Source organism: Natator depressus, chromosome 6 (genome assembly GCF_965152275.1).
Source record: "Natator depressus isolate rNatDep1 chromosome 6, rNatDep2.hap1, whole genome shotgun sequence".
NCBI classification, from domain to species: domain Eukaryota; kingdom Metazoa; phylum Chordata; order Testudines; family Cheloniidae; genus Natator; species Natator depressus.
Window position 1 is genome coordinate 65,311,100 of NC_134239.1, and position 65,288 is coordinate 65,376,387.

Genomic DNA, 65,288 nt, shown 5'->3' on the forward strand with positions numbered 1-65,288 from the left:
AACCCATTCAAAGGCCCATATCCGCAACCCTCCTCAGAAGCCCTTTCAAATACTTTTGAAGCATGTTCTGAAATTTAACATCTATGCTATTTCTGACTATATTAATAATCATACAGTCTAGAGAGAGAGAGAGAGATACAATCATAGACAGAAGGATGACTGAAGATACATCACTAATATTTCTTCAATATCTTTCAAATTATTTCAAGAGTTTTACCCAGCAGCATACTTCCCAACTACCAACAGTTCAAAACGTCATGACTCTTTGTTAAAAAGAAGTTAATTTGTTCAGGTAAATTGTGAGAGTAGAACATTAAGATACAATAAAAGGAGATCCCAAAATAACATTACCGTGCATGTGATCCAGAGCTACACATACATAGCTTAGTAAGTGAGCAATGCAAATGTACACTTTTTGTCATGTGCTAAGGAAAATTCAATCTGAAGGAGGAAAGACAGACACACCCAAGGGCAACCAGACAAGCAGGAAGGCACACCTAGGCTGATACAGAGACAGATAGAAAAATTACTCACAAATGAAGAGACAGACTCAACAGCCAACATTAGACTGCACCAGGGCACTGTGGTGGCATTAAAGATAGGAATTAATGTTAATTGATGTGAATGGTACTTTGTCTCTTAGCTCAGAGTATCAGCCCAATATCTTGGTGATGCTTTTGACTTCTGTTAGGTTTTGAAATAAACTGGATAAAATCACAGCTGTGGCTAGTCTTATAAGCTTGTGAGAAATCTAATTTTGATCCCTGGAATTTCTGCTGGACCCTCATACAGCTGAAACACCTACAGATCTGGATACCAAGTCAGCACCCATAAATAAATCTTTTCTGATTTGAGAAGGTGACAGGCTCTCACATTTTTCAATAGAAGCCATATACACTGTCTTTAACATTAATGTTCTGCCATAGTGTTTCTACAGCCAACGTTTCCCAAGACCCTTTGTCTTCAGTTTTTATTTTATTTCCAGTTTCCTGGGAACTTATCAGTGTTTATTGCAAAAATTTGAAAACAGGTGAAAATCTATGCAAAAAATTAACTTTGCAGTTTTCTGGGTAAATATCAGGGTTAATACTGGGGGATGGGAGGACAGAAAAAAGCAACAAATAGAGAAATGTAAGAGTATTGAAAGTAAAAACAATTTACTGCTGTGGTTTATCTAACGAACTGTACCTTAATGGTAAGTACACATATGCAGGTGGATGCATGTGTGTGTATATTCCACTACATTGCTTTACTTTAACAAACTGCCTCTTATTAACATTTAAACTAATTAATATAATGTATTGGATTTTCTTAACATAATCAGTATTTTCAAGTATTTGACTAGTCCAAAATTCAGGTGCAAATCAGTGAAAAACAAAATATAGCTTTTGTAAAACTAAGGAATTTTTCAGTAAAAATCCATAAAAACTGAAAACAAAGAGCCTTATCCATTTCACATGTTTTATCTTCCCTAAATATTTTACTAAAAATCAACAGAATATTTAGCTCATTTCTAGAGGGAGAGAGTCAAGAGCCAAATTGTCCTTTGCTAAATTGTCCTATACATATCTAATAGCAGATTTAGTGTCTCTAGCCCAGAGGCATATTAGGAAGCTTTCACATTGGGGCATACGGTATTGCACTCCATATCCAGCTTAAGGTGCCCATAGAATGGAAAATCATTCAGACACTTCTCTTGCCATAGATAGTGACTTCATATTGTACTGATCAGCAATTTATGATATTAGGAGAATTTGGACCAATCTGGTAGAACTCAAAAATGTAAATCTCTATTGCATGCTGAGGCAATACTCTAAGATAACCCATATTTTCTTGTAGGGGTCATGGCTGTGGAAGAGACATCCTTCAGATCTTTTACAGATCTTAGTATATCAATAATTTGCAGAAGCCCTGGTTTTGGCAATATCTGTGGCCATGCTACTAGCTTCTTTTGGACCAGCCTTGACAGCAGCCCCCTCTCTATTAACATTTCTTAAGGAAACGGGGTCCTTTATGAGACAAACCTCAGACATCTATACCTTTCTTCAGTCCTCCATGAGGCCAAGTTAGAATCATTTAGGGCCATTCATTAGGCACAGGTTTCAAAGTAAAAATATCCTCTAATATCCTCTGGTCAGTGGTATTGAATCTGCCTTAAAAGATCCTCATTAGTACAGCTGGTCAAAAATCCTGAAACCAAATCAATTAAAAAAATGGACACTTGGAAGTGGTTTCCTTTTTATGGGTTTCAGATTTTCCATTTTTCATGAAATTTTCCACGATATTTTCCACTAAAATTTTTATCAAAATGGTTTTCACAATCACCATTGAAATTATTTACTGGTTTTCAATAAATGATTATTTAAATTTAAGATATCAATTTAAATGCTGTGGGTTTTTTTGCAAAGGTTGGAAAAATGTCAAAATAAAAGTTGACAGTTTTTCATGAAAAGTTTGTGCCAGAAATTTCTACCAGTTCTACTCATTAGAAATTTGCCACTGACTCATCTTATTTAGAATTTACATTAACACCCAAAGGCCCCCATAGAAATTGGGACACCATTGTGCTAGATGCTGTACAACCACATAGAAAGACAATGTCTCTGCCTCTGCACAAGGTTGGGATTAAAAATATTGATTCTTGTCAAAGATGTCAGACCCTGTTTTCTTTGGTATGTGATCTGGGGATGCATCTGTTTACTAATGGGTTCTGGGAGGACACACATGCTAATTACTTTTCAAGTGACTATTCCATTTTCAACTATTTCTCTTTTATCAGGAGAAACACCTAAATCATTCAGATTCACAGGATCAGCAAAGAGCTGATGCCTGTAGGCTACTTTAATGTCAAGAAACATGGTATCACAATTCTGGAAAGCATTAATAGCTCTATGGACAGAGCAGTAGTATGTCCAAGCTAGTGCCTCTGGGGAGAGTGGCTTATAAAAGACCCAACAAACTGGGGGGCTTAGAGGATGTATGGTAGTTATTTTGGTTGTGATACAGAATAACTGTTGAGCATAATTGATCTACCCTCCTGGGATACAAACATTGATAATGTTATGAATGCTGACATGCTAGTGTCTTGAATTGATATATTTTAAATGTTTCTAGGGTCTTCCCTTCCACTTTATCCTCCTTTCCTGGCTTTACTGGCAAATTCGTTGAAACTATAGTAGAGAACAAAATTGTCAGACACATAGATGAGCATAATTTGTTGAGGAAGAGTCAACATGTTTCTTGTAAAGGGAAATCATGCCTCACCAATCTACTAGAATCCTTTGAGGGGGTCAACAAGCATTTGGACAAGGGGGATCCAGTGGATATAATGTACTTAGATTTTCAGAAAGCCTTTGACAAGGTCCTTCACCAAAGGCTCTTAAGCAAAGTAAGCTGTCATTGGATAAGAGGGAGGGTCCTGTCATGGATTGGTAACTGATTAAAAGATAGGAAACAAAGGGAAGAAATAAATGGTCAATTTTCAGAATAGAGAGGGGTAAATAATGGTGTCCCCCTGGGTCTGTACTGGGAACAGTCCTATTCAACTTATTCATAAATGATCTGGAAAAAGCAGTAAACAGTGAGGTGGCAAAATTTGCAGATGATTCAGAACTTCTCAAGATAGTTAAGTCCCAGGCAGACTGTGAAGAGCTGCAAAAGGCTCTCTCAAAACTGGGTGACTGGGCAACAAAACGGGAGATGAAATTCAATGTTGATAAATCAAAGTAATGCACACTGGAAAACATAATACCAAATATACACATAAAATGATGGGGTCTAAATTAGCTGTTACCACTCAAGAAAGAGAGCTTGGAGTCATTGTGGATGGTTCTCTGAAAACATCCACTCAGTGTGCAGCAGCAGTCAAAAAAGCAAACAGAATGTTGGGAATCATTAAGAAAGGGATAGATAATAAGACAGAAAATACCATATTGCCCTTATATAAATCCATATCTTGAATACTGTGTGCAGATGTGGTTGCCCCATCTCAAAAAAGATATATTGGAATTGGAAAAGGTTCAGAAAAGGGCAACAAAAATTATTAGGGGTATGGAATGGCTTCCATATTAGGAGAGATTAATAAGACTAGGACTTTTCAGCTTGGAAAAGAGATGACTAAGGAGTGATATGATTGAGGTTTATAAAATCATGACTGGTGTGGAGAAAGTAAAGAAGGAAGTGTTATTTACTCCTTCTCATAACACAAGAACTAGGGGTCACCCAATGAAATTAATAGGCAGCAGGTTTAAAACAAACAAAAGGAAGTATTTTTTCACACAACGCACAGTCAGTCTGTGGAACTCTTTGCCAGAGGATGTTGTGAAGACTATAACAGGGTTCAAAAAAGAACTACCAGTAGATAAGTTCATGGAGGATAGGTCCATCAATGGCTATTAGCCAGGATGGGCAGGGATGGTGTCTCTAGCCTCTGTTTGCCAGAAGCTGGGAATGGGTGAGAGGGGATGGATCTCTTGATAATCGCCTGTTCTGTTCATTCCCTCTGGTGCACCTGGCACTGGCCACTGTTGAAAGACAGGATACTGGTCTAGATGGACCTTTGGTCTGACCCAGTATGGCCACTCTTATGTTCTTTTCCATCTAGCTTTTCCTATACTAGTAAATCCTGCTGTGTTTGACAAAGTGTGTCATACATAGCCTTTCTTCCCTCGAGCATTGTTGGAAATGGCTGTCTTGCTGGTGCGGACTGTGTCCGAGGTGTTCAACACCTATTGCAAAGTGTGATTGACATGCTAGGACTATCTTCTCCTTTCCCCAGGCAAAGTAAATATTCTAAATTCAGTGGCATACACTGGATTGTGTTAAATCAAACTACAATCAAATGTATCTAAAAGGAGATTGCTCGAGTAATTTGAATTGACATTGGACAGTATTGCCACTGGATGGCTAAATGTGACCCAATAGGAATTTTCCATCCTTAATTTGTGTTTTTCACACACACATTTCACCTCTAACTTCTTTGATTAAGACACACACTGTCCATCTCCAGTTTCCAAATTACATAAAAACAGGCCCTCCACCTCTGATTTCTAAATCATAGAGTATTTTTAAAATCAATTATGGAATGCCTAATCTGAGACAACAGAAAGTGCTCAACACCTGCCTCTGCAAGTCAGGCCTCTTGAAGATGTTTCAAGGGGAGTACTGTGATTTTTGGATGCTTAGGGTTAGCAATACATTCACACACACACCCAGTCTCATTTCTACCTGATACATCATGCAAATATCATATCTGACTGAGCAAAAGGAGGTCTAACACTCAGCGCAATGGCATTTCTCTATTTATCTAATGCAATAATTTTGACATGCCACATCCAATCAATTCCAAAATGTCCTGAAATGGTCTAAGCATAATGGGAGACAGTGGACTTGGTGATGGGGCAAAGCAGACTGAGACTTGGAGTGGGGGGAGTGGGTGTGTGCAGGGCAAAGCAAGAAATCACAAGAGAATGGGGGGGCAGAGTAGGAACACAGTGAGGGGGAGTGGAGATGGGGAGGGAAAAACGGGGTCTCTGGGGACGGCGAGGAGAAAGTGTAAATGGGGAGGGGAAATAGGAAGGGCGGGGAGGGGGCACACAGGCAGCTTTGGAGGGGAGAGAAATGGCGGAATACCGGGAGGACCTAGTGGGTGCCCTGCACTTGGCCTGGAGAAGCCACCGAGGTTCCTTCCCTTGTCTCCTCATTGGTCATTTTGGTCAGGGGCTACAGAGGTTATCCTAGCTTCTTAACCCTTTACAGGTGAAAGGGGTTTTCCTCTGGCCAGGAGGGATTTTAAAGGTGTTTACCCTTCCCTTTGTATTTATGACAGACCCTCCAGTAAAAGTAGCGATCCCCCCCCCCGCTCTCCTCTCACTGGCACCCAGGGCCAGGGAATTGGAGCTTGCGGCTGCAGAAAGCAACAAGGTGGCTTTTTGTCTGATTTTTTTTTAAATGGGGAGCAGCGCTGTAGCCTCCCGCCGGCTGCTCCGGACCCCCCCATCCCCATCCTTCTTGGCTGGGCTCCTGCCTGGCTCGGCGGTGCTGGCTCCTTCCGGGTTAGCCGGGGCTCGCTCTCCCCGTGCGCGGGGGAGGCGGCAGCAGCAGCCGGGCCGCAGGGCGCGGGCGGGGGAGCAGCGCCCGGCAGCGGGAGGATGGGAGCGGGAGGCGGCGCGGCGCAGCGCGGCGCTGGGGCGTTCGGCTGCTCGGAGGCTTGAAGCCCATTTCCCGCCCGGCGGCGGCGGAGCGCGGGGGCGGCGGGGATGGAGCGGCGGAGCCCCGCTGCAGAGCGCTGCGCCGCGGGAGCCCAGGCTGGTGCGGAGCCCGGCGAGCTGCTCCAGCGAGCCCTGGAGTTCAAGAGCCAAGGGGCGCAGTGCTACAAGGACAAGAAATTCCGCGAGGCCATCGGCAAGTACCACCGGGCGCTGCTGGAGCTGAAGGGGCTGCCGCCGCCGGAGCCCGGCTCCTCCGCTGGCTGCGCCGCCAGCCCGGGCGCCGGGCTCACCGCGGAGCAGAGCCAGAGCGCGGAGAGCATCGAGATTGATTGTTACACCAGCCTGGCAGGTCAGCGGGGGCGGGGCGCGCTGCAGGGGCTTGGGTTCCCCCTCTGCTCTGTGTCCGGGGGCTTGCCCCGGGGATCCTCGCACCCTGGCCCCCAGCCCAGAAATAACTTTGTGCGGGGGGCGGCTGATCGTGCCCCTGCTGGGGCCTCAGCCTGACTTTCCAGCGCCGCTTGCAAAGCAAGGGCGCAATGACAAGATTTCTATCTTCTCCCCCCCCCCCCCCCCCAGGTCTTTCATGCCCCTCACAGCAGGAGCACTACAGCAGAGCAGCAGTATTGACTCAGGGGGTCAGGGAGCTCTAAGGCCCTCCTTCCTGGGCAGGTTTTGCCCATTTTTGCTGAAAAATTCTCGGGGTTTACAAATGCTGTTGTTCGGGTTTTACCCATTTTACCCGAATTTTGGACCCCTCCAGTAAGTGAAAATACTGATTCTGTTAAGAAAATCCAAGACATTACATCAGGAAGAGTGTTTCTGTTAATAAATGAGTCTAAGTGTATATGGGAGGCTGTTTAAAGTAAGGCAGTGTTGTAGAAGATGCCCACACATGCCTGTGCCTGTATATTGTGTAGGTGCTGTTAATGTACTTTGCATGCACTACTTTCACATTAAATACTCTTACTTTTCTTTAGTTGGTGCTTTTTTTCTGCCCTCCCATCTCCCATATTAACCCCTATATTTACCCAGAAAACAGTACAGTTAATTTTTTTGTAGTGATTTTCACCCATTTTAAAATTTTTGTAACAAACACTGAAGTGTCCAGGAAATACTAAACAGAATAAAAACCAAAAACAAAGGGCCTTGGGTATTTCTTAGGGGGAACTATGGGTCTGCTTTATAGTCTTGTCCCTTCTCCCTCCCTTCCTCACCATTTCTTATTATTAACCAGGAATCACACAGCCCCTATATATTATACCCTCAGTGATTCCTTTTGTGTGTATGAAATATTATTTTCATATGTTTGAGAGAAGTATTTCTGCTGTTCTATTTGGGAGTGGTGCAGCATTCTGCTAGTCCTTCCTTGCCAAATATAGAGAACACATATCAAAATCATTTCTTTTTACGTTTCATCTGCATTCTTACTACTACTAAACACATGTGCACACAAGCACTTTAATGTTTGTACAGCTGTTTAAAAATATAATAGAGAGGTAACAGAATTATGTTTGTATCGAGTGCTCAGATACATAAAAAGTAAAATTCACGAATTCTCTAAGATTATACAGCATTCTCTTCTTCAGCCTGAGATTGCCTTCAATCCTTTTAGATAGCTTGCCTGTAATTTACAATATTAGAGGAGGGGAGGGTTGTCCTACAACCTCTGGTGTAAGAAAGGAAACATCTGGAAATCATTTTGATAACCACGAATTATACTAGATATATACAAAAATATACATTTTCTTTTAACTTTTATAGCTAATAGAGTTCTAGCTAGTTGCTAGATACTAGTTGCCACACTAGCCAGTAGATGCTTGATCATCAATGCATTTGACTTGGCTTCCTCCCATCTGCTTTCAATGAATACTCTTATGGAGGGGTTACACTGCTTTATAGTTTGATCCTGCAGTCCTTACTCAGACAGAACTTGTGTTGACTTCAACAGGAGCTTTGCCTGGGTAAGGACTGCAAGATCGGAAGCTATTTTAATATCAAAAATCGTATTTTTTTATACTTACTAGGAACCTCCAAAACCAAAAAATCTTTTTTGTGTATACATGGGAGAGAATAAAAAAAAACAATTTTAGATTCTCCCCTCTTTCCCCCTAAATTCCACTCTTTTCCAAAATGATGTTTCCTCGTTACTTTGGCAAAAATTTGGCCACAGCCAGGACATTAGCATGTCAGCTATTACCTTCACTTTGCACTTGACTTGTCGAGGCACAGCTGGTTAGCTTTGCTTCTTGTTGTTGTGTTGTGCAGTGCTGAAAAAAATGGGGAATAAAGTAGATCAATTTTCTACTCTCACTTACACCCCTGCACATACACTGAAATCAATGGGGTTGTTTGAATGTAACTGACAGCAGAATTTAGGCCCATTTTAGAACACATTTTCTAATTGGATATATTATGGTTCCTTCAATTATTATTTAAATGGCATATGGGGAGAGAAAAGGTGTCACTATAATACTGTAATTACCTAAGTGTAATTTTGTCTCTAAAAAAGAAAAGAAAAAAATCTGTGTTCATGAATGTTTGTTCAAATCAAACATCCTACTCTATGTTTGTAAGGCTTGTTTAGATTGACAGTGTTATATAAAGAACCCATAATACCATTAATAGCTTAATACAGTTTAATGTGTTCCTAGTCTTAAAACATTTCTAACAAGAAATATCTTCTCTCTCAGTCCTGAGATATAAATTAGGCATGTATCTAAAAGGTAAATAGGTTTGGAGGGGATGGATGTTGTTAGCTTTTTGTTAATATTTCTGCTGAGTATACAAATTGCTCTTGGTGGAAATGTTTACAATCCCTTTTCTGCTGACATAATAATAGTCCCACTTCATTTATTTATTGTTTCTGGTTTGGGTTGGGTTTTTTTTTTGTTTTGTTTTTAAACCATTGCTGATTGTATTAAATCTCATAAACAGTGGCAAATAGACAATGGAAGAACGTGTGCTTACGGTTTAACCTAGATTTAAACAAATTTTACTTAGCTTTAAATTGTTTAAACACATGAGAAGAGCATAATTAACCCTAGAATCATCTGCATTGTTTTCCTTGTGAAGACACCGAAGCAGGACAAATTCTACTCTTACACTTGGGACAATTGTTATACTCGTGTTTTCAGTGGGATTGCACATATGTAACAGAGAGTAGAATTTGGCTCCAAAGTGTATGATTTCATGTTTGCCCAATGTAATGTCTTAAAATGTAAACGTTGGAAAAAATACGCAAAATATTAAAGTGGAGAGTCTCCTCTCAGAAAACTGCAGTGTCGCAGCTACAAGTCGAGTTCTAGAAGTCAAATTCTAGCAGGATTCTCTTTGAACTGGTGTCCGAAAGGAAAAGGAGTGAGGTAAAGGGGAACTGGTCCGGAACTGCCATAATGATTAGGATGTGTTACTAAAAGAATCTCTGTTGAGAACAGCAAGAGGGGTAGCAGTAGGACTTAATCATGTAAACTGAGGTTCAACAGAAGCCACTGAATTATTTACCCAGAGGGCTCTAGCAAGAAGACATCAACATAGCACATACCATTAGGGCAGAAATCAGTATATTTGTGGGGGAAGCAAGGAGGTGGTACAAGATATTCTGCTTCTGAGCACTAGAATTATATTTTTTTTAAAAAAACTTAGAATAAATAAATATCTGCATAGTGTTTGGGCTTTGCTAGCAGTATGCACTTAAGAGGAGTATGCACCAATTCTGAGTGAGACAGTTTTGTTGGTATAATTCAGGATTATCGTCTGAGTGTCCTTATTATCAGGTTTTTTAGTGCTTCCAATCTCTCCACTAAGCTTAGCATTTTGCAAGTCCTTCTTTGCTTTTGCAATGTCATTTTTTGTGTGCCCACTACATTCTCCCATTTCAGGGATGCATTGCATTGTATATCGTACTTTTTGGGAGACTGTACCAGTCAGGGAAGCACATAGGCTAGGGTAAGTATTCACTGTAATACAGTATTGCCAACTCTTTCAGTTTTATTGTGAGTCTTATGGTATTTGGAGGTTTTCTTAAGTCCAAGCACCTGGAGTCATGCAATCCAATTTTTTTTTTAAAGTCTCTTAAGTCTCATTGTTTCGGGGGCTGAGGGGAGAGAAGCTGGAAAACATTAATCTTAAAGGCTCAAAAACCAGATGACAAATATAAAAATAATAAATTTGGAGTTTTAAAAATCAAAGATTTTTAGGGCAATCTCCTGATTTGGGGCGGGGGAAACCTCATGATTTTTGAACGTGTGGAGTTGGCAATACTGCTAATATCTCTTGCACTAAGCTACTAGCAATACTATGGTCTTTAAGATACAACAGTATGATGGCCTTAAAAGGACTCATCACATTTGTGAAGTCTAGTGTTGCAATGTTTTATAGAGGCCTGCCAAAAAACCCTCCTTTTACCCTGAATATTGCTGATCAATTTCACCAAAAACAAGAGTGGCAGCATAGTTTAAGTTCCTTGAAATTGCTAGGGTAAAAAAAAATCTAACAACAACATAAAGCCCTGTAGAATAAACATATGATTACAAGGCAAACATAGCTTTAAGAAAACATTTCAGTATAACTCATTCACTGTCTGCGACCTTGAGCAAGTCACTTGACCTCTTTTTTGCCTCAATCAGCCCAAATGAAAATAAAGTAAAGAACAGAAACCTCAGGGAAATCCTGATGCTGCATTAGAGGTGAGCTTTCCTGAGTAAAAGGTTATTTTATAAAATAAAATAAATGTACGAGGAATGCATGCAGCAAATTTGAACTCGCCAAACGTCATTAATACATTACTAACTGTCCCTTCCATTTATACTACACCTTTCATCTAGAAGGCTCTTAAGTACTTTATGAACCACATACAAACAGGAATCACACACACACCATAAATTGAACCACCTCTGAGATAGAATGCAATAGCCATTCTGTGCCAGCAACACTGTATAACAGTTTTCAATTGTGGAAAGGGCTATTTCTGCTCGGAATGGGTGAACGGGTCTCTGTCCTTGTTATAACCATACAGCTAAGGGTAGCCTAGAATTCCTCCTTATCTGTAAGGGGTTAAGAAGCTCAAATAACCTGGTTGGCACCTGACCAAAAGGACCAATGGGGAAAGAAGATACTTTCAAATCTTGGGGGAGGGAAGGCTTTGTTTTGAGTGGGTTCTCTTGGGAAGCAGAGAAACAGCAGGTCAGAAAACTCCTCCTATAAACCAACCCTGAACCAGTCTCTAATATGACAAAAATAGTAAGTAAAGCCAGGCAAGGCGTGTTAGATTATCTTTTGTTTTAGCTTGTGAATTTTCCCTTTGCAAGAGGGAGGTTTATTCCTGTTTTTTGTAACTTTGAACTAAGCCTAGAGGGAGTTCCTCTGTAAGGTTATTTTCCATCCTGATTTTACAGAAGTGATTCTTTTACCTTTTTTTTTTTTTTTTTAAATAAAATCCTTCTTTTAAGAACCTGATTGATGTCTCTATTGTCATAAGACCCAAGGATTTTGGGTCGGTGATCACTTTGTAACCAATTGGTTAGGATATTATTCTCAAGCCTCCCCAGGACAGGGCATGTAAGGGCTTGGGGGGATATTTTGGGGGAATAGGAACTCCAAGTGGTCCTTTCCCTGATTCTTGATTAAATCACTTGGTGGTGGCAGTGTACCCTCCAAGGGCAAAGAATTTGTGCTTTGGGGAAGTTTTAACCTAAGCTGGTAGAAATAAGCTTAGGGGATCTTTCATGTGGGTCCCCACATCTGTACCCTAGAGTTCAGAGTGGGGAGGGAACCCTGACAGTCCTTCTGAACACAGCAAAATGCTAAGAGTAGCATAATTTTAATGTTTGTCAGGAGTGAGTGTGAAACAGTGATAGGGAAACTGACAAGTGTTTGCTTAAGGTAGCAGACACCCTAGACCAGGAGTTCTCACAAGAAGTTTTTTGGTGGCCTTGCTGGTGGCCGCTCTGACAATTTTTCTGAAAATATTTAACTTTAGGAAAAAAACAAACAAACAAATGTGCACATACACATGTCCAAATCATTGTAATTTATTTATGTAGGTTTTTTTGCAGACTCAATAATAAAAATGTACAGTTTTCTCTATTCTTTACCGGACCTAAACAGAATAGAAACAAAATAAGGTGCTTTGCACATTCTTGTATTTTTTTTGTTTCTTTTGCTTTTTTGGCAGATTTTTTTTTTTTTTTAGACTTGCTAGTTAGTAAGGCAGCTGCTGTGAAAACTATTATTTGTATGTATCACTTTTCACAGCAGACTTACTAGCTAACTGGGAGGCAGTGAAAAGTGATATTAACAAACATACAAATATCACTTTTCACAGCAGACTTACACAGCCCTGGCAAGCCAGAATTAAGCTGTAGATGGAGAGGTGGGTAGGGAGGCAGTGGGGGCCAGGGGTGATGTGGGGGATGAGCCTGGGGCAGAAGCCCAACCTGAAGCCCTGTGGCCAGAGTCTGGCGCCCGTCACCCCAGGGCTGAAGCCAGAAGCCTGAGCCCTGCCACCCCTGGGAAGGTGGGGAACTCACACCAGCTGCCTGCTCCTCTGGCATTTGTGGCTCAAGAGGAGGGCTGGGCCCAACCCCTGCTGGCAGCCCTGGGGAAGGAGCCACTGCTTCCTGCCCCCTACCCCCATCACTGTCCAGGAGGCTGTGGCCGCAAGAAAAGCCTCTGGTGGCCTCATGCGGCTGAGGTGGCCACATTTGAGAAACACTGCGATCCAGCCATGGCAGGGAAAAGAGAACTTCTCCAGTTGAGATGAGTGATAGCCATGTAGATTAGGCATGGTACTGGGAGTTGGGAGATCTGGAGTTTATGTCTGGCTCTGATACTAGCTGGCTGTTTCATCTTTAACAAGTCACTTCACTTCCATGAACCTAGTTTCCCATCTGTAAAATGAAGATAATACTACTTGCCATCTCTCAGAGATATTGGGAGGCTTAATTAATTACATGAATGAAATTTATTATAAGGGTTTATATCTTAATTAAAATGTTGGTAAAGCACTTTAGGATCCTCAACTGGAAGGCACTATATAACTGCAAAGTATTACAGAATGTAATGATCCAAGATACAATTTAGCCAGTAGCATCCCTACTCTTGCAAAAAGTGCCATGTAGTCTTTTATAACTGTGAATGCGTCCGATCCTCCCTTTTCATCCCATCCAAAAGATGCCACCTCTGGCAGTATAGCAACCCCCTAGCACTACGCTGGGGTATTGGCTCGTTGACGACCTAGCACTGGATTCTGCCACCTGTATTCATCATGAGTAGTGCGTTGCTCTGGAAGGAGTCCCACTGAAATAAAAAGAACTAATCACAGAGGAAGTTACTATTCAGCACGAATAGGGGTGGCAGAATTTGGCTGTTGGATTGCAATGAGCTAGTAGCTCAAACACCACTATCACTTCCTGGGCTTTCCTTGGAAGGAGTCCCTTCTGAATGGTGAGCAGACCCAACCCTGTTTTGATTATAACTGTGGTCTGTAGATCACCAATGTCCTAGCTGATGATCAAAGTAGACTTGGCTAGTTGTCTGATGTTAACTCTTTTGGTTCATGTGATAAGAGAATCTGAGAACCTCTGATTTATAGGGCATGATATGATCACAGCCCAAGATAGTACAGGTGCAGACAGGCAGGGATTGGATGTTGCTTGTGTGAGTGTTGGACGTATTTAGATGATGGTCTCAAACACTGTAATATCAATCTCAGGAGAGGCAATATGAACTACTACTGTAAAATACTTCTGCCATTTTGTTTGGGGGGCTGGTGGGGGAGACCCCTGTTCAGGCAGATGGAGTTACATATGCATGAAAAGGATGGGATGAAAGTTCCTCCAAATCTGGGTAGAGGTAAGCTGCTCTCTGGCCCCTTGCTAACTTTCTAATAGAGTACCTGTCGCTGATAGTGTAGGAAGGGAGAAGGCACCTGTGCATAGTAGAGTGTGTGTATTCCTTTTCAAATGGATTCAAAAAATCCATTTGAAAATTGAGATTCTTTTACAAGCAGAAGTGACACCCCCATCCCCAGTTGTCTTTATATTTGAGAGAAGCCTATTAATGCTGATGTGTCACCTATTCACTGTACAGCAGCCCGACTGCCTACAATGTGCTGCATTTTCTCTGCATGCACAGGACATCCTGTCCGATTCCTCTCTGGAGGAGTTAACCCAGCTAGCTGGTGACTGAGGAATGAGCAGGCAGATTAAGTGGTAAGGCAGCAGCATGAAGCTTTCAAAATAAAGTCAAGCAGGGGATGGCAAGAATCAGAAGGTCCAACCAAAACCACGGGGCAGTGATCAACTTTTCTGCTCAAGATGTATTGATTGCTCACCTGCTTTGAGATGTGCATTGATATATTTAATGAAAGGGATTCACAATAGCTTTTCCTGTCAATGTCACCATCTCCTCCTCTGAAATTCTGTTCAGGAATTTCCTCCAGCAATTGTTCCCTAGTGAGTCACAACAAATACTCTTACACTTCCTCGTATCCTAATAAATAGCCTATGTAGGGTGGGTCCAGGGGTTGGAATCACACCAGACTGGACTGTGTTAAGATTCTACACCCAAGTCCAATAAGCCCTGCACTTAAAATGCAGCCCTAATGAGGGAGAACAATAGGAGGAGAGGAAGAGCAAAGGATGCGTGAGATGAGGTATAATTAAAAGGGAGAAGTCAAATTTTGCCACCCTACCAGTTTCTTCTTCTATGTGCAACTGAATAATAATGTGGAAAGGAGGTAGCAGCAGCAATAACCAACGATAAAAAAAGTTACAATGGTTTTAAACCACACACTGTGTTCTTGTTTGTTTTTAAATGTGGACGTTAAGGTTTTGATAGTGCTGAAAGATCCTTCTGTAAAGTAGCTGAGCTGTCCCTGGAATAACATTGAGCACTTCCCGTCTTCAGAGCACTTAACATTCATGAGCTAATTATTCCTCATAAGCTCTATGTGAGGCAGGAAGTATTATCCCCAGATGTAGAGATGAGAAACTGAGGCACAAGGAGTTTCAGTGACTTACCCAAGGATACCCAGCAAGGCAGTACTGAAGTGCAGTTAGAACTCAGGAAATCCTGACTCCTAGCCTTGTGCTTAGATCACATCTCTCTGAGTGCCAAACTTCTCCTGACTGTCCTGACACAAGGTGCACCAAATATAGTAAAGCCTCCCTCTACGAATAGTCTCTTTGTTCACACATGAGTTGATCTACCCTAAAACATGCCAGCTGGTGCTAATAATACATTGAACAGAGCTATCATACTCTAAACCAGTGGTCCCCAAACTTTTTAGGTTATACCCTTCCTCACCTGTAATGTAATCTGTCCGCGTCCCCCTGGGGGTGGGGCTGGGAGCTGGGCCAGGAGCCAAAGCCAGGGCCTCAGCTGGAGGTGGGGGTGGGGCTGGGGCAGGAGCCAGAGTGGAGCTGGGAGCAGAGCGGGGCTGGGTGGCGCTCCCTTCCTGCCCCCTGTGGGGGCTGGTCCGAGTCTCCCTAAACGTTCCTCTGCACTCCCCGTAGTTTGGGAACCACTATTCTAAACAGTGGCATGGAGTTTAGAAAAGAAGAAATCTAATAAAGAGAGGAACTTGATAATGAAGCAAGCCTATAACATGAAGACCATCTATACCAAAAGTTTACTTGGCTAGTCGTTTTCTTTGTTCTCTTTGGTGATATTTCATAACTTCGCAGGTGAAGAACAATCACAGAGATGGAAAACAGCTACCTATGCATTTGTGTTTAGTTTCAACTCACTTAAGTGACTATTCCAGAGTCTCACAGGGGTTTTCAAACCTTTCCATAGTGTGAGAGTTATTCCTAGCTGCTCAACAACTTGTCTACTTCTGTTCATTCTTGCTTCTCAGCCTGTCCCTCAAGCATCTCATCCTGGATGTTTCACAGTAAACTTAAGCTTAGTATGGCTAAAGCAGACCTCCTGATCTTTCCTTCAGAATCCTCTCTATTCTCTCCACTGCATTCTCCATAACTTTTAAAACACCATCACCCTGAGGCTGATTAAAATCTTGGTATAAAATCTTCAGCTTCTCCACCCTCATGCATCTGGGCCACATCCATAGCTTCCCACTTCTTCCATAGCATTTCTAAAGGTCTGGTCTTTACCCCGTTCATGCATCACACCTGGCTTGCCCCCGACTCTGCTAGTCATCTCTTGACTGCAACTTGTTAACTGATCCAAGCAAACAGGCCACCCACAGCCCAGCCCTGACACCTGCTCTTTGAATTCCTCCACTGGCTCTCTTTCACAAGTTCAAGCTTTTTTCTCACCTTGAAGGCCCTTCACAGCTCTCTTCCCTTTTGCTTATCTTTTATCATACTGTTCCCTATTCCTCCACTCTGCCAACAATGGTAGCCACATCCGCCCCTTTGTCAGATTCTCACAGCAATGTCACTGTCTCTTGCTCCTCCACAGTGCCCTTCCTCACACAATGCTCCCTCAAACTGATCCATAATACAAACCACCTTCTCTCTCATCACATTTCTCCTCAAGACCCACCTCTGCTGTGACTGCTGACAGGAAATCAGTCAATTTACATGTATTTCCTCTGTTTATAATTTTTAAAAAGCAAATATCTATACAAATTGTACATCTGACATCGCTCACCTCTTGTATGTCACTTGTCTTCATAGATTGTGAATTCTTGAGGTTAGGGACTCATGTTTTAGTATGTAATTGTACAGCATGCAGCACAATGGGGCCCTGAAGACTATTGTGGCATCTAGGATTAAATAATAATCGTGATTAACTCAGTTTATGCAGACCAACTTCCCATCCCAAAGCGATTCACTACTGCTAGATGGAGATCTGTTATATATCAACATCTGTGGATCACTAGGGATCTAGTTGTTGACCTGGTGTTGGCTCCTCCTCATTGTTTCCACCTGTTTGCATAGGCATCCAGGCTCTTCTTTGCAGTGAAGATCGAGGATGCCCATTAGGAAGTTCTCACCCAGCTTTTCCTTTTTTTCCATGTTAAAGTGCAGTCAAAATCCTGTCTTTGTGACTGCTCAGTCTGTTGCCATGGAGGTCATTGTGACATCACAGATTCAGCATTCTGCAACTTACTTCCCTGCAGGCACAGATGAAGAAGCAGGAACCTTTTGTGTAAAACAAAACAGCTTTGAAAATCAGCAAACGTGCTTATGTTTCCCTTTGCCAGGCATATTAGGGTTGGATGTGTTACAACTCTGTCCTGCTAAGGCTCATGCTTTATTAACCACTGCTCACAAATCCCCTCCCCCTTACCTGTGCCATCCGATTGCATAATACCAGCATGCATTTGCCCACATCTAGTTGGTAGCAGGCTTTCACTTGGAAAGTTCTGCATCACTGACAACAGCAACCCCTCTTGCCTCTGAATTGCAGGCTGCAGAACTGCACTATTCATGTCCATTGATCTAGTTCCCTAAGTGCTATTGAGAGAAGCGGTTGGGTCAGCAATCAAAGAACCATCCTTCACTATTCTATTCTATATAGGTTTTTATAAGCACTTATCTCTTTAGTATCTGAGCACCTTCCAGGAGTGCATTAAGCATCATGACTGTCACATGTTGTTTGTTCTTGCCTCCTCTCCCCAGAGGGAGAAACCTGTGCAGTGATGTCTTGCAGTAGGGTGTGTCTTTATATTTTAAATATACCTGTTGCTGTGTGTTTATATTAAAGAAGGCAGTGCCAAAGTAATGCGCCTTGCACTTACAGCGGAAAGTGATGAGGTTTGTGGTGGTCCTTTGTTCCTGGTGGAATTCATTCCATAGACTCAGATCACCCCTGGAGAAAGCTCTGTCTCCTGCATAGATGAGCTTTACTCTTACTGTTGAGAGTTCCATTGTACGAGACGAACAGAATTGTCGATCGCAGGCTTTATGGAGCGTCACACAATCTTTTGGATAGCCTTGGCCAGTCCATGGAGCACTTTGAAGATAAGGAGCAAGACCTTGAACTTGATTTGAAATTCTATGGGAAGCCAGTGTAGGGAGCAGAGTTCAAGTTTGATATGTTTGCAGTAGCCTGTGTTGCTCAGGTGTGCGGCAGTGTTCTGAACTAGTTGGAGTTTCCTAAGTGCTGAAGGTTTCATGCCTAGGTGTATCTCATTGCCGTAGTCTGGCCGAAAGGTGACGAAGGCATGAATAATTGAAGCCAGGTCCCCATCCACCAGGATGGGATGGAGTCTTCTAATCAAGCAGAGCTGGTAGAAAGCATTACTCGCAGATACTGCTATGCGAGAGCTTAGCATCAGCGAGAAATCAGAGTGCTGCTAGACTATGGACTGAGTTGACCAATTGTGGTTGCGTATCTTCAACCAATGAAAACTGCATGTGGTTTCAAGCTCTTCAAAATACTTTCCTGTATCCACCAGCATCGCTGCTGTGTTGCTAAGATTCAGCTTCAGCTAGCTGTTCATCTATGAGCAGATATCATCCATGCACTGGGCCAACTTGGTGGTAGTGGTGTGGTCCTGTGCGGTGAAGGATAGGTAGAGCTGTGTGTCATCTGCATATTGTTGGCACTTGAGTCTATGTCATCTGACCATTTCACCTAGTGCTTACATGTCGATGTGAAAAGGACTGGAGAGAGAAGTGATCGTTGCAGGACTCCACAAGTGAGTGGTCTAGTGGTGGAGATGCCTTTTCCCATCACTGCTTCTTGGGTGTGTCCCACCAGGAAGGACTCAAAACTGTTTTCACGCATTACCCTGGATCTCTGCCACTTCTCTTGGGTGAGATAGCAGAATCTGATAGTCAACAGCATTGAATGCTGCAGAGAGGTCCTGGAGGATGAGAATGAAGGTGTGTCCTCTCTCTGTCCACTGACAGGAGATCATTCATCCGTGCCACTAAGGTGGTTTCAGTTCCATGTCCCGGCCTGAATCCAGACTGAGCTGGATTTAGACTGTTAGCTTCAGTTAGAGGGGCTTGTGGCCTTTTGCTAGCTTCTCTGTGAGCTTGCTCAGGCATGGGAGGTTTGATACTGGGCACTGTGTGGCTAGGACTGAAGTATCCATGGCGGGTTCGTCAGTGTTGGTCAGACTGTTGCGTGTTTAAAGGAGGAAGGGAAGATTCCTTCACACAGTGAGGCATGGCTCTTTCCGTCAGGAGAGGCACCAGTTGGTCATGACTCATTCACAAGCTAGGAAGTAGTCCACATGTTTCCCTCAGAGTTTAACTCTTGAGGCTTTGGAGTGCATTGCATCTCTGAGGGATTGACTGAAGCATCAGCTCTCAGTCCTGCTTTTCTATTCCACTTTGGCCACCTGTGTGTGATCTAAGCCAACAGATAACTCCCTGCTTGCATGAAATCAAGTTAAGTGTCTGTCTTGCCATGTTCCCCTTGCTCCCTAAAGCAAGGGCTTTGATCCTACACAATGTAACCTAATCAGGTAGTGGAGGGAGTTCTCCACCCATTTGCTGCAGTCCTGAGACTATGTAACCTGTTGGGGCTGTGACTTCATACCTGCCCACTGGTTCACTCAAGGTCTTTGCCAGTCTGAAATACTCAGCTGTTGGGTCCAGGCAGCAGGCTACTCACCGGCCTCCCAGCAAAGATGGGCAGGAGGGGCAGAGAATAGGTGCAGCCTTGCCTTGGATCCATCCCTCATATTCACTGACCAGAGTTGCTGAGCTGGAGTGGTATAGGCCTCCTGCTCTGAGAAGCAAGTGAGAAGCAGGAAACACTTCAGTCACATGGAGGTTTATCCCAGAGTCACAATGCTTCCTGGGGCTACTCCTACACTGGTCCCTCCCCCTTGTTCTGGGCTGTACCCAAAGTCACAATCTAGCCCACAATTTTCAATCCTCTGAGATGAAGTGTGCCCAATGCAGTGATTTCTGCCATAGTCCACAAACAGCCTGAAGCAACAGTCCTGTGAGGTGAACTGCTCCATGCATCTCAATGGGGTGTTAAGACCTATGGCTCTAGGCGCCCTGCAATACCATGTGACTACAGGAGAAGAGTGCACTGGGCCCTGCCTATCCACCCAAGCAATACATCCTGGGGAGGCTTCCCTTGCTGCTACACTGGTCTCTCTAGGGGGATAACCATTCCAGCTACTTATGATGGGGGCACCCCACTTCTTCTCCTGCAGGGAGGAAGGGGGTCCATGCTACTGCCCCTGACTCTGAGGGGAGACAGCTCCCCCTCCACCACTACAGGGCTGGGTCTGCAGGAGTGAAGCCATGGAGAGCCTGTGTCATGGTGTGCCCAGGGTCTTGCATTGCCTTGACCTGGCCCTAGCCCTGAAAAGACACTCTGGCCACACTCTTTTGGAACTTCAAAAAAAAAAAATTTAAATCAAAACCTGCTCCGTGTCCCAGGTTATGCTTCTTGTGTCAAAGGGTGTACCAGAGAGTTACACTTCAACTCCTACTTCAGACACAGATTTTTTTTTTTTAAACACAACTGTAATTCAAATCCCTGGCAACTATCCTCTTAAATTATTTGCAGCGATTAAGGGCTCAAGCCTTGGGAGTTTGTACATGCTCCAAGAAAACAAGAGCAGCATAATATCCAAAGCCATGCAGGAATCACAGAGAAGAAATATCAGAATTCTTTTATGTATACATTACCACATTCCCATACCTAACTGCTCTGGCATAACTGGAAGCAAGGAGAGAGCCATCCCAGTTCCTGTGGTTAATAAATTTTGCGTTATGTTAAAGTGTTTCCTTTTACTACTATACTTACATTTTGTTTTTAGAAAAAAAAAAAAGGATTAATCTGTGAAACTCATTGTCACAAGGTATCTTTAAGGGAAATAACCTAATAGAATTTAGAAAAGGATTAGACACTTACGACTAATAACTTTCACAGCTACATTAGACAGGATCAGAATTGTACAAGGGATATTAAACTTTCATGTTTCAGGGTCAAACTCTAACTTGCTTGGGATTATGTTGGATGCACGAAAACTCAGGCTGAGGGCAGGTGTCCATGGCCAGGTGATTCCATAATGGTTAATTATTGGGTTTCTTGTACCTTCCTTTGAATGCCATAAGTGGTCACTGTCAGAGACAGGATATTATAATGGATGAACTGGTGGTCTGATCCAATACAGCAGTTCCTATGTTCCTAGCTTCTGCAGATAAACTTGCTGCTTGAGATAAAAACTTTACCAATATAACTGCATCAATACTAGGGGCTTCAGCTGGTACAGATATGTTGGTCAAGAATCACACCTCTTCACATCCCTGACTACCATAGCTGTGGTGACAGAAGTCTGCAGTGCATACTTGGCCTTAATGTGGGAAGTCGGCGTACTAAAATGATCATTGGTACAGAATTTGAATGGCTCAGCGTTTGAATAAGAGCACCACTTCTCCCTGTTTGTTTCCTGCTTAACACAGAGTTACATTTTAAACAGGGTGTAGTTCAAGTCCTGGAATATGGGTGAGAGCAAATGAATAAGTCAGCCAGAGTGATAGGCTTTACATTTTCTGTCCTTCATATACACTGTCCCTAAAGTTGAAGGTCCTGGAATCAGGAGAGGATAGGATCTAATGCTCTTTAGGACAGGTCAGCAATCTATTGCTGTGCTGGCATCCATCGAGGTATGTCAATAATGTAGAAGTAACTCTGTATCTGGTAGCAAAGGACAGGAGAGAAATTACAGCTGAACTGGAGGAGGGACTGGATGCAATTACAAAGGTACATTCCAGAAAAGTAACAGATTGTCAGGTGAAAGTGTTACTGCACTCCTGATTAGGACAAGGATGCTGAACACACAGTGCTCAAACCTGAGGCTAGATGGCATTCCAGTTCCAATCAATAGTAAATGCCATGATGAGTCATGGATGAGAGGAGGTCTTGAAGATAACTGGCTCCCAATCTCTACAGAACCTTCTAGATAATCATGAACACCTTCAGCTGTACCAGGAGGTGAACGAAAGCCAGGGCAGGCCATAGAGCCTAGGTGTTGTGTGCCCACGTTAGCTTACTTAGTTTATTAGGCAGGATAATGCACTAGCTTTTAGCATCTGAGTGATCATCAAGGGCAGCTCCAAATTGAACCCATTGGCAGAAATCCATTGTGGAGGCAATAATGGCATGGATTACTATGTCAATGACTTCATCTGAGGAGAAGGGTCATAGTCTTCAAGCCAGCTTTAGATTCTTTTCACTCTACTGCTGTTACTCCCTCCAGGTGCTTCCCTTCCTACCAGCATCCCCTCTATCTGGTCTTGAGTGTGTTTAAGCTGGCCATCTTTCATTCAGGCCCTCACTTTGGCCATATAGCTATTCCAGCAATGCAGCACCTTTCATTAGAAAGGATCCCCAATAACTTCACACACAATATATACTTGTAGAAGCTATTTGCCCAATAGATAGGTGTCCAGGACCTTGCTACCAAGGATCTGTTTTGCTGGCCCAAATAAACTAGAAATTTGGAGAACTTTGGCCTCTGCAGCAAGCCTTTTGTTGCACTCTAAGCACTAGCCCTATGGTCATACTCTCTGCCTAAAACTCCTTCCTGCTCTCCAGAGTCATGGTACATCTGATGAATTTGCTGATCCCTCTTCAGACTTTATGTGCTGTTGCCCTACAGAAATGACACAAGAGACTGGAGCCCCATGGTTGGCTGTGGTAGAACTAGTGGGGAAAAGAAGCATTTGAATGGCACTGACAGGAGGATAAAGCAACAGGGAATGGGGACGTGACATGGAACTGGGCCTCTGGGGAGAGAAAGATTCAGTGTGGGTGGAAAAAGCTCGACAGAGATAAACAATAACAAAGGGACTCTGGAATAGATTCAGAAGGCAAAACACAGGCAGCTGGGCTAGATGAGTATTGACTTTAGAAGATAAAGCTAGGTCAGGGATTACAGGGATAATTGTAAGTGGAGTCAGAAAGAAGGAAACCTCCAGAGCATTTAACCTGTCAGAACAACAATAGCGACCGTGACCAAAAGAGAGAGAGAAAAAAGAGAGACTCCTGACTCTCAGACTGGCTGCAGGGGAGAAAAATGTTTATGGAAGAAACATGACCTACTAGTTATTGCAGGGAACCAGGCTCTGCTCTTGGTTCTGCTATTGACTCACTGTGTTACTGGATGCAAATCACTTAGAACACAGAGCTCCTGAATCCCCTTTCCATTCAAAGTGGCCTGAATTAGAGGCTCTAGTTTGGGGCCTCTCTCTACCATCACCTTTTTATTTTTATTTTGTTGGAACGAGGATTTATTTTTGCACATTTAGAGAGGGATTTTGCCACAAAGTCTGTCTCATCTGCCTGTCATCATTTGACCATTCCTTTGGCTGTGCCCTAGTGGAAATTCTGTTAGGCTACTTTGGTTGGCCTCTGTTGGTTTCATTTGGAGGGCCAGTAACTATAAGAAGCTGTAGCCCAGTATACTCATTGCTGTGCTCCAAAGCCTACGAAGCCAACTGGAAGCCATGAGAACCAGTTGAAAATTTAGATTGTAATTCCACTAGGGTTATCTTTGCAATACAAATTTTAATCTCGTTCTAAAGGAAAACTGCAACTTCATATAACTGTGATGCTAGTCACTGCGGCTAATGAAAAAGCAGCATAAATCACCACAAAAACAAATTACTGTCTAAAAAGATAACTTTTAAAAAAGAATAATTGGCATTCAAACAGGCCGCTGCCCCCTGGAAAGTCTGAGATACAGAAGATCCAGTGCAGCATTTGAATGCGTGGGAAAGGCAAGAAACTTTCATAGCTGTTGTAAGTTAAGTGTTTACACATTCAAATGATGAGCTCCATTTCCTGTATCTCAAACTATATCCTGAAGCAGGACTTCCTGTTACCCACCACTTTACAGCTAATTCCTAGCAGGGAGACATATGCACCATTAATAATTGTGGTGATAGGGAGAGGGTGACGTTTCTGAAAACGTGAACCTTACCAATAAGGATTGCTCACCTGTGCCAGCCAGACTCTTACAGACAGCAGCACAAAGACCCTTTGCATCACATGGCAGGAATATCCAGGACTCAGGAGCAGCAGAGAAACAGCCCATCCTAGAAGGCTAGGCAAGAGAGTCTGTCCGGGAAGGTTGAGCTGAGAGGAACAGTCAGAATCTGTCTGGGAGTAAAAAGAAAAAAGAAAAGGAGTACTTGTGGCACCTTAGAGACTAACCAGTTTATTTGAGCATGAGCTTTCGTGAGCTACAGCTCACTTCATCGGATGCATATGCTATGCATCCGATGAAGTGAGCTGTAGCTCACGAAAGCTCATGCTCAAATAAACTGGTTAGTCTCTAAGGTGCCACAAGTACTCCTTTTCTTTTTTCTTTTTACGAATACAGACTAACACGGCTGTTACTCTGAAACCTGTCTGGGAGTAGAGAACTAGGCTGCAAGAAAATGCATGGAGGCTTGGAAGAAGCAGCTACCTGGGACCCCCAAAGTGTTGGTATATCCACACCTCATTTAGCATTAATCAGCCCCTGCAGAGATGGTACCAGTATGTCATACAATCTGGATTCTAATTTCCTACACAGTCTCCTACATGTAATAACAAGCATGCATATTTACACAGCCTTGGTAGGTGTAGAGGAGGAGTAAATGAGAGCTGCTACTTACTAGAAAGTTGTACTGTCACTTTAATTTTCCCTGCTCATCCCATTAAGGCAGTCAAGGAACTAGTTGTCAGCTAATCAGATTATTGCTAGATGTTATCAAGATGGCTATAATTAGCCAGAAAATCCCCTTTGTTTGCAAGCTTGGGATATGGAGGGGGAAGGGGAATATTTCATGGGAGAGAGTTGGTCTGGAAACTCTTCAGATCCTAATGATTCACTCATATCTAGAGGTTACAGCATGTGGCATTTCTCTAACAAAGAATACCTCTAATCTTCAGTCTTTGAGGGTATGTTGGGAACTCTGGCTAACATCTTTGAAAGGCACAGCCCACTTGATGTGTAGGGGAAGAGAAGAATCTGATACAGCCTCTGTTCTGCCCCCACATTATAAAGGTTTCTCAAGTTCCTTTTCATCCCTTGTGGCTCTTTTTTTCCCTACCAGTTTGGATTTTTGTCAAAGAATTTAGCAGAGGTTAAAAAGTGAGGTTTACACGTAAACGGGACCCTCTGCATACTACAGATGGGCCTGGAACAAAACCCTGATTCCAAATACCCTGAACTTGAGGTTAGTTTGGATTCTCAACTGGCCTGCGTGTGTGTGTGTCTGTCTGTCTTTTTTCCCCTCTCTCTCTATAGATATAAAAACAGACACAAACCGTACATTAAAAGAACACTATTGAGGTTACAAAATTAGACACTCGCAAGTTAGGAGATACCAAAATTAAAGTTTCTGTGCAAGCTTAACTCAACCCCCTTGTGCATATGCATTGTGATATACACTTTCATTACATGGTCACATACTAGTTCTTCCACAGGAACCCCACCTACATCCCCACTAGCTCTAAAGCCTCATCTCCCTTCCTGGGCTCCTCATCCAATCTCAGTGGCCCTCTCCAGGCTCTGTGGCCTAGTTTCTTTGCCCAGCCAGTCCCAGTTCTCTACCTGCAGCCCAGCTCCTCCTCAGATTCGTTTCCCCTCCCCTGTCACATCCTTCACATCATCCCCCTGGTTCTCAGTCCCAGTCCATCCCTGTCTTCCCCAGCACCTCATCCAGTCTTGGTCCATCCCCATGAATACCTACTGGCTCCCAGTCCCCCACAACCTATTTCTCTTCCCAGCTCCTAGTCCTAGACTCCTTGCTCACCCAGCCACAGGCTATTCATCCACCATAACTTCCAGTCCCAGTTTTTCCTCTGCTCCCTGCCAGTCTCTCTTCCAGTTTCTGCTCCCCATCTCCCTCACCCCAAGTTCCTTGTCCCAATTTACTCCCCACCACGTCACCAAGAGCCAGTTCTTGTCCCATCTCCATTTGACTCAGGCAACTTCCTACTCCATAAATCCTGGGTCAGGAGGATGTCACTGAGAGCACAGGAGACAGTCTCCCTGCTCTCAATTCTGGTGTCTGGACCCTGACCCAGACCTGGACCCAGCATGAGCAATAGTTCAGAGGAGCAATTGCAGGGAAAGTCTTGCTTAACCTCAGGCTGGAGCATGTCCAGCATGGACAGAATTTTCAAGGACTGTAGCAACTAAAATATAAGACGTTTGTACTCAGTGTGTATGAAGCATGCATTTTCAAAGGTTTAGAATTGGTCCAAATTTGGGATTTTCACAGGGATGGCAAAGGCACATCCTTGAAACAACCCCTTCCCCCTCAACAAATATCAGATCCCTACCCCAAAGCATGGGGGTACTAGTGCTTTCCCCCCCCCCAAAAAAAAAAAAAGTCATCAAAATGTTTTAATGAGGGCAAAACCGTTATTTTCCCTGGGCTTGTTCTCTGAAATAGATGAACCATTATGGCTGGGGGGGAAAAAATCAGCCTGAGGCAAACACCCAGTATGGAAAAATTCATCTGAAACTGTTAAAGTTTGGCAAAGTTATAAGCAACTGAAAACAAAAATCTTATAATGGGAAGTGCCTGGCAACATTAATAATAGGTGGTGTGTTACCAGCCCTGCCTATAATAATGGACTGTCCTGAAACCACAGACCCAAACACCCCTGAAATGTGTGAAATATAAATGTGTAACTCAAGACATTCTCTCTGGCAAAGCATTTTTTAATCCTATTGGGAGAGCAGTGAGTGGAATCTCTGATCATAACGAACTCAATGCACGACACCTGAGGAACATGCCAGGTGCACTGGTCCAGAGGGATAGGGATATACGAATCTGGTTTCCATAGTAATTTGGATAGATCTTAGGCCTGGTCTGCAGTACGATTTTAGACATTGGTATACATTATGTCTATACTAGAGGTTTTCTCTGGTGTAGCTACACCAGTGGCAAAAATCCCAGCATAGTCAAGACCTTAAACATCTTTACCAAAACCCAAATAGCCTTATTTTAGATTTCATTACAAACCCCTAACTCAGCCCAGATTTACCCCAAATTTCACAAAATTTTGGGTTAAGCAGGGTTGTTTTAGTAAACTGGCTGGTTCCCCAAGGCTGCTGGGGAGATTTCTATTGAAAAACGTGAAACAGGGCAGTTTCAGATGCGCTTTGCTTTGAATTTTTGGGGTTCCTCAAAATGAGACTCCAGGGCCTTAACTACTCTAGCCATGTTTCCTTTAAACTTCCCACCATTGCCAACAGGGGCCAACAATGGTGCAAGCTGTAGATTTGGGGTGTTTAATCCTACGCTGTGCAGAATTAGACAATTGAACCAAAGTGGCCACGTTCCACACATCTCTACTTAGACAGTAACATTCAGTTGCAATGTTAGGTGGGCAGGGACCTCCCTCAGAGCTTTTGCTAGTGAGAATACCTTGCCCTCCTGTAGTACATTTCACTGCATGATCTCAAAGCACTTTATAGACCACAGGTGCCAACTTTTCATTGTGCCGGGGGTGTTCAAGCCCTGGCTCTGCCCCAGTCCCTGCCCCACGCCACCCCTTCCCTCAGTGCCACACCCCTGCCCTGCTTCTTCCTGGCCCTGCTCCACCCCTGCCCTGTTCCATCCCCTCCCCTGAGCGCAGTGCATCCTTGCTCCTTCCCCCAGCCTCCTGCATGCCACGAAACAGCGTTGGGAGGGAGAGGGAGGCGCTGATCGGCGGGTGGGAGGCACTGTGGGGAGGTGGTGGCACTGATGGGGGGGCTGCCAGTGGGTGCTCAGCAGCCCCCATTTTTTCCTGTGGGTGCTTCAGCCCCAGAGCACCCACAGAGTCGGTGCCTATAGACAATAACATAGTGGCTTTCGGCACCCCCACTATAACAATAGATCCAGCATCTCTGCTGTGAGGAGTGTAATTTTATAGATGAGTAAAACAGAAGCAAAGAGGTTATGTTTCCCAAGTTCACATAATCACTAGCAGAGCTGAGAATAGAACTCAGCCAGAATAGGCTAACCGTTAGACAACACTGCCACTGGAAAAGATTCCCTACGTGCCAAGTTGGAAAGAAAAGTGCTTCTTCAAGAATGGCACATTCTTCCAAGCATTTAAGATGTATTGTAAAGGTTGTTGTGTAGGGCAGCACCAGTTTGATATCAAGGGAGAGGAAGGAAGGTCTGTATAAACCACAGTCTCATTTGGTCTCCTCCAGAACAGCCTGTACCTGAAAGGCTTCATTGGAGACCTATTCCACAGAGAGCCAGGGTGATGAAATGTTTGATACCGTAAACAAACACTGCCAGCCATAGACAGACAAGTCTATTTAGGAATAACAACTTTTTAAAAACAATTCTTCCCTGACCAACTTAGGAAGAAAGTTTTAAAAAGATGTATTATTAACAGCTTCAAGATTGACATTATAAAGTAATCATATCCACAGTCATCTCTAATCTCTTATACTATGGAGAAAGGAGATAGTTCTCAATGAAGCAAAGTGAGTATAAGAATACATGCTGCTAAATATTTGTAAGGGACACTCCCTTGAGAAATATAGTTAGAAAAGTGACCGTCAGAATGGCCCCTTCTCACTCACCATAGCTATTTCCTGCACTTCCCAGTCAAATCTGCTCACGTTGCTGAGACAAACGAGTGTCCATTATGTTAGCCCCACAGAACCAACTCCACTATGTCTCGTGCATCAGCAAAACCAGCAACAGCTAAATTATGTTTGCAGAATCCTTATTGCTAATGTCACAAGAAGGAGCCCAGCTGGATTTTCAGAACACAGGTTGAGTTTGTGGAACTGCCAGTTTAAAAAAAGTCATCAATGGAGCAAGTTTGGCTATGGAATATTTGAGATAATCTGAGTAAGTGTGTCATTTTTACAGAAACACTTCTATTACTATAACTGGAGAGATCAAGGAGTGAAAGAACCGGGAAGACTAAACCCCCACTCCCCTTCCACTCTAAGAGCTGGTCCCTCCAGAACAGGATAGGACATGCTGGATGGGCAGCATGTGGGAAGCCACTCCCAGTGCTGTATCTGTTCAGTGGATAAATAGAGGACTCCAGTCTCCAGGGCTGTCAAGCCAGCACTAAATTCACACAACCATTTTTATAAGAAGCTTTAAAAAATAAAGAAAAAAAAGGCACCTTCATTTCAAGCTCCATTAGAAACACAGCAAGAAAATCAATGTTGGACAAATAGGAAAGGACAAAACTGGATCCGGAAATGCCTTTGAGCTTTGAGAAATAAATTTACTACTCAAATAGTCAGTGAGTAGGTGCTTTGAAATACACTATGTTCTTCTCTACTGACAGCAACTGTCTGTGAGGAACACATGATTAGGAGTTTCTGCTTAGAGCCATGAGGCTCTACCAGAATATGGTGTTTAAATCAAAACTAACATACACAGGTGGTCAATGTTCCTGCCAGGTTTTTTCTGCACGTAGAATCAATGACAGCCAGAGCAGACATTTAAAACCTATGAATGCAGTCTCCGAAGGAAAGGGGGAGACCCAGAGCTCCCTTTCTCACTCCCCCAAGGACAGAAGCAGTAGCAGTGGCTGGGGAAGTGGTAGCCTTCGGACTCCTCCCCCCAAGATTGGCAGACAACAGCGGAATGGTTCAGGAAGGGTGAGCCCTGGAGTTCCCTCATAGAGTCATGCTGATGGACGGTTTTTGATCAATAAGGTTTCAGTGAAATTGAAAACTCTCAATTGTTCACAGGAAAAATGTTGGTTTTGACTTAGTTTTCCAAATTTTTGGTGGGGAAGATTCACAACAAAATGTTTGATTAAAAATCAACTTTTTAAAATGTTGGCATTTTTTCATTAAGAGATTTATGGGGATTTTTTTTGTCCTGAGGAAGTTTTAAACTGTTCAGTTTTTCATCCTGTTTCGGGAGGAACCCAAATGTTGAAATACTGGAATTTCCCATGGGATGGAAATTCTGTTTGCTGAATGGTGCTCGTTCCTTTCCCTTACCCACACTACAGGTGACACCAGGGACAACATAGGAAAGTGGAGCTCTGGAGCCCCTTTCATCCTCCTGTGCTGGCTGGGGAAAAGAAGAGCGCTGAAGCTTCTTCCACTAGAGGGAGTGAGCTCAACACAGCCAGGGAGGGAAGAGAGAAAAGGAGTATTTGTGGCACCTTAGAGACTAACCAATTTATTTGAGCATAAGCTTTCGTGAGCTACAGCTCACTTCATCGGATGCATACAAGCTCTAGAGCCCCATTTCGAGTTGAACAGGAGGTGGGGCCGTCTCTTCTAGCTGAGCAGCCAGTCTTCATTGTCCATGCCTGGTACCTGCCAGCAGGGCACACAGCAATGCAAGCCTCCAGTTTAGGGCAAGTGGTGTTGATGGCTAGAGTCAGAGACTGTTCCTGGTTCTATTCCCAGCTGTCTACTGATTCACCCTGATCCTGGCATGTCCTGTATCATCTCTGTGCCTCATTTTGCCCATTGGTTAAGATGGGTATTAAACATTCCCATGCCTGGTAGGAGTTTATTAATATGAAGCTTAATTGGCTAACGGGCCCAATCATACAATCCTTATTTATTCAGTAAGCAATCAGTGGGACTTTTGGCACGAGGAAAGGCTGCAGGATCAGCTCCACTGTTTGGGCTTTCAGATCTTCAGTTGAAAGGTGCCACCACAGGGATCAGTTCAAAGATTTCCGTGCCATTAGCTTTACTGCCTGACTTCTAATCCACTGGATAAGAGGCAGTTAAAGGTCACTGTCAAACATCATATTTATAAAATAGAGTTCTTTCTTGTATGTTTGATAACCATGGATTATTGAAACTGTAAAACAATTGAATCTAGTTTATTTTTTTTACTTTTATGAGGCGGGGTAATCATTTTTTGTCCTTTTTGTGCTTGGAGACTGTGTTCCTTTCTGTTTATAGTCAGCTTCACTTCTTGTTTCTCAGCCACTGGCACAAAGCTATTGGACTTGGGGTTCCAACTCTGTAGAGGGAGGGGTTTAAATCCCTGCTCCCCTTGCAAACACAACCAACCTATCCTCACTGAAATTCCAAAAATAAAACTTTTGTATTCAGTTTGAGAAGCTGGATTTGGTGTTTAAACTATTTGACTGCATACCTTTTGGAGCCATACCCCTAGCTCAACCTTTATCTTCCTCCCACTGACTGTGGGGAGGTGAAGGAATAAAAGTCTAACAGCCCCTGTTCATTTCTCTCTCCCTGTTCTCATGTCCTGCAGCATGTCTGCTCCAGGCTGAGCTGGTGAATTATGAGCGAGTCAAGGAGTATTGCCTCAAAGTGCTTAAGAAGGAAGGAGAGAACTTCAAGGCTCTCTATCGATCAGGCGTAGCGTTCTACCACCTCGGTGACTTCAACAAGGCACTGGACTACTTGAAAGAAGCAAGGTCTCGACAGCCAACAGGTACTGGTAGCCACAAGATTTTCACACTGACAGCCTTTACTCTTCCTTTCATGGAACCAAATCCATCTCTGGTTTAACTGCATTAATTTCACCAGGAATGAATATGGCCTACTGTGTCTAGTTCTATTTCCTTTCAAGAATTCATTGGTAGCACAGCAGCTTTGCAGGGACATTGTCTGAAGGTATTAGCTTTTCAGCAGAGCCTGGAAGATGGTAGTATTGCAGGGATGCTACAATTGTAAAGGAGATTTCCAACCTCTTTTTACTGAAGAAGAAGAAGAAGGGAACTGTGTGGAGTTGTGTGTCCACATGCCTTCCCTGCCTCAGTCCCAGGGATTCCTGTATCTCTGAAAATGACCATCAGGAGGACACACCTGCATCTTCTCCAAAGGAAAATTAGGAGACCATTTGGAGTTGCTTACATCCACACCTTCCATCATCTCAGTGGAGGCAGGTCTCTCTCTGTGCCCCACTAGACAGGCACCTTCCTCTCCCCCAATCACCAGTCCATGTTCTTTAACTTTTACCATGGAATCAGTTAGGTCCCTGTTCCGGAACCCACCACCTATTTGCCCAGTAACAACAACCTTTCATTTTCTGCCAGCACGATGGTTGCATATTTAAACCGGCCTGTAAGATTTCTTGGCCCTTGTAGTAACGGACTCCAAATCAGAGGGCAGTAGTGTAACTATTGTGTTGTTTACATTTTCCAAACAAAAGTAACGGGCTCTTGAGCACATGCCCAGGACTGTTGGCTTTAGTAACACAGGGCAGCTTTGTCCTTCGGGCTCTATTATTCATGCCTTACTGGTGCCAGCTTTGACTGCCCTTTGACATATATATTAGAAGAGTTTATGTCACGTCTCCATGTAGGCATAGAGATTAAACTCACTGAAGTGTATTTTTTTAAAAGGAGTTCTGTGAAAATAAGGGAAAAGTTATAAGGATCCAAGGAAAACGTAATGGAAATAGATGCCATACACAAACATAAGCCCAGAGTGATTTCTCCAGCACAAGGGTGGAAAGGGAGTTGGTCTGGGCCCCGAGTCCTGGCAGAATGCTGCAGCTAGTGCTCCCTGAGCAGAAGGTGGAGCAGGGAGGCTGGCTAACACAGCTGCCAGTGCTTGATGCCCCAAAGGAGTTGGGTCCAGCTGGAGTCAGGACATGGAGGAAAAGGCAAGCATGAGTGTACACTTAAAAAATAAAATAATAATAATAATAGGTGTAGTGAGTGCTGGAATCTTTCATGAGGCATTCTGTTTCCATCTGCCATGTATGGACAGAATGCCTCAAGCCTTTGGTCAGTACAGCTGTGCATGCGCTCCTTGCTCAGTTAATGTGCTTAAAGGCACAGTTTACCCCATCTAATCTATAGTTTTCACCTCCTGCTTTCAGTTCCAGCCAGAGCCAGGAAATGCAAAGACTCATCCAAAAAAAAAAAAAAAAAGAGGGGGGGTGGGGGTCAAATAAAAAGCTATCCTGCTCTTTTTAAGGTTCAAAGTAGTTTCAAATTTCAGTCAAAGTTTCCAGTCTGTCCTTATATTATCTGAATCGGTTTCCCCCTAGTTTTACTGCATGCTTTTCTGCTGTTTATTCCCTGCAATATTACATGGTCTGGTTGCGCTCATCTCTTTATAAGATAAATACCTAAGTATTCAACAGCAATGGCGTCAAGCACCACAGCAGGCTACAATGATACTTAGGGGGTGGCCCAAACTGCCTTTAATTCAGGGGAAGGACAGCTCTGGACCTGCACTCTGCAGCCTGGATCCCTCTCAAGTATTATTTACAATTACTATGACATTTCAGGTCATTATTCTGTTTTATTTATGGCTGTTTATTGAAAGTTGGGAATTATAGTAGGGGAAAGGGAAGTAATTCAGAGTGTACGTAGAAAGGAAGGAGGATAGGGTTGTTAAAGCACAGTAATGGGAGTCAGATGACTTCAGTGCTAATCCTGGCTCTGCCACAGTCTCACTGTACGATCTTGGATAAGTCACTTAACGTCTCTTGTCCGAGTTTCCCCCTCTGTGAAATGGAGATAAGCACTCTTCCCTACCTCTGAAGGGTCAGTTCATTAGTGGTTGTAAAGCACTTTGAGTATTAGTATGATCTTGTTTTGTGCAATATCTCTCTCCAATAAGGGGTGATTTAGAGATCAATCACCGGAAAACTACTCTGTCTGACAGAAGGAATTTTTAAATGGCAAGCAGGAATTCACTCACACAGGGCTTCCCTGTTCTAAAGGCTTGTCAGTACAGCAAATCCCTTAAGGCTATTTATTCCCCATCAAAGGTTAGCAGAGCTGGGATTGGCCTTTTCTCTACCCTCCCCCCTCAATCACAAACAGAGCTGAAAGGAATAAAATAGAATTGTGTAACTCCTCTCATTAGAGGAGACAATTTGGAAAGGGGAGTCAATTTTTACATAATTAAAGTAATCTGCAGCTTTCCATAAACTCTGTGATCAGAAGCTGATAAAAGCACAGAGTTGAAAGTGGTTTGAACTTTGAAGCAACCAAATATCGGTTTTACTTACGAGCCTCTTTGTTTTCAGAGAAGCCTTGGCCTCACCATATATGTTGTTCCACCTTTTCCTATCCATCACTCTTTCTAGTCACAGCATATAGAAATTGGGAGTAAAGAAGGAACTTGAGTTGACCTTCTGGTCACATAGAATGCCAACAATTAGGCTACATGGACCCAGCCCCTTCTATTTATTTCATAGCAGGGAAATACAAAGACTGGGAATAAAACCCAGTTTTCCAACAGAGTAGAGTAGCACTCTAGCCACAGAGTCTGCCTTCTGTTTACTTCTATCTGTGTGATCTAGGAGGACTGGGAATCAAAACAGGTCACAGTCATGATACCACAGAGCATTAACCACTAGGCTCTATCTAGTCACTAATCCAAAACCACAAGGAAAGCAATAGACTTTCCGTTAGAGGGTATCTTTATATACTAGCATGAGCACAGTCCTGCGAATCAAGAAGTCTGGGTTCTATATCCAGCTCTGCTAATAACTTGCTGTAAGACTTTGGCCAAGGCACTTGAGTTCTCTGCGTCTAAGGTTTTGCCACCTGTAAAGTGATCATTCCCTCCCTCACAGAGGCTTAATTCATTAGTGTTTATACAATGCATTGAAATGTTCCAAAACGAGGAGGTAAAATGTGCAGAGAATTATTAGTTAGTAACAAAGGAAAGGCAGAGAGAGGGGGGGGGGGGTTCTGTTTGCTCTGTAACCAACTGCTGTGTATATTTTTCTCTGACAAAAGTGTGAGCTTGAGAGACTATGTCATGACTTGCCTGGGAGAGTTCTAGGTAACCTTCAGTAAGAATGTCTCCTGCTGCATACCTTGCTACATCCTGTTCTGCCCCTGGCTCCTGAGGTATAGGAGAAAGCATCTGAGAAATTTTCTGTGTGGGTGAATTTGTGCCATGAGTCACTGGCTCCCTTACCCATCAAGCTGGAGGGAGATGTGGCCTCTCATTGCCCAATCATGCACTGAACTCTGCCTCTTCCCCTCAGTCAGGCATCCAGCTGGTCCCTACGAGCCTGGGCAGGTGTGATTTCCTAGCATGCTTATTCAATTATCACTTATCACCTTCACTGGGCAGACGTTCAAGGTGCAAGATGTGTGCAATAGGGAGGCTCATACAAGTTGTAAACCATCAGCTCCTGGAGTAGCATAGGATATAGATATTTGAATGAGGGTGCAGGGGACAAAGAGGGTGTTTGAGCCGGTATTGTCCTCCCCGTTCTATTTGGGGTCACATACGTTGCACATTCACTGCTTTTGTTTTTTAGAAAGATGGGTCAAATCTGCAACATTCAGATCCAGACCCTCATCTGAATTTCCCAGTGTCTGGGGCTTTTAGGTTCCAGGGTTTTAGTTCAGGACCTAAAGAGAGTGTGAAATATTCTGAATTAGCAGCCCAGGACATGGAAGTGCTTTATCCACAGAACAGATATAATGCAGACAGCTTCCTCATGCTGCCCTCTGAATGTACCTTAGACCTGACCTGCATAGGGTGAGGAAATAGTTTAGTCTCCATGACCACTTGATCAAAGCTGCCAGACCTTGCAGCTGAAGATGACTCTTGAAAGGGGGAACGCATCCCACCTGGGAGAGCTTGAGAACCTCCCAGTGGTGCTCAGGTGCTGCCTCATACTCAATAGGAGCTCCTTGGGGTATCTGGATGTGTCTTGCTTATCTCAACAGGCCTGGCTGGGGCATATCACCATTTTCCCCTCCCCATTTTTACAGGAAACCTGCCATCCACAATTTCCTCAGTACACACAACAAACCCACCCACCAGTGTTGGACATGTTACCTGTTCCTCTTTTCTCCCTTTGCAGGTTCCACCCCTAGCTGGTGTAGTAGAGCAGGTCTGGGCAGGTCATGAGGAGCTGAGGGGAGAGGAGGTTGCACACTGAATCTTAGGTCTGGCATACAGTTTGATTTCACAGGGCCTTGAATTTACTTAAACTGGCCTTGGTTGGCCTTATAAGGGAGATTGGCAGCAAGGAGCCATTTCTGAATGACAATATCAATGAAAATTGTCTCTTTTTGCATTCTTATTTCTCAGCCAACTTTGTCCTTGGTTGCTGTGTAGATGAAAACATCCTCCCTCTCCTTCCACTAAGCCAGAGGAACATTTAGGAGGCGTAGCTGGGACCCAGGCCAGCCTCCACGGGGGGCAAGGAGGAAGCGCTACTCAGCTCCGCTCCTGGCCCCAGCGCCTGCTGCTGGTCCTGGCTGCTGGCCCCGCACATGGGGCCCTGGCTGCTGACCCTGTGCCCAGAGCTGCGCGCTGGTCGCCCTGGCTGCCAGCTCCACGCCTGCCGGCTCAGTTCCTGGCCAATGCTCCACTCCTGGCCCTGTCCCTGCCCCTAGCTGTTGCCCCAGCCTCAGCCCACTTACCCCTGCTCCTGGCTCTGGGAGGTGCGGACAGGGATAACGGGGGGCAGGGGCACAAGGTAAAAAGTTTGAGGACCACTGTACTAAGCAAAGGCTATCTGGCTACAGGGCTGTAGGGCATCACTGAGACAAGTACTTCAAGGGGATTCAAGGAAGGATTAGATACATATGAACTGGAATAGTGTGTGCATTGAAACCATCTAGAGATAAGTAATCGCACAGGATAGCAGTCCTCATGCTTCCGAGCAAGCAGATCCTCTCACAGCTGGGGTCAGGGATTAGAAACCACACACATTATACATGCTGTAGCAGTGCACAATTATCCAGGAAATAGGCTTTCAATTTCTCACCTATACCGCACTGTAGACTCACACAGCACTCTGCAAATGGAGAACAGGACACATTCCTTGCCCCCAAGAACTTACTGTCCAAAATAGACATGGCAGCAGAAAGAACAATAGTGCAAGTGTGGGGACTATTTCAGGGGAGAAGCTAGGAAGGATTCCCAGAAGTGGGTTTGAAGGAGAAGAGAGAGGTAACTTGGTCAGCCAAAAGAGGGATACTTTCTCGGCATAGTGGCAGCCTGGCAGAAAGTGGGCAACCAGGAGCTGGAGATAAATTGAACAGGGGAGTTGAAAGAAGTAAGAGAAGAGATGTAGGTGGGGCAAGAATGTATAGAGCTGTGTAAATGAAGATGAGGACCCTGAATATGATGGATTGAGAGACAGGATGCCCATAGAAAGAACTCTATCAGAAAGCAATAGGAGATGATGACTTTTAGGGTATTGGATAGAATGGACTGGGAGAAGGCAGGTGGGAGAGGAGAAGGTTACAATAGTCAGGGCAAGAGCTCACCAAGGTCTGGACAAAGATTTTAAGAGCGGGGATAGTGAGCAAAGAGCATATTTCTGTCCATACAGGTGACAGGGTACTGGACCAGAGGGCCTTTCTTGGGGGCGCAGTTCCTATGGCCTGGTAACTTCAGGTGCAGTATTTATAAAAAGGAGTCATGACGAACAGCAACAGGAGCGTGTGTAGCTTTTTGTAAGTTTCTCACTGGAAGTTGTAATCACAGTGGGTGCATGTGTCCTCTTTCCCTGCAGATACCAATGTCATACGCTATATCCAGCTGACGGAGATGAAGCTTAGCAGATGTTCCCAGAGGGAGAAAGAAGCCTTGTAAAAAGGAACCTGCTTCAGTGACCAGGGGGACATTTCCTTCCCAGATGCTCATTGGGTAGATCTTTCCATTTGCTTCACCCTGTCCCCATCTCTCCATCTTCCCTCCGGCGCTCTTAATTTAATCCCAGTTTTAGAAGAGACTCGGACTCTGGGTTTGGCTGCTTGGCAGCACAGTGATCATAACCCAGTCCCCTCAGTGGAAGAGCACAGTGGCTGCAGCCTGCCTGATTCCGAGACAGTGGCAAAAGGTTGGAGGAAGTGATGAGAGGCACATCTTTAGCCTTGGGCTGACTGCTTGCTGCAATGCTGCACTGAAGAAAACATCTCTGAGGCTATGATTTACCAACCAACAAACTGGAGACAAGCATTTCCTACTGGTAGCTATCACTGGAATTCTACAGAGCCAGAAAACTAAGAGAGCTGTTGGCCACTTCAGGAGGGGAAGCAGATTCCCCTTTCACCAGTTCCCCTGTGCCTTCCTCTCCAGCTCTGTATTTTAAGGCCCTATAGGAGTTCACGCACTCTAGAACCAATGCCAATTAAAGCCAGTCTAAACATCCTTTTAATAAAAGCACAGAGCACCCTGTGATACTCCTAAACAGCAGCCCCAGTGCTGGGGGAGTGGGTTCTGGGAGTGCTGTGGAACTCGGAAAGGTGTGAGGTGCACTGCACAGTGTGGGGCTTAAACTGTGGAATAATTATCTGCCAATAAAAATTGTGAATGGTCACCAATTCCACACATTACTTTTAGAAGGGATTCCTGGGTTCCTAATCTCCAGAGAGGCAGCATAGTCTAGGGAAATAAGCATGGGGCTGGGAGCCAGGAACACCTACATTCTTATCTTGGCTCTGCCAAGGCCTTGCTGGGTGGCCTTGGGCAAGTCACTTTTCCTCTCTGTGCCTCTGTTTCCCCATCTGTACAATGGGGACAATAGCACTTCCCTACCTCGCAGGGGTGTTAGGGTTTATTAGTTAATGTTGTAAGTAACATTACAGTAATATACAGTGCTAAGTATTATTAGTACACTGGATTGAGGTTGCAGTCTGTCTGGCTTGTGTTGGTGCTTCCTGTGTTCTTTCCTTTTAGAGAAATTAATGCTTGTGAAAGGTACAGGATTGACCACCCTGGATTGAAGACTTGTATCTTCACAGAACAGGTACCATCAGTCCAAACTTCCCCAGATTCCCCCTTAGATCACATCTAGGGGGTCAGCAGGATGTTCAGTCTCCATGGCCCATCAGCTTTTGGTCTTTTTGCTGAAACTGCCAACGAGGGGGTCCTTTAGTGATGTGAACACACATCCACTGGGAAACAGCCCTTCTCTCCTCCCTACAAGTGATTCCAGATGGTGCACTAAGCACCCCTCATGCAGTCATGGCTTTCACTCAGCCAGCTGCATGTGAACTGGCTGTTGTCTCCCAGCTGTCAATATGGAAGTGAGCAGTGTACAGCACAACTGATGTGTTTGATGTGGAAAGTGGGCTCCAGTATCCCCAATCCAGTCAATGGATACACTGTATTTTCTGGGCAAAGTAGAGGGTCAGCGTAGATAAATATCCAGAACAGCTGAAACATATCGCTCAGAAAAACGCCCAACATAACAGCACAATGGTACCACCTTAAAGTCAGCACCCAGGATGACCGCCCTGCTTGCCCACCCCTAGGACTGGCCCTGCCTCCACTCGCCAGGGCCAGGATGTAAGCAGGTAAAGAGACTGGAGCTACTGCCACCAACATCATAAGTCCAGGGTGAGGGTAGACTAAGGAGAGAAGATCTTTAGATGACCACACACTGAACCTCAGTGAATATAGGGTAATATAAAGAGAGAGCTAGAAGGCTGTCTGGCTAATGTGCTAGAAGGGTGTACAGTACTTTAGAAGACAAGGTCCCTGCCCCCAGGAGCTTATACTAAATCTTCCACAGGTCTGGGGCTACTGGGGGGCAAAGGGGACAACTGCATCCCCAAACAATCTTCAGGGGGCCCCAAATTGTCAGAAAGACCAAAATTTGTACCATATCTACAGTCCTCATCCTTTAAATAAACTATTAGTTAGCAAAATACTGAGACAGTAGCCACATTTTACTTTTTTTAAACTCAAAATCTAAGCTTTCCAAAGGGTCTAACTAGCCCCTGGATGGTTGTCTGTTTTTTAAATAGGATTCCAAAATACTCACTTGTCACTCCAATAATGGGACCCTACAACCAGCTCTGACCCTCCAGGCCCTCAGTGAAACCTTTGATACACCAGTTCACTATGCAAATGTAATATGACTGGGACAGATATGGCAATCAGTTATTTATCCACCTATTCCACACAGTGTCCCTGCTCGACTACAGCTCACGCCCCAGAGCTTCAGAGGGTGCAGCAATCAGCAATCGGGAACAATCCTGCAGTGTGTGCAAGAGTGGATGAACATCCCCTCACTGTCACCTGCTAGGTGCTGCAGGGAAGCACGGAAAGCGTGTCTGTGTGGAGTGGGGCAGTGGACTTGCCAGTTTTAATTAATAAGACACCTACTTTTGGTCCCTTCTGACACTCTCAAGCCCTGAACTTGAACTACTGGGGTGGGGTGCATGCATTCACCCCTCCACACCCTCACAGCCCCAACTCTTTTGAGGTGGGTCTATTTGCAGGCAGTATATGAATACTGTAACTCAGTCACGTTACCTGGTGGGAGGCAAAGGCCAGGCAGAGGGAGGTGGAAGACAGACCGTGGGCCAAGCTATTTGGGGGAAGGAGTAGGACCAGAGAATGAGGTCTAAGCTGGTGATGGGGAACAAATGAAGACGTAAGCCTGTGGACTTGGACAGAACAAGAGCTAAGCCGGAAAGAGACCAGAGGGTCTAGCCAGATTATTTGCAGCAAAATAAGACCCAGTTTAATTGGCAGGATACACAGCAGGGGAAAAGGACAATGAGATTAGAGGTGACTTTCCAGCTGTGGGGGCAGGAGAGACTTCCTCCCTTTGTCACAGAAACATTTTTTAATATGTGAGAGAAAACATGAACACAAACAGGCTGCAGAATTTTTCCGAACACATGAGGACCATTACAATTGAGGAGAGGGGCACAGGAGTGGAACAATCCTTCACTTACATCAAAAATAAGAGGTTGCTGCTTTTCAGAAGAGACATAAAGTTGAGGTCCTGGCCACTTGTGCTCATAGAAGATCTTGATGACTCTTTCATTAGTCTGAGGGCATTAACCCCCAAGTCTTGACCAAATTCCAAGTACAGCACTTATATGCTAACCCCTTGGAATTTCCCCACCTGTTCCAGTTGTATACAATGTGCTTCACATCCTCTCTTAAACTGTAATATAGTGTCACTGTACAGTATTAGACAGCTGAGCCATTCCACCCCAGAGGTGGCTGCATTTTGATGGTGGGTAAAGTGACATACCAAGAGGCTATGTATTGTTCCTCATTTAAGATTTCAGTTCAGTCTGTTGGTTGTTCCCTTTTCTTTGGGCTCAAAGCAATCTTTCATGGAAGTTGCTGATCACATGGCCCTTCTGCCTCTTCCCTCACCTGCCTCTATACACACACACACGCTTACTGAATTCCTGAGTGTAACTTCATACTTAGTGCTGTGATTTGAAGGATTGGGAGGGCTATTTCCACTAACAGGAGGTGTTGTGGGAGGGCGGAGAGTGGCCCCATGTGGGATGCCTTGGGTGGTGCTCCCTGTCATCAAGAGCCCGTCCATTGCTCCAGAGTTCATTAGCAAAGCTATTAATATCATCACAGGCTTAATGTTACTCTATGAGGCTCATGTTTGTGTCACTGCAACCAATGTTAGATCCTAAAGAAATGCCTGTTTGGATTCTCTTAGGGTTCCTAGGTTTCTAAATGCTCTGGGTTATGTAAGGTCTGGCACATTAGGTTCTGCAGGCTTGTCCTTACCTGGGTGATGGTGGTGAAGAGAGGTCACCTTCCTGTCTGCACGAATCCCTGCAAATCTGCAACTTAAGCCAGGTGAATTCATAGCGGCTTGATGAGAATATAGTACCCAGTCATCAAGCACAGTGGGGCCACTCAGGACCCTGTAGAGAAAGTGGGGAAAGACCTCAGAACCAAAACGCTTCCAGAACCAGAGGCTCATGTCACCTGAGCTAAAAGATCCTCTTCTTCAGCTGTTGCAGTAATGGGCCCACCCAGCTGAGTATTTCAGATTCAGTCCAACTGTGGGCAGTGGTACATACAAACATCCTTTCATTACAGTGATGGTTGTGGGGAGAGGATTCCTTTGGTGTGGAAGCACGATACAACTGGGCACCAACAAGGAAATTAGTTGGTTGGCCTAGTTTGTCTTATCCTCACTCTTGGTTGCCTGCATTCCCTGGCTTAGGGAAAAATTGTGCCCTGCATTGCACAGGTGAGCTGAGGGGGGAAGGGTATGGCAAACTGCTTCCCTTCCTCACCCCACCAGCGCCTTGCACAACTGCATGGGAGCAGAGACTGATACACTGAACGCTCCCAAGCATTGATTGCTAGACTGGGGACCCAGCTAACAGGCTTGCTGGTCTTCCACAGACTGGAGCAAAGAAGCAGGGCCTCCAGATTTCCTCCGTCCATACAGCAATGAGTAGCAGGCAGTAGGGCTATGGAGCAGTGCTCACTGCAGAGTGCCTTGCCTCAGGACCCCTCTGCCACGCTAGCAGGATGTTTACTGGAGCTAAAGCCAGGCTACTACAGCTCTGCTACCCTTGTCCCCTGAGCATGCCTTTGGTGAGTTGGGGCAGGATCTTGCCCCTACCTAGCAAAGGGCTCGAAGGAAGAGAGCTCCAGTCCACGCTCAGAGGCCCGTGCGAGGCTGCATGTTTTCCATGCAGCAAAGTGGCTCTGCTGAATGCAGGTTAGAAGGGAACAAAGAAAAGTACCAGGTGGCTGCCTGTTCAATGTGCTGTAGCCTAGTCAGTGTTCTGACCACTGTGCTAGGGAGTGAGGGTGCATTACAGGAAGGGAAGACTTCATAGGAACTATTCCCAGCCTTCCTGGTTCCCTGGGCATCAGCCAAGCTTTACAGATGGTGGCAACTCTGCAATAACCAGAGTTATCCAATAAGCCTGCTGCTTCCCCCCTGCCCCTACTGATTCTCACTAGTTTCCTGAGTCTGCCTGGGAAGGGCTGTATCTCGGCCAGCTACCCAGCCCTTCTGACAACCGCTATAGGTGGGGAAATGGAGCGTACCATTGGAGCGGCACAGGGTATTTTGGGAGGCAGAGTGTGATACTTGAACTGGAACTTGTCCAGGATATTTGGCTTAGCAACCATCCTCATGTGAAAAGTACCAATGGATCTTCAATGACCACAAGTGGCCAAGACCTTGGTTTTATATCTCATTTGAAACACAGTGCCCCCGGCAGCTCAGTGCCCCCCTAGCACCATGCTCGTGCACTGGTGCAGGACTGACTCAGAGGGAAGAGTGAATCACCAGTGTCACTCCCTGTATTCTCCTTGGGAGCTGAGTGAGGCCAAATGTATGCTGCCTTATGTCTTGTCAGCTCCACTATTCACAATCACGCCTCATGACAAGTTGGCCGTTACTCATGTTAGACCCAAATTTACCTCAGGCCATGCAGACTGGTATTTATTACTGTGAAATTTCAACATCAGAAATGCAAAATCTGGACACAGATCATAGAAAACTTCATACACATCTGAAGGATTCTGTCAAGATAAAACTCCTATAGTTAATAAACCTGATCTAGGTTATGATTACCATAAACTGGAATTAAAACGGAAACCACTTTAACTGGCTGTTCTGTTTCATCATTTATGGCAGTGTTCCCCACCTTGTGTGTGCGCGTGCGCCAAACAATTCCATGAGGATGCAGGGGTGAGAAGAAGGGGAGTGGGAGGCCCATCCTCTACAGCCGCAGGTAAAGCAGCAGGTGACTGTTTGACTGCCTCCTGTCGTCTCTCCCTGCTCCTGCAGGGGTCCCCAATGCAGCTGACCCTCAGGAAGCATCCTGCTAACCCAAACATCTTTCTGCCCCTGCAGCACAGAGCCCCCATACTCCCACTCAGCTGTGAAACCACAGGCACACTGGTCTCACAAGCTGCAGCTGGATGCACCACCTGGAGCAGCTGTATGGCGAGTGGGAAGGAAGAGCTTCCAGCTGGGAGGGAGAAAAACAAGAAAGACCAAACACGAATCCAATAAAACTGACCATGGGGAGAAGAGGAAAAGAAAACAGACAGAAAAGGCCAGGAGAGAGAAAGAGAATGTGCAAAACAAGGGAAGTGACAACTATACATATTGGGGGGTGAGGCAGGAGGATCCGCTGCAGTGGGATCAACCATCTGCCAATTCCTTGTTGGGGGAGGCTCAAACAAAAAAAAAGGGGTTGGTAATTAATTGATTTACGCTGTTTGTTTATTTTTTGCCTTTCACTCAGCTTGGAAACTAGCCTGGTCAGTTTGCTTTGTATTTATGGCCAATTTCAGTTTTCATGCATTAGTCAGTGCTCTAGTGAAACTAGCCTGGTCAGTTCGCTTTGTATTTATGGCCAGTTTCAGTTTTCATGCAGTCAGTGCTCTAGTGCCTGAGTTTTTGAAATAACAGGACTAGGTTTACATCCAGTAACCCAACAGTTTGCACTGAAATTAACTGAGAGAAACTATATGAACCCATTTCTGTTCATACTGAGTTTTGTTTAAAAAAAAATAACCCCACCACGCATCTTTGGAGGTGGGGACTAAACTACTCGATCATGTCCCTTCATAGAAAAAAGCTCACCCCCTCTTACAAATGATCTGAGCTGTCTGATATTAAACATCCACATTTGTTTGCTTGTCCCACTTTAAAAAGGCCAATATTACATATTTGAATCTTGGGGATTTGCAAGCCACGATGAAATCTCAATAGCTTGATCATAAGCAGCTTCGCTTTCACTGTCTGTCTCAGTCACACACACATTCTTGACATGAACAGACCTCAGAAGAGTAGAAAAGGCCTCCTCTCTCTCCACCTGGCATGACAACATTTTAGATACAAAAGGCAGCAAGAAGAAAAATCCCACACTCTAACTGGAAGGATACTGAATGTATTAAAAACCTCAACAGGACCGTGCTTTTGCTATTTGTAATTACTGTTGATGGAGAAGAAAGAGCACCTGCAAACGTGAAATGATTTCGTCTACTTCAGCTGAACTGACAGGCAGGTAGAAATTCCTTGCTAGGGACCTTCATTTTGTGTGTGTGTTTGCACATAAAGCAGGCTGGAAACTTAGCCTCACTGGCTTGCCAGAGGCAAATGGAAAATCAGTTTTGCTGAGAAAAGGAGGGGAGCTGCCTCTGAAGGGCTGGGGAGCCTCTTTAGCACTTAACCAATGTAGTGTCAGACCCTGCAAGGTGAGGAGCACCCTCAATTCCCATTGATTTGAATGAAATTAAGGGCACTTCATGCTGGATTTTCACTGCTTCAACAGGGTTTCTATCTAGAACAAGAGGTACAGGTCCCACTGCAGAAGAGGAAGAGTAGAACTATAATGTGGGTTTGAATGGCTGCTGAAACTACATCAGGTCACTTACGCTGCTTCATGCAGAGAGGGCTGAAGGGGAGCAGTGCACAAGACAGGATTGGGCTTGTCAATAAGAACAAGAGTGAAGGTGATTCACTGAAAATTAGGGCTGGGCAGATGGCTAGTTACTGATGTACTGGGTCTCCCAAGGTTTAATTTTTGTATGGCAATCAAGCTGCATTGGGCACAAATGTGTTATTTAAAATGGGGCTCTCTGTTTGGGGTTGGTTTTTTGTTTTAGTGTTAAAATGTTTTCAAACTGCATGTTGAAATTTCCATCTGCTCATCAATGAAACAAGGAGAAAACCAAAGGGGAACGTGAGTATCTAAAAACCTGAAAACCAGCATCTCTGCCTGGCTCAGGTGAAGGAGAGACAATGGGCATGGGGCTTGCTGAACATGTGTGAGAGACATAGCGGAGGAGGTGCCTCTACGGACTGGAGAGGAGTCTTAAGGAGCCAATCCTTGGAGCGGGGGTGGGGGAGAGAGAGAGAGAGCGCGTGTGAGCAAGTGATGTTTGCTGCCCTGAAAGTTGGGGAGAGGCTAATGGGAGTGTCATGAGAGCCCTTGTGGGAAGAGGGAGAGGTGGTCTGGGAGGTACTGAGCAAAGAAGATATGATAGGAGGGTAAGAAAGATGGAGGAGCCACCACCTGATCTGTCTCTGGGCCCCAGCTTCTAGCTTTTTCTGGATGACTCAGCCATCTAGGGCATTTGTGCTACAGCTAAGGGTCAAAATGTAGGAGGGAGTAGTCAGACAGACAGCTGCCTCCTTAGGGGAATGGGGGAGATCAGCTGGAGGAGGTAATAGGCTGCTAGGTTTCTGCCCCAGGAAGAATTATTACAGCAAGTAAATATGGGTAGAGGAACAGTTTGGTCCCAACCATCTCCTCCAGGAAGGAAGGGTTGTGCAGGTAGGTATGTAACAAAGCTGAAGTAAATTTGGACAATAAGACGTTTCTGGTCTGCCACTGGTGATTGACTGTTTAGGGTGGGGGTGACCTGTAACATTTTTGGAGCGGACTTTCCCCTTCCTAGTCTGGATAAGTAGCTAAGCTTGGTTTGCTTTATCTGAACCAAACCTTTGAGTATAGTCTTTTTCTGTGCTTATACATCCCTTTGCCTATTTTGCTGCTTTTTATTTCTGTCAACACACACACCAATTAGCATACTGGACTATTTTTAACCCAACAGCCAGCTGCAGGAGATCACCAATAGGGATATAGAGCTTTTCCCTGTACTGTGGGTCATCAATTTGAATCCAGAGCAGGCGGTGGGAAGTGACAGGGGAGCTTTTAGCATCTGTTTTTCTGGTGGCTGTTTGAGGGTCTACAGGAAATGAGCTGCTGGGTCTCAGTCCGGTTCCCAGGAGTGAGAAGGGAGTTTAGTCTCCTTGATCAATTCAAATTGCCACCACAGGGAACAATTAGTGCCAATTGTGGGGGTTGGTTTTGGCAATGGGGATGCTTATCCTTAAGGAAGTGACCCAGTGCAGTTTGAGCAGCTGTTCAAACCCACATTATAGTTCTACTCTTCCTCTTCTGCAGTGGGACCCGTACCTTTGGTTCTAGATAGAAACCCTGTTGATATTTCCATGTGGGCTGCTGGGGAGAGCTATGAGACACTACTCTTATACATGCAGTTTAATTGCTGGTAGATTTTTGGTGTTCTCTAGCTTACCCAAAAAGAAACATATGGACAAACAGGGCTGGCTCTCGGATTTTTGCCGCCCCAAGCAAAAAAATGTTTGGCCATCCCCGCTTTTTTTTTCATGCCCCGCCCCTGGCTCCACCCCAACTCCGTCCCTTCCCAATCCCTTCCCCAAATATCCGGCCCCGCCTCCTCCGCCGGGCGTGCCGCATTTACCCCCCCCATTGCTTCCTGTGGCTTCCCCCCTGCAACCCCCTGCCCTAGCTCACCTCCGCTCCACTTCTCCCCCCTCCCTCTCAGGCGAGGGAGAGGCAGCGCGTTCAGGGGAGCAGGCGGAGTGGAGGTGAGGGTGGGGGGGGAGCGCAGGAAGTAACGGGGGGAGGGTAGAGGAACCGCTCCCTGCCCCAGCTCACCTCCGCTCCACCACCACCGCCGCCTCCCCTGAGCGCGCCGCTGCTTGGCTTCTCCCCCCTCCCTCCCATCCAGGCTTGCCACGCCAAACAGCTGTTTGGCACGCGGCAAGCCTGGGAGGGAGGGGGGAGACGCGGAGCGGCGGCGGCGTGCTCAGGGGAGCAGGTGGAGGCGGAGCGGAGGCAAGCTGGGGCACATTTCTAGGGGCGGCATGGCCGCCGCCGGAATGACGCCGCCCCTAGAAATGTGCCGCCCCAAGCACCTGCTTGTTTTGCTGGTGCCTAGAGCCGGCCCTGTGGACAAAGCTCTCCTCGGACTTTGCAAAGCAAAGCCAGCTGTGGGCTTTGCAGTGGGGAAGTAGCTGCTGAGCGCACACGTTTTCTCATCTTTCAAGCAACGTTGGCTGGACTGCAACTGATTTGTCAGCCAGTCTTATCCCTCGCTGGGTTCTGACAACCTGAGCCAGGCAGCTGGCTGGATAAATTGTTGCAAGCAGCTCAGGAAACCCTCATGGAAGTAAAGATTTAGCATTGCTTCACGCAGCCCCGTAGCACTGGGTTACAGTGAAGCTTGCTGCAGATTATGAAAACCTTAGTATTACATCACAAAGTACTTTACCTCCTGTCCAGAGCTGCTCCCTGTGGATGTTCATAGGAATTTAAGCACTTCCATGCCAGATTAGTCCAATAATCCATCTAGTCGAGTCCTCTCTGCACCTTGTTGTCATGAGCCAGGGAGTTCACAGAGGCCCATGCCTTGAAATCAGCCCAGCAAGCTACAGCTGCTGAGCCCTTTCCCAGGATCCTGCCCCATGTCATCAGCTAAGCAATGATGCTGAGCCGGTGCCATGGCAAAGGCCAGCGCCTTGGCACCAGCGGAGCAAGCAGGGAACAGGGACTCACAAAGACTTGTACGCTGATTTCAGCTGAACATGTCGGCGTTGCCACCTCTCCCCATGGCATCGCATTGTGATATTCGGTGCTTCGCTTAAAGCCTCGGCTGCTGGAATCCAGTTGTTACCCCCCAAGAAGTCAGCGTCTAGCCCTCATGGAATGTGAAGGAAAACTTTAAAATGTGACCCCTGAACGCACCAACATCAGGAGGCCAATGACCAGAAGGAAAAACGTTCTTTTTACCATCTTCTGATTTTTGGAACGGGGGGAGTTTGCTCATGATGTTTGAATGTTGGGGCTGGCAGCACTGTATGCTGATGCATCTGAGCTAGTGATCTCACAGGTCTGTGCCTTGCATCCACCCTGAAAACCGGAGTACCGAGCCAGTCACCTGCTGTGCCCTGGCTTCAGCCCAAAAAGCTAGAGGCTCTGAGCAAGAGACTGCACCGAAGCCTGTGCTCAGACCCCATCACACCAATGTAAAGGTGCTGAGGCAACAACATCACAAAGGCCCACCCTTGAAATCGTCCTAGCAAGCTGGAGGTGCGCAGCAAGTGATCTCACAGTGGACTGTCCTCTGACAGACCAACAAACTTCAGTCATTGAGTCAATAAGCTCATAAGGCTGATCTCTTGACATCAGATCAGCAAGCTGAGCTAGTGAGTTCACAAGGCCTGTATTTAGGCATCATCCCATGGCATTACTACTTTTTACCCTTGCTAGCCCTGCAGGGTCACCATAGCTTTGGGAGAGCTCTATCTATTTTATTTTGACTTGGCATCAATATCATTGTTTCAGGGACAAGAGAATGGGATTTCCCAGGTGTAAATGAGGGTAGAACATGGACTGCAGATTGCAAACAATAATGCAGCTTGACTCAGCCCTGAAGTTGAGTTTGTGATGCTGTCAGCTAGAAAAGTCATCTTTTTCACTTGGAGTGTGAGCACATCTGAATGAGAATCAGTTAGAAAATAAGCAAGGAGTCCCACAATGCCATTTTTTATAGAGTCACGTTGCAAAGCAGAATCTTGGTTTGCCTGCTCAAGAAAGGGAGCTTTCTCTAACTAGGATTCAGGCAGTCCTAGGCAAAACGTGTCTCAGTTTTGGTTATCAGGGACACAGCTACCCTTTCTGGTTTCACCAGTGACTCACTGCGTGACTTTAGCATGTCACTGAATTTCTCTGAGTTTCCTCATGTGTATGTGGGCATAACAATAGTAGCATAATTCACAGGTGCATTGAAGAATTTAGTAACAAATATTTGCAGAGTACTTTTGAAGGATTATATGAACATAAGGTACTAGTACTGTCAAAGTCAAGAACGCAATCTGCTGCTGAATAATTCATTTGATGTGAGAAACAACCAACAAGTTGTTGAAGAAAATTGCTGTACAATGAAACATAATTGCAAAGTGGCTACAGAGAGTGGGATACAGATGGAGCTTTCAGATTGGCTGCTACTGATGTCATAGCCAGAACAATAATGCCAAGTGAATGCGTCTGTTTTCATACTTTGTATTCAATATAATTATAATGCTGTGCCCTTTGCTAGCCTTTCATCTGAGAATCTTCGTGCACTTTACAGATGTTAATTACACTTCATAACACACCTGCAAAATTGGTATTGTAATTCCCATTTTACAGATAAGTAAACTGATGAATAAAGAAATTAGGTGATTGGCCCAAGGCCACATAGGTGAGTCAGTGGCTGGGAACAGAACTCCAGATTCTGGCTTCTAGTCTCTTGGTCTAACAAGAGAACACACCTTCCTCCCTTCCGTGGCAGCAGTCAGATCACCTTAAGCCACTATGAACTTCTAGAAGATGACTGCACATTGTAATAATTTGCCCTCTGCCTCAGGTCTTACAACACACATGGCCGGTTATAGTCATCCAAAAGTTGCTATACCCTGCTGCTTCAGCATGCAGTGACTTTAGTACTTTGAATGAGAGCTGATTGAAAGCCATAACATCTGAAGTCCTCTATTTATGCACCGAAGTAGTACCGCTTGAGCAGCAGCAACATTCACTTCCTCTTCTCAGTTCCACTGGTATGACTCAGTCCTGACCGAGAGGGGCCATCTCTCAGGACGAGAGAGGATTTCAGACTCCATGGTCTATTTAGTCCTTAACCTCTCTGATGAGCCTGCCAAGAGAGGAACTAATTAGTGCCGACTGTGGTGTGATGTTGCTTAGGTAGTAAGCTCTTTGAAGCACAGCTGAAATGCTAAGGACTGTTTAATGGCTTTGGTCATCGTATTGATCTCCCATCCTTTTAAAAAGGGACTGGAAGCTTAATCTGATCTGTAAGAGAGTGTCTCTTATTATTTACTTTGCCAAAGAAGATGATTAGATATCAAGAGGAACAGAAGGTACTATAGAAGCATGTGTTTGCACTGCAGGATAAATGCACATCCACTTAGGTAGCCATAAATATGTTTAAAAGAGAACAATTCCCAAGAACTCTCCAGGAGGTTTTGGTTTAAAGAAATAGGACAACAGCAATAAATAAAGGGAAACCCAGTGATGCAGTGAACTGAACTAGGGTCTCTAGAGGTTAAAAGCCAGATTAACAACAATATTTTCACCTAAATTCCACCTGCAGAATCTTTATTACATGTTACAGCATACGAGGCAGATTGAACAAATTTTCACAGCCTCGGTTGGATCTGTAGGGCTAGGAGAAAAATGAATTTTGACTTGTAAGCTGAGCAAACATGAGCTGGAAAAGTCACTGAGAAAAAATAAATGAGAAACTCCATGATGGCATTTTGACAGTCACTTTTCACACCACAGAAACTGTTGGTCAGTGCTGCTTAATCTGCAATGCCCTCTTAGAAATATTCAGGTTTCTTTTTCTTGCCACTTTGAGCTATAATTTTCTCACACATATTTCAAATGGATCATGTGAAAGTAGAATAAATTATACTGAAATTATAATTCATTAAAGAAATGCTGCTTGAAGAGTTTGTTGAAATATAGTTGTCAGGAAGAAAAACATTAAGAAGTGTGAGACAATGGGTCCTCAAACTAATTAACTTAGAGCTCCTACTTAGCTAGGAGATTGGTAAATGTTAGTATGCAAATAAGATATGTATGTATATTTGTCAGTTTCTGCTTCCTTTTGTCTCCTATGTTAAATTGGCTTTGGCTTCTGTATAAATAAGTTAGCTTGAGCTTTTGCAGGGGGCTCGCATATATCTGGGTGCACTGGCAAAGCGCTTTGCTAATAAACAGAGTGGTCTGACAAATTCTGTGAGCCTTGAATCTGACTTTGACAATCACAAGGCATGCAAGTTGTTTGTGCATCAGCACTTTTGAAGCAATGTTAGCACAACTCAGGGATTGGACAGTTTGTTAGCCAAGGTATGCTGGCTCTGCAATAGCAGTGAACAAAACATTGCAGGCTGACCAGTGACTTTTCTGGGTGATTTTTATTTTTTAACGTTTCAGCATCTCTTACAAATCAGCAATACCTTCAGAGCTACATATACATACACACAGAATTGATGTAATATATAATCTGTGTGTATTCAGCTTGCAGGAAATACCTAAAATGGCCACTGTAATTCTATTCAAACTGCATTCTAAGACTGCCCCATTATTTCTGCCCCAAAGTCCCACCATAGTACAAAAGGAAAGTTCCAGAAGCCACTGACTTGCATATGTCCCAGTCACTGGGTGCCTCCTTCCCATTGCTCCTTCCAATAACTGTTTGTTCAAAAAAATCTTTTCTTTTGAAGTCAGTCTTTCTTGAATTAATATTTATCCATGTCAGACAATACTGCCATCCTCTCTGTCAACCCTGATCTGGAGCTGCAGTTGGTCAGAGGTTTGCAACTGCCCTGCTAGTTTTGCAGAGATAATTATGGTACATTGTCTTGGGTCTGGAGGTTTCTGGTCAGCCCCTCCTCAAATGTCCTGTTCTGAAATGAGGAAGAATCTAAGAAGGGGTTAATCCCTCCATTTTCTATCTTTAAATACTCTTCCCTAACATGGCAGATGGGCAGCAGGGTGAAGCTCACTCTAGCCATTATGTGGGAAATTTTCATTTTGGATTTCAAATTATATGCATCAGGGATTGGTGTGACAGAGCTCAGGGACACAAGGTGGGTGAGGTCATAGCTTCTATTGGACCCACTCCTGCCGGTGAGAGAGACAGGCTTTTGAGCTTACCCAGCCCTGAAGAAGAGATCTGGGTAAGTTTGAAAGCTCATCTCTCTCACCAACAGAGGTGGGTCCAATAAAAGCTATGACTTCACCCACCTTGTCTCTCTCTAAGAGCCTGGGACCAAGCCAGCTACAGCAACATTGCAGCCAGAGCTCAGGAAATTAGACGGCCCCTTAGACTGTTTAGAAAGCTACAGCGCAGTTGTAAGAGAAGCCTGAGAGCAGCTGTTGTGGCTGTAGCTTGTGGATTTACAGAGTGATCCCAGACTGACTCCAAGACCCCAAGTCTGGCACTTGGGGAGGGGGGAATATCCCAACTTGTAAAACAAGCAGATTTCACCCAGAAATCATTGAAAGACAATAAACATAGCAGCCTGCAATGCCATGTTTACAGTTCCTATTAAGTAGGGGACAGTAGTGGAAGGATGTTATTTATTACTGATACACTGCAGTGTAAGTATTGTAGTTTCGTGTTAGAGGCTGGGTACTGAGAAATGACTCTGGGTATTCATAAAGAGAGGAAAGTAAGGGATTCACCTACAATCCTGGGTGTATTCAGGAGGCTTCTACCTTTGCTGTTCTAATGCAGATGCTGAAGGCAATTGGCAAACTGAGGCAGGCAGCTACTTTGAATGTATTTGCTGGTTGCAACAGTCCCCAGTGAAGAGCAGCTTGATCTAATAAGAGAACTTTCCTCTGACATGCAACCACTGATTTAATAAAATAAGTGAGGGGCTGCCGAGAAATTGGCTTGTCATCAGTTGCAATAAAAAGAATCTATAGTTGATTGTAACTTGGCCACTCCTGCTGTGACTGCCGCCCACAGGCCCAAGAGCAGAGAACAAAACAGCTCCTTTCCCACGCTGCTGTTGCTTTGCCCACAGACATTTTGATTATCTGATATTTTTTCCTTCAAGGTCAGAATCCTTCTCTTCCTCTGAGGCAAAACCTTCCAGGGCTTTGTCTGGAATTCCCCTTGCAGAGTTGAAAGTGTTTCTTTAAAAGGACTCCATCAGCTTTATACAGTGTTTGTGAGCCCTCATAGTAGTTAGTGTCGTCTATGTTGCTAACACTTTTGACTATGAAAACTGAAAGCAATTTAGAAGTCTAGTTTTTAGTATTTATGTTATTTTCCTAACTGGGGAGAGTGGGGCTGATTATTTGTTCTCAGCTCTATAGCAAGCGCTCCCAGATAAGGAGTAAACCCATCACTTTTTGTTCCGATCTTGGTGACTAATGAGAATAATGGATCCCTGTTCTCTTTCTAGCATCCCTTTCTTCATCTGCAGACAGGTAAGTCTCCCCCTCAGACATCTTTTCTCCATACCAACCCTTCCCAGCTCTCTTGGCCGTACTCCTTGGTTTCAAACCCTTTATCATTTTGTCCCTCTCTGCTGTCTCGGAGTGAAGCCCAGAATGACTGTGGTATTGAAACTAGGACCTAACCCCCGTCAAGCAGGGTGGAATAGCATTTCCTTTGCTTACTGTGGACAGTCCTGTCGATGCCACGTCACACAGTAAATCCCCCTTTTTTTTTTTTGGCATTAGTATTGCTCTGTTAATTCATATTCATCACTCACTTTAGCCCTAGATCCTTCACTGCAGTTCAACTACCCAACCAGTATTCCCCCAGTCTTTAACATGCCTTTGTTTATTCGTTCCAGTATGAATCAATCCAACTTTATTAAGCATGGCATCTTTCACAGCAGCTGAATCCCCAAATGGCTAATAGCAGACCATGAACATTATCTGGGATAAATGACTGCAAAGAGTAAATACACTGCAGAGTGAATGCATTCAGTCACTTAATATTTGTCTTTACTAAATCTCATGTCATTGATTCCAGCTTCCGGAGCTCATACTGCATATCCTTCTCCTCCTCCACACTATCGCTGATTCCCTCCCACCTTTCTCTCATCTGCAGCTCTGATTAACACAGTCTCCCCTGCATCCTCTTGATCTGCTCATGAAAATATGAAATAGGCTGCACTTGTGACAGATACTATGAGAGGCCCCACTACGCAGCTCTATACATAACAGTGCATCCATCTCATTAGTTCCACCTAATTATTATTTGTCCTGCAGTAGCGCCTAGTGACAACATGCGACGTGCTACACAAACACAGAACCAAAGGAACGTCCCTTCCCAAAAGATCTTACACTCTATGTCCAGATTTCGCTAGCTTTCCTACACGAGTATCATGTGGAGAAGGGCCAAATTGTCCTTTTTTTCCAGGGGTGGAGGGAGGGGATGAAAAACCTGTGGTTGCCCTGCTGGGGAGCACAAAAGGGAGGAAGAATGTTTCTATAGCATTCTTCTACAGAAGTCCCTCCTTGAGCAGTGGTTCCATGCATGGGGGAGATATACATCCTCTCCCTACCACCCCTGGAATAAACACTGCTACAGTGTCAGTGTTAACTTTTCCGCAGAGAGCTCCTTGGTACTGTTGAACCTTCTTCTGAAGGCAGGGCGGGGAGAGGGAAGAAAGTAAGGGGAGTAGTTGGCAGGGGAATGTGTTGCATGAGGATTCAGTTGGATCTGTACTGCCAGGAAACCAGGGTGGACTGCAGGGGGCAAGGGGCTAAAGGGGAATGTGGAGGACCCAGCTTTCCTCCCCTCTCCTTGCAAAGAGCAGAGGGAGAGATCCCTTCCTCATCCTTCTCCCTAGCTTCTGGAAAGCAGAGCTCCAACACATCCTGTCCCCCAAACCATGAAGTAGGCATCTGTGAGTTCAACCCCACTTCTTCAATGAGAAGGAGAAACACCTTGCTGCCCTCTGGTGGAAGAAGAGAGAGAAAACTCTGTAAGGGGAAGCTCATCTGCCTAGCAGACATAGATACTTATTTGAAGACTGCAAATCTTGATGAAGGGAAATGCTTTTGCCCTTCTGTGCCCACCCAATCCTCCACCACCTCCATTTTATCCTTCCCCATGAAATTAACAACGAGCAGATCAAGGGCTGCTCTGGATACACTGAAATGCTTTTTCAGGAAATATTAAAAGAAAAACAAAAAGGCCCTTGGCAGCTTTCACAAGTCATTCTTCTTCCTAATGAACCATTAAAGGGCTAGCTCTTTTGGTGCATTGCTTACTCCGTAACTCGCCATGGGATTCCACATTTTCCTGGTAGTGCTGCTCTTACGGGAACCTTGTGTTTTTCTCCATTGATCTCTAGCCAGGAACAGCTACTTTGTTTTAATGTCATTATCTGTGCTAACAATTGCGTTTAACTCTCCAAGAGTTAGCTGATGTATACATGGATCAGGTCTGAGCCTGGACATGTGGCCAGAGGAGGGGATTAGGAAGTAGGAGTCTTACTAGCTTCTAGTCCCAGCTCTGGTCGTCAGTTTGTACCTTGCAAAAGTAATTTCTGTGACTCAGTTTGTTTGTAAAAGGAGACTGATAATACGAGTGAGCAGTCCTGCAGGGTTGTTAAGAGAACTAATTGGTGTTTGTAAAGTGCCGTAGAACCCTTGGAGGTACAGGGGGCAACAGGACGCAAGGGCAAAGCGAGCCTGTATTTCACAGGGCTGCCCTTTCCACTGCCCCCTCACAATTTGTTGATGCAAGACGATCAGATTGTTTCACTGAAATACGTTTTTACCAGCTGGTGACCAAACACTCATTGTATCCAAACATTCTCACTTTTTGATGGAAAAGCTGTTTTGACTCCACATTTTGAGGTTTGGATAAATTTTCGATTGTCAGATTTTTTTCCCCCTGGAAACACGTTTTTGTCCCAAATGTTTCTCTCTCTCTCTCCACCCTTTCTTTTGATGGCCACTTTCAGGGCCTGATCCTCTAAAAAGCAAGTTGCAATAAGCAGCCAGTAAACATTTATGAGCAAGAGAGGGAGCACAGAGGAACCAGATCTTCCTCTAACACCCCCCCCCCCTCTATTTTTACTCTGAGCAGTTACAAACACTCCCGCCACTTTCTACCACTCAGTGTGGTCACCATAGGGCTTAGCTTTATTTGCACTCATACGAAGCCTCCACTCACACTTGCACTGTTTGCACCATGCAAGAACATGCAGGATCCAAAGTTCAGTCTTCATTTTAATAAATACACAATGAGGAAAACTGACTTCCCTGAAGGAAGATGGATCATTTGAGCACCCCACACTCTCACCTGGCTCCCTGTTTGTTTTCAAATTCAAATCAAGGTCCTTGCCTCTGTGACTTTCAGCCCAGACTGCCCAGAGGCCGACTCACCATCCATGACCCGCCAAGATATCCTCCATGAGTGAAGTTGTGGAAACTAGAAGTCGCCAGCTGAAATTTTTGAGCGACGAAGACCGAGCATCCGGGGTAAACACCAGGGATGGTGAAGAGCTATTGAAGCTAACAGGCAATGCTGGCACAGGAGCAAATGGGTATGAACTAGCCGTGAGTAAAGTTACCAGGGTGGGATTAGAAAAAGGTTTGTTACCATCAGAGAGTTGAGGTGCTAGAACAGCCTCCTGGGAAGAACAGTGGGGACTAGAAACCCAACTGGTTTTATAGTGGCTCTTGATAAGCTTATGAACAGGATTATATGATATGTACTGTGATAGCAGGGGACTGGACTCAATGACCCAGGAGGTCCCTTCCAGTGCTACATTCTTACGTTCATTCTCAATGCTGAATCTTAAAGCATGGTACTCGCTGCCAGATAGACTGCCCCTTAGTCTGAGCCGTTTCAGAGCCTGGTGCAAAGCCCATCCCCCCCACCAAAGCCTACTAGCAATAGCAGAAACAGAAAGGAGAAATAATTAGGAGGACAAGGTATCCCAAAGGCAAATTTAAGCAGCTGAACCCAAAAATGACAAGAGCTGAGTCCAATTCAATGACTATTATTTGCTGATCTTCATTTAATATTGTGACAGGTTTCAAAGTGGTAGCCGTGTTAGTCTGTATCAGCAAACATAATGAGGAGTCGTTGTGGCACCTTAGAGACTAACAAATTTATTTGGGCATAAACTTTTGTGGGCTATAACCCATTTCATCAGATGCATGGAGTGAAAAATACAGTAGGCAGGTATAAATATACAGCACATGTAAAGATGGGAGTTGCCTTACCAAGTTGGGGGGTCAGTGCTAACAAGGCCAATTCAATCAGGATGGATGTGGCCCATTCCCAACAGTTGACAAGAAGGTGTGAGTATCAACAGAGGGAAAATTACTTTTTGTAGTGACCCAGCCACTCCCAGTCTAATTGTGTGCTTCAGTGCTATTCTTGTAAATACATAACTTGGCAGATGCTATAAAATCTGATTAACTGGTCTATGAGAAAATGTAGAAAAGGACACAGAGTAGGAGAGAGCAAGGCAAAGAGAAACTGAGTGGCAGTAGGTGGGATATGTGGAAGTGAGTAAGAAATTGACAGGAACACAAGCAATCAGGCATGAACAAGGAAATAGAGTGGGAGCAGGTGGCTCGAGAGGACAAAAGCAGAAATGGATGGAATATGGGTATACAGAGCATGTGGGACAGCAGGGGGAGGAGACGGGCTAACTCATGGAATTGGTAGTGCAACATGAAGCATTTCCTGATCACGAGATTAGCCCTGGTGGAAAGTCTTTACCGTCTGACGACTGTTGGCCTCTGTGAAATGACTTTTGTCATCTCCATCTAGTTCCTAATGTGCAGGTGTCCATCTCCTAAAACCACCATGGCAACGAGCAGTCTCAGCCCAGAGGCCAAGGGCTGAATGAGCCATGGAGACTGAACTCCCTTCTGGGTCAGGATTGAAGCACAGAGGGGAAAGCTTCCACTGCCTTTACTTGTGCTATACCTGTTTTGTGAGCACTCCATTCATTGTGAGAGGAAAGATCAGTCAGGGGATCTGTACTGTATTCCTGTAACAGGTCTAGTCAGTAAGCCACCCATCAGTTGATGCAGGGTCCAAAATAGGTTTAAGCTCCCAAAACCTGTTTGTCACTAGCAAATTAATCTGCGACTGCTACCTGGCTTTCTGTACAAAGCTGATAGGACATTTTCCTTGAGATGGGATGGGATGGCTTAGGGAAATTGATTTGGGTGAAAGAACGTGGAAGTTCAGCACCCAGAGAATAGCTATTAGCCAGGATGGGCAGGGATGGTGTCCCTAGCCTCTGTTTGCCAGAAGCTGGGAATGGGCAACAGGGGATGGATCACTTGATGATTACCTGTTCTGTTCATTCCCTCTGAAGCACCTGGTATTGGCCACTGTTGGAAGCCAGGATACTGGGCTAGATAGATCATAGGTCTGACCCAATATGGCCGTTCTTATGTTCTAGACCCCACTAGCAAGCTGACAAGTTGCAGCTTGTCTCAGGACAGATGCAGGCAGTGGTTGGATGGTGGCATACTGCCTAATGCCCATTCTACAATTCAAGCCCCACGTCCTCAGCAAAATCAAATTTTCACACAGGTTGCATGCTTGATGTGAAGGCAGAAAGCCACTGAATTCCATTAGAAAGAAAGTGCACACCCATTTTCTGTGCGCCTGGTAACTCCAGGTCCCTGTAGAGTGATAAAGTCCACAGAGCACAGTTGATTTGCCCCCCAATTGAATTCTGAATAACGTAATTTCTTTCTCCCCTGCTCCACAGGATCCAGAATCCCTGCATATTCTCCCTTCAATCCACACAAACACTTATCTTTCAGCTACCTGAGACAACTGTGGGTACCTTCAGGGAATCCTAATTAAATGCTCAGCATGTCCCTTTATCAGCCAGGGATATTGTCATCCCCCTTATCAGACTGCACACAGCTGTGGAATTGTTGACCCTTTGCAGAATTCAGTCCTCACTCAGGGTAACCTGCCCTCCAAGGTATGTTACAGAGGGGCAAAAAAAAAAAAATCACAGCCAGCTGATCTTTTGTTTTCAGGTTGTTGCCTGGTCTGTCAGCGCAGAAACGGAGACACCTTTTTGCCCACTCTCTCAGACAAGGGGCATGGGGGTGGGGTGAGAGGTGGAGAGTGCTTTTTGATTTCATTATTTATATCATGCTAACAAATATAACTCCCACCTCCCCTTGATCTGCATGGGATCAGCACCATGTGCTGACACCGTTAAGAGATTCTCACTGAGCATTGCTAAGAACCATGCAGGAAAACCTGGTTTTCTATTAAAAAAGGCTGCATACATTTTTTAAAAGACCCTCAAAAATAAAAAAGGCTAATTCAAACCAAAGTCCTATAGGGCATCTCTAGCTATAAACTGCAGAGCATGCAGTTCTATCAGCTGGGGGCCACGGGGAAGGACGGTGTTACACTCATGTCTTTTGTGCCATCAGATTTTTTGCAGTGAATTTATTGCTGACTAAAAGCCCTGGGGCAGGACACCCAATATCCCCAGAACAGGTACAACGTGGGCAGCAGCAGAGCAAGCACCTGCAATGCTGCCCTGCCAATATGTCTCAATTCTGCCTGGGGCTCATACAACTGCACTGAGGTGACTAGCCGTGAGAAGAGCGTTCATTCTTCAGTCTTGACTCCCCTCCCTGCCCCCCTTTTAAACTCCCAGCAAATGGAGCCAGTTCACAGATTCATCAATTCCAAGGCCAGAAGGGACCATCTGAGTCTGACCTCTTGTGCAACACAGGCCTTCCACACAGGACTTCCCCCAAAACAATTCCTTTTGAACCAGAGTTATCATAATTCTTTGCTCTTATAAAACATCTTTCATCCCAGGATTTTAAAATGATTTATAAATAATGCATTACCCAGCACAGTACTCCTGGGTGGGTAATAGTAATATCCCTGTTTTACAGATTGGACTAGTGAGGGACAAAAGGGTAACTGATTTACCCAGAGTCACAGGAAAATCTGGGACAGAATTGGGAGTAGAACCCAGGAATCCCCCAATTCTAACACCTAGATACAATCCTCTCCAACGGTGTGACAGGTCTAAAATGTACTGTCAAATGAGATAGGCCAAAGCACAAAAGCCTACTAGGAACCATACTGAAACCAACTCCCCCCAATTCTTAGCCACTCAGCAGCTGCCACATGCTCATGGTGACCACTGCCCTAGAGCAGAATCAGGCAGGTGAAATCTATGAAAGGCTTCCTGTCCTCATTACCAACTGCCTATTTAACAGCATGTGCTGTTTCCATTTGCATTCATCTCAATAGCTTAGTGACACCACTTCCTGATGAACCACTCCCTGACGGAGAAACTTCAGTGCTATGGTGTGGAGGCAAGATGAGCAGGTGAAAAGGAAACAGCCCTTGCAGCAAATTTTGTCCTTCTAGACTGTTCAAAACAGCACATAGAACATCAGGGCACTGACAAACAACAAATTTGTGCTCTCCACCCATGCCAGGTATTTTAGTGGAATCATTCTACAACTTCCTATGGCACAGAGCTGCTAGTGATCAGTGATCCTTTTGCACTGATAGGTATGGGTCCTGCAGCTGGAGACCAGGAGCAGCTCCTCCTTGATCATCAGAAGAAGCTGCAATGAGAGACTACCGTCTGGCGTCAGATACTGAATACCATGCTCAGTAAAAGAACTGTTCCTGGCTGCTGTGGCATTACTTTGGTCACAAACCTTTATTCCCAAAAGGAAATTATCGTGGCAACACAGACATTCTGGGAGATCTGGTGCCAAATCTTGTCCACTGGTCATGGACTTTAAATTGACCCATCCCAGCACTACTGAGAAGACAAAGGAGCTGCGTCCCATACAAGTTTCACATATGCCATTACCTCCTGTGGTCAAATCAAGGCATTTCACCTGCACTTACAATTAAAATACACCTTATAGTGCACATCAGCCTAACTCAGTGGTTCCCAAACGTTTGAAGTCAGCCCCTGCCTTACTCTTAATGTAATCTGCCCATGGCCCCCCTCCCCCCAGGCACTGGGGTTGAGAGCAGGGCCATGGTTGGGGGTGCAGGTGAGACCTGGGGACCGTGGCCGGGGGCGAGGCCACACCAGAGGCCAAGGCCAGTGCTGGAGTGGAGCTTAGGGCAGAGCAGGGCCGGGTGGAGCTTCCTCCATACTCCCTGTTGTGACTGGCCCAGGTCCCACTGTGCCCCTGAATATTCCTCTGCACTCCTCTGTGGGGGGTTGCACCTCACAGTTTGGGGACCCCTGGCCTAACTCCAGCCTGACACCAGGACACAAATGAGTGCCTTCTACAGTCATACTGCTGAGCATCAAGCAAGTGGTGCATTCACTGAGCTGTGTAAAAATGAAGGTAGACACACATCTGTAACATGCTGATGAATGAGATCCTTAAGGGTAGGTGTGGGAGAGTGACAGACAAAGAGACAGAGAAATCAGCAAAGAAGAATTGTCAGGTCTCTGATCAATCTGGAGAGTGATAGCTAATCTCTTCTGAACACTTGCATGGACCTAGGTTCAGACCTCACAGTAATTTCAATTCATTGTTTTCCAGATCAGAATACAGGTCAGGGTCCAGAGCCCCAGACACACATTGCACGTGTTCATGCTACAGCAGCAAATTGCTTTTACTGTAAGTTGCTAATAATCACCAGGAGATCATTACATTATACACATTACAAGCCTACCCACGCACCAAGGCTGGCTGTAAGCGTACACAAAGGAAATAGCTTCTTGTGCCCTGCTCATTTGGAGCACCACATCTCTTGCAAGTTCTGTACCCTATGTGCTCATCTTAGAAGGGCCGGAAGCATAGCCTGATTAAGGTACAGGATTGGGAAAGCGGAGATGTAGCCTCTGCTCCTGGCTCTGCTGCAGACTCACTGTGTGATCATAGACAAGTCAGTTAACGTCCCTCTCCCTCTATTTCCCCATCTGTAAAATGGGGATCAAACTTCTCCACATCATGATGTTCCGAGACCTATTCATGTTCACCGATTTATGGGAGCAGCTCAGGTTCTACGGTGGTGTGTGCCACACAAATTCCAATAAATGAACTAGACACTACTACAAGGGCCAAAGGGTGAGGCAACTTGAGGCCCTGCTGAAGGGTGGGGTCTGTACGTAGTGAGGTTGTCCCGACATACCAACTGTGAAGACCTGTGAAAGGATTCTTCTCACTCCCAATAGGATGAGTGTGACAAGCTGTTTAAAGGTACAACAGGGGAATAGTTTTATTCTGGTTAGAAGCTTACAAAGAAAAAGTTCCAATACTGAGCTCCATGTGAACAAAGTGGGAATCTAGGAGCTCACAGCACAGCCTGAAACCCTCGCCATAATCTGCAAAAGGCTAATTACCTTTTAGCTCCCCCTAGTGGGATGTTGCATAACAGAATTACCTGCCCAAGGAATAAATCTTTGACGATGCCCATGCAGTTATGGCATTGATATCATAGGGCAAATTTGAGACTTCAGTGCATATTTAGAGGAAATAACCTTTCCAAGGGAATATGGCATGATTGCCATCTCCTAGTAGTCAAGGCAGAGCTTGCATCTGACTGCTCAGGGTGCCCATTTATTAACAGTGTGTTTAGTCTTGTACAAGACACAATCCTTGCCTGAAAGCGCTGACCCTCTAAACACCAGACAGATAAGACATGCTGCGAGACCCAGGGTCATCATATGGTGTTTAAAAATCATTTTATTCTTTTTATTGATTAGATTCTTCTTCTTCACTTTAAAATTGGCTGTTGCAGAAATGTCCTGAGACATTTCCTTCTTAAACTTCTTAGACAAAGAGTGAATGCAGTTGGACTTATTCAAAGTCCACTGAAATTTAGACCCACATGATGGTCTAAGATGTTTGATTTGTAAGACCCTTATGGAAAAGTCACATAGAAAATTATAGCCTTATAGGTATTTTGAAGTAGCCTTTAGAATTTAATAGATAATTATATCCCTGTTATAGAATTCCTTAGGATGCTGCAAAAAACTTATGGAAAGCATATATTTCTCTATAGAACGTAATAGTTGTTTCTTTTTTGAGGAATGTCAGACTGATTCAAGTCCTTCCTTACAGCAAACATCTTCCAATAGCCTATCAACCTTAGTATTTCCGTGAAAAAGGTCAGAACAGAAGAAAAACCCTCTAAGTACTATTTTGTTTTATCCCATCCTTCATCTGTCCATTGTTTATTTAGATACTAACCTCTTTGGGGCAAGGAATGTCTTCTTACTTTTACTGTAAAAGGGCCAAGAGCACACGTGACACAATAATCAATAATAAAAGGTGCAGTGGGTTAGTATACTAGCCTTTCACCTGTGTGGATCCGAGTTTAGAATATTTATATTTTACCTAGGAGTCAGAGTGGGGGATCCTTCAAGGTTAGTAATACTAGAGATTTATGCAGGTTAGAGAACCATCATACAGTTCAGTTTTGATATGTAGTCTGCTCAGTAGAAGCCCAGAATTGAAACAACATGGCAGTGTCAAGATCGACAGCACTGACAGAATCATGGGGGAGCCAGGACTAGAATACCAGGGACGCTATTGGTCAGGATCAAAGGCTATGCATTTGTAGAGGGCAGGGGAGCTGGCTCCAGACTAGAATAGTAGGGACTGGTGCAGATCAGGATTCAGGTGCTCTACCAGAGAACAGTGACAAAATTAGACTAGCTGAGGATACTGCAAACTGAAGAACAATGCCATAGGTGTGCAGGGGTTTAGGACTGAAACAGTCTGTTTTGGGGGATAACTGCAATTCAGGACAGAAGTGCACTGGCGGAGCTGTGTAGGGAACTGAGTGATGGAACAGTCCGATAGTGTTGCAGACACAGTAGAATCTTGAACGGGGGGAAAAGAAGGCATATAAATTTAGAGAGTAGTTTGCTCAATGAAACAGTCTTTTCTCATTCTAAAGTCAGTATCAAAAACACTTCAGAGGTGAGAGGAAGTGACAGCTACACTGTAAGAGAGGAGAGTTCAGAGACTATCGCTAAATACACTACACGGAGACTCTCAGTTTTGCTATGTAATAGTAACAATAGCGCACCCATATCTCCTTCTAAACCTCAGTCTTCAGTTTTCCAAAACAATGGTAGAAAGGAAAGCATATAGTGTTGATGGGTTTGGGGGAAGCACTATTAAGACGCTTCAGAAATTGATTCCCTATGTTGCTAGGACAGAGCAGGACAGCCCCTGTCACAGTCACCACAGGTAAGATTCCCACCTCCGTCGAGACAGGAGAAAGAGTTAATGTGGTAGCACCATCACACATTCATTGCAAACAACACACTGAACGTCTGACTCCCGCAGTCCATGCTGACAGATTTTATCATCTCCCAAGATACAGTCAATACAGAAACAAATTGCTGCTTCTTTAACTGCCAAGTGAGAGAAGCACCAGACTGTCCTTCAAGTCAACTTACTAAATTAACATTTTAGACGCTTAAGCAAGATACAAAAAAGTGAAAATGTCATATGATCTGCATGACATTCCCTCCCACTAACAGAGGAAATTTAAAAGAAAGGAGGCTAATGGAGATGGAACACCTTCTTACATATCTGTTGAGAAGCAAACATGTAATTAGGATAAACATCCTATATACCGAGGTTACGATTCACATTTCAAACTATTCCCAGCGGTTTATTTAGTTACTTAAAAATGAAAATAACTTCAATAAGTACAAGATGTACAAGATTATTGGACTAAGTACTGTATCATGAAGCCATTTGAAAAGATGGGCCTCCCTCTGATTTCATGTATTTACTACTACTATTGGTCAGTGAGACCAATGGTATACTGTACCTACCTGGAATTTGGAGGTGGGAGTTGTAAGGAAAGACAGACCTTGAGGTTTGATGCTGACAGCCCATTAACCCATTTTAAATCTCCACACAAGCAACATTGTGCTAAGGATACCAAGGTATCCTAATGTATTTCAAAAAGTCATTTCCTGTACTAAAAGTACAATACTTAGACCTACCAATAGAAGGCATTTCTGACAGGAGGAGCTAAATTTATCCATGACAGAACTCAAAGTTACAGCTGGAATGAATTAAGTCAAAAGTACACACATTACGAGTTTGAAGACAAGGATTTATTGTTTTTCATAAAAGATGTGTGATACCCAGGTAGGGGGTAACATGCTCTGATCAAAGATAAAAAGATCTGATGAGATAAGTTTGTAGAATAACAGAAAC

General features: G+C 44.6%; 1 protein-coding gene across 1 annotated transcript; it reads left to right on the plus strand.

The window, feature by feature from the left end:
- The first annotated feature begins 6,221 nt into the window (after positions 1-6,221).
- TTC9 (tetratricopeptide repeat domain 9) lies at positions 6,222-43,879 on the plus strand. The gene is made up of 3 exons (XM_074955577.1): positions 6,222-6,558; positions 31,328-31,510; positions 37,535-43,879. The coding sequence occupies exons 1-3, from the start codon at positions 6,258-6,260 to the stop codon at positions 37,612-37,614; spliced, it is 564 nt and encodes a 187-aa protein (XP_074811678.1). The 5' UTR covers positions 6,222-6,257; the 3' UTR covers positions 37,615-43,879.
- Positions 43,880-65,288: the final 21,409 nt, after the last annotated feature.

What these genes read in the sequence shown, in the direction of transcription:
- TTC9 (XM_074955577.1), top strand. Translation starts at nt 6,258, where the DNA reads ATGGAGCGGCGGAGCCCCGCTGCAGAGCGCTGCGCCGCGGGAGCCCAG. An exon ending in TTGTTACACCAGCCTGGCAG is followed by an intron (nt 6,559 to 31,327) that starts GTCAGCGGGGGC and finishes CATGTCCTGCAG; the next exon opens with CATGTCTGCTCCAGGCTGAG. An exon ending in AAGGTCTCGACAGCCAACAG is followed by an intron (nt 31,511 to 37,534) that starts GTACTGGTAGCC and finishes CTTTCCCTGCAG; the next exon opens with ATACCAATGTCATACGCTAT.